At 33.8% G+C, this 53,076-nt stretch overlaps 2 protein-coding genes, 1 long non-coding RNA gene and 1 pseudogene across 10 annotated transcripts; 2 read left to right on the top strand and 2 right to left on the bottom strand.

The window, feature by feature from the left end:
• Positions 1–17,781: 17,781 nt before the first annotated feature.
• LOC104897230 (ALBINO3-like protein 1, chloroplastic) lies at positions 17,782–24,375 on the bottom strand. Its single transcript, XM_010684064.4, has 11 exons — positions 23,853–24,375; positions 23,652–23,762; positions 21,619–21,693; positions 20,901–20,961; positions 20,699–20,772; positions 20,463–20,567; positions 20,098–20,205; positions 19,434–19,537; positions 19,120–19,347; positions 18,748–19,042; positions 17,782–18,388 (listed from the first exon to the last, which is right to left on the bottom strand). Exons 1-11 carry the CDS (start codon positions 24,198–24,200, stop codon positions 18,323–18,325), a joined length of 1,575 nt encoding a protein of 524 aa, XP_010682366.2. The 5' UTR covers positions 24,201–24,375; the 3' UTR covers positions 17,782–18,322.
• A 1,083-nt stretch (positions 24,376–25,458) lies between these two features.
• Positions 25,459–26,700, top strand: LOC104897317 (uncharacterized; annotated as a pseudogene).
• Positions 26,701–29,051: 2,351 nt separating this feature from the next.
• Positions 29,052–38,978, bottom strand: LOC104885036 (uncharacterized). Of its 8 annotated transcripts, XR_007270355.2 has the most exons (13): positions 38,873–38,977; positions 37,835–37,896; positions 37,613–37,700; positions 37,445–37,506; positions 36,897–36,960; positions 36,687–36,733; positions 34,713–34,792; positions 34,080–34,178; positions 31,400–31,671; positions 31,002–31,087; positions 30,761–30,912; positions 29,473–29,490; positions 29,052–29,365 (listed from the first exon to the last, which is right to left on the bottom strand). It is a non-coding gene; the product is annotated as an uncharacterized LOC104885036 (long non-coding RNA). The 8 variants fall into 8 exon arrangements; XR_007270352.2 differs by having other exon boundaries at positions 36,687–36,960; positions 38,873–38,978; XR_008970053.1 differs by lacking the exon at positions 34,713–34,792 and adding an exon at positions 32,396–32,434 and having other exon boundaries at positions 36,687–36,960; positions 38,873–38,978.
• A 1,031-nt stretch (positions 38,979–40,009) lies between these two features.
• On the top strand, positions 40,010–48,950 carry LOC130591861 (uncharacterized). Its single transcript, XM_057395805.1, has 5 exons — positions 40,010–40,357; positions 40,541–40,909; positions 48,424–48,481; positions 48,540–48,646; positions 48,858–48,950. Exons 1-5 carry the CDS (start codon positions 40,010–40,012, stop codon positions 48,948–48,950), a joined length of 975 nt encoding a protein of 324 aa, XP_057251788.1.
• The last annotated feature ends 4,126 nt before the right edge of the window (positions 48,951–53,076 follow it).

Raw genomic sequence — 53,076 nt, 5'->3', positions numbered from 1 at the left:
AATATTATAGAGCGCTCCATCTAAGCATGTCATGTTAATATTTTTAATTATTATTTTTTTTAAAACATAGTATTTACTATAGATATAAATAAATATAAGATATTTTGGATAAGTCAACATTACATTCTGACTTTAGATAAACAACTTAAATTATTATACTATGTAAATTGAATATAACTTTTGTTACAAATTCACAAATTTATAATTTTTTTTACCATATTGGAGAGTGCTCGAAATATGTTTAGAAAGAAGTTTCATAAACAATATAGTTTTACAACTTATGAAAATTTATTTATTTGGATGAAAAATAACGTATTATTTATTTTTATTTTAATTACATGTTAAAATAACTACAAAAATAACGTATTATATGTAGGACAATATCAATTATATATTTGAAAATCATACTTTTAAAAGTTGAGTTATATAAAGATAAAAATACATATTTATAATTTTGAACATATAGCATATCATGCTGACATTACATGAATCAAATGAAAGTTTATCAACGACATTGCATAGGTATTATGCAATTCACTAATTATATTATTCATAAAATATTTATTGTATACATAATTATTCATGTTTGCTTTTTCACATATATCTCTACATCAGATCTTATTCTTTTCTCCGTGAACTTGATTCTACTAAACTAATTGGAAAATCAAAGTTCGCGTTTCTAGACTATTTGAGATCACGGGTCATAAAAAAAAGGAGAAAGTTTGATAAGTCATGATATGGTCATGATGGATGAAGTGGTACATTTTTCTCTTAAACAATATTTTCGATTACTAGTAAAGGTTAGTTTTATATTTAATTAATTATATTTATGATACTGTCGTTATGCATCGAAATAAGATCTATATATATTAAAAGTTCTACAATTAATGAATAGAGAGTACCACGTAGGATTGTCATGTCATTAATTTTTATTTTAAATATAATAAGATAAGAGTTCTACACATATTTAAATATATAAAAGGAGTTTTGAATAGGCAGAAATTTACGTTTAGTTTTGAATAAACAACCTAAATTATTATATTATGTAAATTGAATATAACTTTTGCTACCCAATTCAAAAAATTATCATTTTTTACAATTGAAAATGCTTGAAATATGCTTCAAAATGAGAACCATATACAATGGTAAGATATTTTTTAGTCTTTGTTTTTTATAAATATAATAATAATTAAGTTATAAGTATAGTATACAATATGTGATTGTAGCATTTTATAATAGGTCAAATTTACAAAATTAGACATATTATCTTTCAAAACCTCAACCTTAATTGCTCCACTGAACCAAAATAATTTGGTATTGCAACAAAATTTATTAAGTAAAATTATACAAAAGCTAAAATCTATAGCGATAAATTTACATATATATTAGAATTTCGGATGATGAAGAAATTAGAGTTTGATTTTAAAAAACATACATAGAATATTCTAGAGAGCTCCATCCAAGCATCTCATGCTATTGTTTTTAATTATTTATTTTTTAAAAAAATATATATTGTTCACTATAGATTTAAATACATATAAGGTGTCTTGAATAAGTGAACATTACATTCGGATTTTAGATAAACAACCTAAATTATTATACTATGTAAATTGAATATAACTTTTGTTACGAATTCTCCATATTATAATTTTTTTTTACCATTGGAGAGTGCTCGAAATATGTTTTGAAATAAGTTTCGTATACTATATAGTTCTACAACTTATGAAAATTTATTTATTTAGATAAAAAATAATGTGTTATTTATTTCTTATTTTAATTACATGTAAAAATGACTATAAACATAGCGTATTATATGTAGGACAATATCAATTATATCTTTGAAAATCATACTTTTGAAAATTGAGTTATGTTCTACTCCCTCCGTTTCCTAAAGATCTTCCTTGTTACTGTTCATACAGATACCAAGGAGGATCCATTTGTGTGGGGTGTGGGGTGGGTAAAGTAGGAGAGAGCAAGGGGTTAAGATAAATAAACAAATAAAAAAGGGTTAAAGTAGGAGAGAGAAAAGGAGTAAAATTGAATTAATAATGTAATGGTGGACCATATGATAGGGACATGAGAGGGTTAAAGGGAGAAAAAAATTCCAAATAAGGAATAAAGTAAAAGTGGGAAGATCTTTAGAAAACAGATAAAGTATATGCGACACTCATGTTTTCTATAATTTTTCTGTCATTCGTCTATTAAATAATTAAGTACTCTTTACTTTTTTTTCAAGTATCATACATTGGGGTGTTCTTCATGTTAAAATTGTATTAACTATGTTAGTCATACCAATTATCAGGATACTATTTAATAACAGACTTAGCTGCAATATTTAGTTTAATATTAAAAAAATATAAAACTTATATATCACAATGAAAAATCAAGAAATATGAGTATAATGACAAATACTTTATCCGTTCTTTTCTACTGCACCAATGGGTTTGGACATGATTTTTAAGAAAATGGAAAAATGGGTAGTTTAACATAGACGTACCCCTTTAATTAACAAGTGTAGGGGATAAGTAAATCCTTAATAAATTAAATGCAGCTTTATGAGGCAATTTGATGAGTAATTAATGATTATTTTATTAACATAAAGTAAAAGTAATTTTGTCAATTATAGTTGTTTATTTTACTAAAAGTGGAATAGTCCAAATAAATAAAACTAACCAAAGTGGTGATTATTGCAATAGAAAAAGACCAGAGGAAGTATATATATAAAATGGTGTTGAAAAATCTCATTTTCCTTCAACATAAAATCAACAATGTTAAATAAAAAATGTGCAAAAAAATAATATAAATAAGAACCCGTGCAACGCACGGGCTTCAAAACTAGTATATATATATATGAAGGAGGAACTTTTCGAGAACATAGAGCGCGCCACATATAGGATTGTCATGTCAACAATTTTATTTTTCTTTTTTTACAAAAATAGAGTTCTTCATAGATTTAAATACATATAACGAGCTTTGGATAAGCAAAAATTAGAATTTCGCGTTGAATGAACAACTTAAATTATTATATTACGTAATTTGTGTATAACTTTTGCTACATAATTTGGAATATTATAGTTTTTGTACTGTATAGTGCTAGAAATATGCTTCGAAATAACATCGATATATAATATAGTTCTACAACTTATGAATAGAGTGCCACATAGGATTGTCATGTCATCATTTTAATTTTTTTTACAAAAATAGAGTTCTACATAAATTTAAATACATATAAGGAACTTTGGGTAAGCGAAATAGAGTTCCATGTTGAATGAACAACTTAAATGATTGTATTTTATAATTTGTGTATAACTTTTGATACGTAATTTGGAATATTATAATTTATGTATGCTTCAAAATAAGATCTATATATAATATAGTTCTACAACTTATGAATAGAAAGTACCACGTAGGACTGTCATGTCATTAATTTTTATTTCAAATATAATTAAAAATAGAGTTCTACACATATTTAAATATATAAAAGGAATTTTGAATACGGAGAAATTTACATTTAGTTTTGAATAAACAACCTAAATTATATATTATGTAAATTGAATATAACTTTTGCTACCTAATTCAAAATATTATCATTTTTTACAATTGGAGAGTTCATGAAAATATATTTAATTAGATGAATGGTAAAATATTTTTTAGTCTTTTTTTTATAAATATAATAATAATTAAGTTATAAGTATAGTATACAACATGTGATTATATCATTTTATAATAGGTCTAATTTACAGAAATAGACATATTATCTTTCAGAACCTCAGCCTTGCTTAATTGCTCCACTGAACCAAAATAATTTAGTATTGCAACAAATTTTATTTAGTAAAATTTATTGTTACAAAAAAAACTAAAATCTATAGCAATAAAGTTACATATATATTAGAATTTGGATGAAAAAAAAATTTAGAGTTTGATTTTAAAAAACAAACTTAGAATATTATAGAGAGCTCCATCTAAGCATGTCATGTTAATGTTTTTAATTATTATATTTAAAAACAAAATAGTATTTACTATAGATATAAATAAATATAAGGTATTTTGGATAAGTCAACATTACATTCTGATTTTAGATAAACAACCTAACTTATTGTACTATGTAAATTGAATATAACTTTTGTTACAAATTCACAATTTTATAATTTTTTTTACCATTGGAGAGTGCTCGTTTTATATGTAGGACAATATCAATTATATATTTGAAAATCATACTTTTAAAAATTGAGTTATATAAAGATAAAAATACGTATTTATAATTTTGAACCTATAGCATACCATGCTGACATTACATGAATCAAATGAAAGTTTGTCAACGACATTGCAAATGTATTATGTAATTCACTAATTATTTTATTCATAGAATATTTATTGTATACATAATTATTCATGTTTGCTTTTTCACATATATCTCTACATCAAATCTTATTCTTTTCTCCGTGAACTTGATTCTACTAAACTAATTGGAAAATCAAAGTTCGTGTTTCTAGACTATTTGATATCACTGATCATAAAAAAAGGAGAAAGTTTGATAAGTCTTGATATGGTCATGATGGATAAAGAGGTATATTTTTCTCTTAAATAATATTTTCGATTACTAGTAGAGGTTAGTTTTATATTTAATTAATTATATTTATGATACCGTCATTATGGTTTTTTTTTCACTTTTCCATCTTCCATTCTATATGTGTTACTATTTATGTGTCATTGAAAGTTGAAGTTGTGGCTGACACTCATGTTTTCTAAAATTTTTCTGTCATGCATCTATTGAATAAATACGCTCTACTTCCTTCAAGTATCATTGAGGTGTTCATCTTCCCGTTAAAAATGTGTTAACTATGTTAGTCGTACCAATCATCGGGATACTATTTAATAATAGACTTAGCTACAATATTTAGTTTAATATTAAAAAATAAAAAATTTATATATCGCAGTAAAAAATTCTAGAAGTAAGAGTATAATGACAAATACTTTATCCGTTCTTTTCTACTGCAACAATGGGTTTAGGCATGGTTTTTAAGAAAATGAAAAAATGGGTAGTTTAGCATAGAGGTACTCCTTTAATTAACAAGTGTAGGAGATAAGTAAATCCTTAATAAAGTAAACGCAATTTTATGAGGCAATTTGATGATGAGTAATTAATGATGATTTTATTAACATAAAGTACGGGCAATATTGTCAATTATAGTTTTTTTTTACTAAAAGTGGAGTGGTCCAAATAGATAAAACTACCCAAAGTGATGATTATTGCAATATAAAAAGAACAGAGAAAGTATGTAAATAAAATGGTGCTGAAAAATCTCATTTTACAGCAACACAAAATCACCAATATTAACAAAAAATTTGCAAAAAAAATAATACAAACAAAACCCGTACAACACACGAGTTTCAAAACTTAGCATATTTGGCAATCCATAAAATTAAGTTCTAAAATAACACGTTAACAATAAATTTCCAATAGCATATTATCGGAATATTATCGTGCAAAACTAAGAGTAAAGTTCTTGTTATTCATAGCAAATATCTTGTATTACTACGCAATATGAGCGAAAGTCTTTTAGATGGAGACATGGTTAAAATGAGAAATGTGACAAGATTATAGATACTTTCATACCACTCGTTATTTTTTCTAATGCCAAGTTTCAATAATTTGGAGGACCCCAAATTTGAAGTGTATTGACTCAAAAATAATAAGAAATGCCAATATGTTATATCTCTATTCTATATGGGAAGAGGGGTAGGACACCAAAATATTAGAAACCCCATTTTACCCTCATAACATCTCTAATTTTCTATTATAACTACTTCCTTTAATGAAAAAATAAAAAAGAAAACTACCTAATTAATTTTAAAAATAAAAAATATTACAAAAAGAAAACCATCAAGAATTCAAATATTCCTAATTTATTCGAAATAATTAATAATTTAATTTCATTTTTTTCATCTCCTAAAAAAATTATTTTGTACGTATGTTCGCACGCATCGCGTGCATATAAAAACTAGTACTATAAACCTAAAGGTGATCAACGAAAACAAGAAAATAACTATTTTGATTATCTTTACCAGGTCCCTCCAAAATTTTGGGTTTGATCCTGAATAATCCAAAATTAACATTATATTAAGAAATTGGGTAAAAGTTAGGACACGTGACACTCTCCTCAAATTTCTAATGTAAATGTTTTATGTCTATGTGTACTCCTCACTTTAAAAAAAATTGTAAGTGTAAGGTATCGAACACGTGACTTTTGAAATGAAAAATAAGAACTTAACCATCAATACACTATGACTTTGTTGTCTATTTTGTTTCAAATAAAATATGATGAAGTCTTGTAATAATGATATTAACTAAAAAGACTTAAACAAGTATATGGATCTCTAACACTCTTATTACGTAACTTACAAGAGAATATTGATGTCATATTCTCTTACCACAATTCCTTTTAAGGTATTGTTTTCAAACTCAAACCTTTCAAATTTTTTATACTTATCACGTCGTGACGTGAATTTTTCATTTTCGTAATGAACAAAAAATACAAAAAGTAGCAAAAAAAATTATGAAATTTCAAAATAATAAGATTTTTTTATTGTAATTGACCTGAGGTATCGTCTGGCTAAAAAAACTAATTAGAAATAATAATTTGGATGTCGCCCTAGACGAAACTTGGCATAATAGTATGTGTCCATGATATGTGGCATATTTTGCATGCAATGACCTCAAGCACATATAACATATTACTCCAAATATAATGCTCACATTTCTTTTTTTGGGATCATATAATATTGTGCCTATTTTCTTTTTTATCAATTTATTTGGAGTAAATTATCCTTAATATCTACACAAACTTTTCAAAATACCCCTATTTTTCTCTCAAAGTATGTGACCTCATTTATTGCTTTACTCCATTGCAAGAAACATTTATTGTCTTTTGATTTTCTTCAAAGGAATGATTTTGTTTAAAGGAAAAAGAAAATAAAGAACTAGTTCAGTATAAAATATCTAAAAAGCAGTTCACTAAATAAATTTTTTTGAAAATCTTACTACACATTTCATTTTACTTAATTCCTGTGAAAAATGAGAAGTGAGCACTATATTATGGAATGGAGGGAGTAATTGAATACTCGAAGTCTTATATGTTATTTTTTTTAAGAAAAATATATATCTTCTATAAAGTACTTGAAACAATGGCCTCTAGTTTGAGGATGACAATCAGGTATCTAGCCACTATTCTAAATCTTCTTAATAATTTAAAGGTAAGAAAAAAGAATGTTAGGAGATCCTGCGCACGAGGGGAGCTCCAACCTTATCGTTTACAAGAATAGAAGAAAGTGTTGAATTAGTAAAACTTTCTATATTAAATTGAGAATCAACTAAATGGCCCACATTGGCTACCCAGTTTGCTGCTTTATTTGCTTTTCGGTAGACTTCTTTGATATTCCAAGAAGTGAAAGAAAGTACTAGAGCTTGTATATCTTTGATAATATGAGAAATCTACCAAGAAGGAGACCCGAGACCTTTAACTGCATTAATGACCAAAAGATTATCTCCTTCAATGAAAAGGTGTTGGATGTTATTTTAAATTGCAAGACAGATTCCTTGATGGAGCGCATAAGCCTCATCAATGAAGACATGGGAAGAACCAAGGTTGAAGGCTGCAACTTTGTGGACATGAGTAAGAGACTCCTTGATAGTAACACTTCCTGTTGTGGAGTTTGCACGAACTGAACCGTCGAAGTTAAATTTGAAGAAGGGGTTAGGAGGTGGCTCCCAAGCTACAACGATGTAAGAGGGGTATGCTGAGGTGGAAGGAGGAAGATAGAGTAATGAACCGGGAAGCCTGAAGAAATGCAGTAGTCCACTGCATTCCTCAGTTCCTATTCAATTTGGCTTTATGAATGATCCTATAGATATTAAGAGAAGCATTATGGAATATTATGTCATTTCTTTCTTTTCAGGTACTCCATATCAGAAAAACATATTCGACCATGGAGGTTTTGTCTTTTCTTATTTTTGAGAGAGATGTTAAGAGAGGTTTTGTATGTAGAGTTAGAGGCATCCATTTTTTTATTTCTGACAACTGCTATAAGGATGTGAGACAATCACAAAACCCAAAAAGATGATCCAAGGTCTCAACTTGATGGTTGCAAAGGCACATTGGCTGAATGGAATAATATTTCTTTTTGCAAGAGTAGCACAAACGCTAAGACTTTTGTGGTAGATTTGCCACATGAAAATTTTCAATTTAGGTGGAATATCTAAGTTCAAAATCCAACGTTATTGCCATTTTGGTTTATTTGAGGGTAGGTTACAAGCTAGCCAAGTAGTTGATTTTATTGTAAACTCACTTGACGAGCTAGGATCCCATATAGGCTCATCAGAGAAGGGATGGATAGGAATATGCCTTTAATGCAAGAGATAATGTACTCAGAAAGTAGATATTTTAGTTTGACAAAATCCCAAATTCGATTGAGGAGGGTAAATTCTTTTAAGTGAAGTGAGATATCCACTTCTTGCTCTGTGAATTGCAACTTAGACATGAGGCTTTTTATCAAATCACCAGTTGTGTATCTAGAAGAGAATCTCAGCACTGTCACTATCTTTTCATCGTATACCTTTACGCAAAAGTGATCTTTGAAGCATAATCTTTTTCCAGATAAGGGAATCATGAGGCCTGATCTTATAATTAAGAAGGATTTGGATTGACCTTTGAGATATTTATCCCAGACTAATTTGACCCAAAAATTAGATGGATCTCTGAGGATTTTCCAACCTAATTTTGCTCTAAAGCTTTGTTCAAAGGTAAGGTTCTCCTTAACCTTAGACCACCCTGAGACTTAGGACTACAAATTTTGTCCCAAGAAATAAGCGGGGTTACATTTTTATTCTTATTTTGTCACCTGAAAAAACTTTACGTGCATTGTGTCAATTGAATTAGCCAAATCGAAAAGGAGCATGGTTGAGGCATAAGAGTACGCCGGTAAGGATTCAAGATTACTTTGAATGAGTGTAAGGCGACCCCCTTTTGATAGGAAGCCAGATTTCCAATGATTGATCCTTTTATCATATTTTTGAACAATATGGTTTAGATCAGCTTTAGTTGGTTGGTAGGAGCTAATAAAGATTCCAAGCAGATAACATCCTAACCAGGATTTAGGCAGCATATTGACTGAACTTGCTAAAGCTATCTTACATTTGGTAGAGAATTTTTTTGAGAAAACTATGGATGACGTAAGAAAGTTAACTAGTTTTCCTGATATGTTACAGAAATCATCCAGAATATTTTTTAAATTTCTACATGCCATAGTAGTTGCTTTACACAAAAGATGGTTGTCAGCGAAAAGTAGACAAAGAATAATTCTGGTTCTTGGATGAAGTTCAATTTCAAGCCAATCCCTGAATCCCTAACTCGACTTTGAAGGGATAATTTACGAAGAAATACTTCCATGCATAGAATAAATAGATAAGGTGATAGAGGATCACCTTGTCTAAACCCCGTGAAGGACGGAACCATGCAGAAGGCTGACCATTAACTTTAATGGAATAGAAAACATTAGTTACATATTCTTTAATCCATAGAATCCAAGTTGATGGAAAACCAAAAGCCTCAAGAGCTTGCCATAGGGAGACCCATTCTATTCGATCATAGGCTTTTTCCACATCAAGTTTTAAAGCATATCAACCTGTTTTATGTTGCGATTTTCCTGAAGGTATTAAGAGCTTCTTGAGCAATCAAAAGATTGTCGCGAATAGAGTTATCTTGGGTGAAAGCGTCTTGAAGGGATTTCCCTTTGGCACACGGAAACATAAAAATCAATATAGATATACATATAATGCATATAAAAAAGAGCTCTTTCTAAAAAGTTTCAGACTAATTATAAGATCGTAAAATCTTCAATGTAACTGTTACATCATAGCTTATGGTGTAACGAATGCTTCAAACGCGTGATATCTTGTCCCCTTCTCCTTCCCCTCACTTCAATCTCACACTGAACACTCTTTCGACATCATCTCTCTCATCAACTCCACAAATCGACTCATCCTTTACAGTCAAGAGGTCGGAGTAGCGAAAGACAGTTTGAAGGTGAAAAAGGAGCCACTTGTGAGATTAATGAGGTTAATTTCTTTCCTATTGCTAAAAATTTGATATGTGCAATACTAAAATGAAAACTTTGTTAGTGACGATGAGTTATTGATTCTGGGGCAGAAAGAAACATAACATCAAACAAAATGGAAATGATATTAAACATATCAAAAACGATATAAATAAATGGAATATGACATCAAATCAAAATGAAATCAGATGAATTTAATCATAAATATTATGAAATCAATGATAAAATGACATCAAATAAAACTGAAATGGCATGAAACACACCAAAAATGAGGTGACACAGATGACAAAATGACGTCAAACAAAACTAAAATGACATGAAACAAATCAGAAATGATATGAAACAAATGACAAATTGACATCAAATAAAAGTAAAATGACATGAAATAGATAAGAAATAATATGAAAACATAGTACAAAAATGACATCAAAACAAAACTCAAATGATATGAAACATATCAGAAATGATATCACATAGATGACAAAATGACATCAAAGAAAACTGAAATGATATGAAACAAAACATAATTTGATATGAAATAAATGACAATATGATATCATATAAAAGGTAAGTAACATGAAACAAATCAGATTTGTTGATATGAAAACCTATGACAAAATGACATGAAAAATCACAACTCAAATGACATGAAAAAATGACAAATTGACTTCAGATTCATGTCATTATTTTTGCAGTCCATGTCATTTTTGTTGGAGTCTTTCTTACAAAATAAGTTATTGTGGAACATGTTACACCCAAGACACAAACATATAGAATATTGCTATAATCGCAATATTGCCTCGACTATATTTTTTTTTGGCCCCACTGGGAACCCCTTGGTAAGAAGAAGAACCATACTGAACTAGCGCCTCTCGCAAGTCAGTCAGCTACACAGGTCAACGCTTGAGAGTAAAGGACGACATAAGGGAATCCTTACTTCCAAGCACAAGTAAGTATTGGGATTCGAACTTATAACCTCAAAGTTATAAGATAAGTTCCCCACCACCTCCACCAAACAAGCTTGGTATTGCCTCAACTAATATGGCAATAACTAAATATATGTATACACATGTATGCTCATTATTATTATTTGTTTACTAGCATAATACTCCAACAGATAAGAAATCGACTAGTATTTGGGACCGGACGTTGTCCCGGGTTGGTAGTGTGTTTCCGTACTTGATATTTTTATCCATTCCTACTAAAATATATATTAAGGAAAACTCAACATTTAAAAGGTACAAATATAATAATGTGGGTACTTAAAGCATGATTAAAAGTTGGTTGAGATGGTGATTGTGTCATGTGTAATAGCAAAAGGTTACATGTTCAAATCTTGTTGCAAGCTAATTTTGCTTTTGTTAATTGACATGACCTATGTACACATTGGACAATTCTAGTGGAGTAACAGAGGTGCCACGTGACGTATATACATTATTATAGATGTTTGAATAGTTTGATTATAATAACCTACCTAACATAGATCGGTATATATGCTCATAACTACTTGGTTTTTGTTAGTGAGTATAGTAATTAAGTAACATTGAGTATTCAATAATCCTACAAAGAAACTTCAAATACGTAGATGATGGGTATGGATTAAAGGGAACGTTCCTTGTTTTCAAAGCTACATAATAATATAGATTATAGAGAACTAATTTCCTAGAATTGTAATTCCATATGATTAAAATTTTTGTTCTCTATCAAGAAGATAACCATCAAATGGTGCTTCTTATTTTGGCCAAACTAATTATATACTAATTTATGAAAACAGACCATCTTCTTACGCGAATCCTCACTAGAACTAGAAGCACGCGAAGCAGGGAGTTTCGCATTTGGCATACTTTTTCGGCATTCTCGTGGTATTTCAACTTTCAAGTCCCACAACTAAACACTCTTGAAACATTTATAGTACACCTCTTTCTCCCTCCCGTACAAACAAACGATGAGAAATTATGAGACTGATCAATAGACCTTTTGTCACTTAATTATATCTTGTCGTAGGAGACATTGTAGTAACAAATTTCTAACAGCATATTATCTCTTTGTGACTGTTTGATTCAAACATCTTAGACCAATCACCAAAAGATGTGCGTGTGACGCTTCTATTATTGATGTGTCCTTATGTAATATGTCGAGGAACAAAAGCCAAACGCCTATCGAGCATCCTTAATGATGAGTGAAAAAAAAGTACTTGATCTTAAAAAGCTGCTCTCAATAATGAGTGAGAAAAAAATTAAGTAGTGATTAGAAAAAAAAACGGTATCGGATGAGCGAAAAGATGATCAGGAGTGGGACCCACCGCCTGATCTGGTGAAAATTAATTTTTTTTGCTTTTCTTCCAGTCAAAACTCCGTGTTTCGGCTAGAGCTTAGTAAAGAATGCAACGTTTTGGCTAGAAAAAAAAGCAAAAATAATAATTTTGCCAGTTTTCTGACGCGCGTGTCAGATTTTTTGACGCGCGCGTCAGAATTTAACACTGGTCCTTTTTCGACAGGATAGAGAAATAATACAATTACAAGTATTAAAAATGTAATATCTTGAAAAATACAAAGCAAAAAAAAAATTACCAATGGCTCTATTTTTGCGAGATCTACAAATAGAATCCCATTTTGTAATATTTTGGACAATTTTTTTTCTAGTTATTTATTGATTTTCTATAATTTTTCTTATTTTATACGAAATATCTTTCACTTTTACACTCTAAAAAAAATAAAAAATATTTTTCTGCATTTAATTTATTTAATGCTAAAAGCACTAATTATGTATTTATTTAATTAATTTTTATCAATTACTCCATCCGTTTCCTAAAGATCTTCCCTCTTTCCGTTTAAGTGTGTTTCCAAAATATCTTCCCTCTTTTACTTCATTCCTTATTTTAAAATTTTTTTCCCCTTTTTACCCTCTCATGTCCCCTATCATATGGTCTACCATTACATTATTAATTCAATTTTACTCCTTTTCTCTCTCCTACTTTAACCCCCTTTTTATTTGTTTATTTATCTTAAGTCTTAACCCATTTCTCTCTCCTACTTTACCACCCCACACCTCACAGAAATGGAGCCTCCTTGGTATCTGTAGGAACAATAATTAGGAAGATCTTTAGGAAACGGAGGGAGTAGTAATGCATATTTTATATTATCAAAAAGTAAATAATAAAAATATTGTATGGTGGAGTAATGAGAGAGAAAAAATAGTTGGGTGGGGTAAAAAAATTGAGAGAGAAAGTTAGAAAGAAAGTGGGATGATCTTATTTCTCAATCATCAATAATGATGGTAGCTTTGTTTTTACTTCTTTTTATCTCTATTATATAAGGGAAGGGGGAGCAATGGTGTCCTTTTTTGAAATGCCAATTTTGCCCCATTCTCTTTCTAAATTATAAAATAGTGTTTGTATTTTTTACTTTGCTAAATTTAAAAGATGCCTATATTTGACAAACTGTATTCCTCCTTTTTTCCCTCAAAAAGATGTTACCATATCCAGTTCCCACAGCCACAGTCAAGAAAAAAAATATTTCGTGCCATATATCATACAGGTTGCGCATATTCGATTATGGGCTTATAACTAAACAATACTACGATCTAATAAATTTTTGATAACTCAGAAGAGAAGCTCCAAACAAAAGACGGAAAAAACTAAAATAAATTTAAAACGCTAATAACTTAATACAACCTCCGTTTCTTAATAAGTGCAACATTTCCCTTATTTGGAATAGTTATAATAAATGCAACCAAGCTCAAAATGGTAAAAAAAGTTCAATACTATTACAAATATGCCACCAAAAAGCAAGAGGGGACCACAACTTTTTTGTTTCATCACTTTAATTACTCTACTTTATTGTGGTCCCAACTTTCTCTCTCTACATTTCTTGGTATTTCCCCACTTTCTCTATGTTGCACTTATTAAGAAACGAAGGAAGTAGGTCATGATTAGATCAACAATATTCACGCATTTCCATAATATTATTATATTCGCAATGCCATTTTCTGAAATTTTCAATGATATATAATTTTTTTTTTTCTAAATATTCAAGTAAAATAATATATGTGTGTGTGTGTGTGTATATATATATATGTATATGTATATATATATATGTATATGTATATATATATATGTATATATATATATGTATGTATATATATATGTATGTATATATATATGTATGTATGTATATATATATGTATGTATGTATATATATATGTATGTATATATATACATAAAGGATATGAAAAACTAGACACAATCCCTTTTGTAGCTAGATTAAATCAAGCGGAAGAGCATTGTAACTGACTTTCAATAAGAATAACTTCCATTTAAGCTGGAGATTGAGATGCCAGATTAACTTATAAAGGGGAGAAATATGATGTTGATTAGCATCTTGGTTCGGTTGACAGGAAGAGATAAAAGCATAGCAACTTTTAGTAGTAAACGAACTAGATTTATGATTATTCTACACCACAACATCTTTTTCATCATGTTGGGGAAGCACCGTGCATAAAATATTCTGAGCAACTTTAAAACAACAAAATTGTAGTACCATAGGAGTGTTGCATTTAGGACAAGGATCCATAGCAATAAATTGACTAACCATAGCAGATTGAGCTTGATGTAAAGTGATTGAAGAGTTAGCCTCTGGAATAACATTGTGAACCCATGGATTAAACATACAATTATTGTGACCATTACCAACCTTCCAATTGCATCCTTTATTAAGTAATAATTTCGCATGGGTAATACTTTTAGCCCCCAAGAGTGAGACCTAAAAGTATGCCCCCTTGCCTTCGGAAACAAAGGAGAAGGACTCATAGCATTAAGCACTTTACTAAGAAGATTGTGGGGTTGAGAGAAGATTGACCAAACCTTTTTCATTAGGAAAGATTTATTAATCAAAGTTCTAGTCCTAATTTCAAGCCCCCCATCCCCTTTGAGAGATGAATGATGGAACTTTTGACCCAATGAATACCCTTGAAAGAAGAGCCATCCCATCAAAACCTTGTGATAAGTGCATTAGTAGAAGACCAGATGGACTTTGATAGTTCATAGTAGGAAATAATATGAGACATCATTGCTACTAGGATGGTATTGATGAAAACCAATTTCGTAGCTTGAGACAGCCTATAGGTATTCCATTGACCAATCTTTGCTGTAATTTTATCAAGGAAAGTAAAATGTTGTTTCTTAGAACGAACCTTTCAAGTCAATTGGAGCACCAAAATGAGGAGAAAAAATCATCACTTCTAAGTAATTTAAACAATCCTTAATATCTTGTCTGAGCAAGGAACTAACATTAGGAGAAATTTTAATGGGTGATTTTTCACAGCTGACCATTTGGCTAGAAACATGGCAAAATCTGGAGATCAAGAGCTTCATATTCATAGCAGCACCATTAGTAGCTTGGAATAAAAGCATCACATCATCCGCAAAAAACAAATGTGAGATAGAAGGACTTCTTCTAGAGACCTTAACCCCTTCAAAAGAACCAATATCTTATCCTAAGGACAACGTTCTAGAGAAGACATTCATTCTAATAGTATATAAGTAAGGTAAAAGCGAATCACCTTGACGAAGACCTCTGCTAGGAAAGAAGCTATCTGAAAGAACTCCATTAAACAGAACTTTGTAATAAACTGTTGTAATGCATTGTTTCACCAATCTAATCCAAATCTCCAGAAAACCATAAGCTTTAAGAACATAGAAAAGAAAATTCCAGCTGATTCTATCATATGCTTTAGTCAGATCCATTTTAAGTGCCACCAAAGCTTGAGAGTCTTGTTTCCTTGAAGAAATCTTATTACTCAACTCATGACTCAGCAATATATTATCTGTCATTTGCCTACTCGAAACAAAGGCATGCTGGTAATCACTAATGATACTTGGAAGGAAACTTCTAAGTCTCTTGAGAATGCACTTAGAAATGCATTTGTAAATTGTATTACACAAACCAATAGGACGTAATTGAGTAACATTTTGGGGAACAGATTTCTTTAGAATCATAACCAAAATAGACTGATTCCAAGACTTTAAAAGCTGACGATTCCTAAAGAAATTATGGATCCCTCCACTGTATCCCAATGTGTTTTAAAGAATTTCGTAGTAATCCAATCTGGACCTGGAGAGCTATTAGCTTTCGTAGAGAACATATGCTTCTTGATTTCAGACGCACAAGGAATGCAAAGAAGGTGGTTTCTTTGCTGGTCAGAAAGAGAAGGTAACTCTAGTTCATGAAGTAAGTTCATAATATCGTGAGATTCCACCCTATTTACGTCCTCATTATAACCTTTTTGAAGAGAGTTAACCATTAGAGAGACCATATCTTGATTATCGCAATCCAATTGCCTTCATTCTTGAAGAGAGTGAATGTGGTTTCAGATTTCCTTATTCTTACTTTACCATAGCAAATTCTAGCTGAGGCATCAGCACAACAAATAAGCCACATATCTTTCATTCTTTGTTTCCAATAAGTAAAAGCTAAATTCGCTTCTTTCATGATCCTATTATTAAGAAGGATAAAAGAAGAAGCTTGTTGTAAATTAGAAAAATCGCAATTTGTTCCTTCATTGCATTTCTCTCTCATTCATCATTATCATCTCCATCATCATTAACAAAAGTTGAAATCGGGTCAAATAAATCTCCTAAAAATGGAGCATAGAAGATGAAGAGAGAGAAATGCAGAAGTGAGTTTAATGGAGGTTGGTTGATAGAAATGGGGAAGTAGTCGTTGGTTCTTCATCAGTGAGAATGGAAGACAAACGAAAATATAGGGTGAAAATGGAATATGAGGGAGCGAAAGAAGATGAAGGAGTTAGAGGGAGGAGTGAGGAAGGAAAATGAAGCATGACCACACCGTTTTGTTCCTTCTGGTGCTGCACAAAAAACGGACTGAAAAAGAAAAAAAAAGTGAGGGGAGGAAAATAAATCAATTTCTGTTAGAGCTGGCAAAATATTACCCAACCCGCCAACCCGACCCGAACCCAACCCATTAATAATGGGTTGGGTCAAAATTTTGAACCCGTTTAATTAAATGGGTCGACCTGACCCAACCCGTTTAATTAAATGGGTTGGGTCAGGTTGAGAATTCCAACCTGATTTTGACCCACCTAACCCATTTATGAAAAAACAAGCTAAAAAACCCCTAAAAGAATTTGGAGTACTCTACTGCTCTTACTTAATCATTACACTTAAGGTTAAATAACTACTTACGAAGTTGTAATGATGTTAATTTTGAACATTTGTGTTGATTTTGAACAAAAGTTATGTTGATTTTGAACAATATTATCATATGGTTATATAATGAATTAATTTTAATTTGCTGCCTACTGTTATTTGCAAATAAATTATGTTGTTTTTATTTTTTTTTCTAGAAAAAACACGAAAAAAAATTAAATGAGTCGACCTGAAGGTTGACCCGTTTATCATAAGGTTGGGTTGGGTTGTAAATTTCAACCCGTTTAAGTTAACAGGTCAGGTTGGGTCAAGGGATTCTCAACCCGCCAACCCACCAACCCAACCTGATCTTGACCCAACCCGACCCATTGCCAGCCCTAATTTCTGTCACCCATGGGCCATGACAGTTCCTGGTAACTCCTGTATACAACATGGTCAAAACAAAACATGTTATGATGTTACAACCTGGAATCAAAGTACAAGTAATACGTACACGTCAAGAATGTAACAAACGTAAACTACTTTATAAATGTATGACAAATGAGCACATGAGTACATGACTGGTTCACCTCACATTCTTTATAACATTAAAAATATTTCAACTCATTTACAATTTTGTGTAAGATATGATACATAACCCCCTAAGAACTATCTGAAACTCGTAACAAGGCCGAGAGAGTTGGATAAACTTTGGGAAGAGGATTATAAAATCTTACCCCTGAATCTCATTCAAGAGTAACTTTCTCCTTGCTAAGACTACAATCAATACATTCTCAATTCACAAAGATCATAAACCCATCAAAACTGTTTGTTCCGGCAATTTGTGCAACGATCCGAAAGCTTAGAGACTTCTGGATACCTTGTCGTTTGCCTAAACTGCATCTAGGAGAGGAGAGAGAATGCATGATATCAATCCTGAGCGAGCGTATGTGAGCTTTAACATGCTCCAAGTATATATAACTTAGTTGGTAACAAAAGACTCGCCGTCTTTCTAGGGCTTTCGCTCATATGATGCACCAGCTTCTATTGCTCTCTGATTAATATTTAAGATGTCTCCGCTTCAGAACTTCGATCCACGGAAGGTAACCTAGTGTGGACTTCAACAACTTCCTGAAAGAATTAAGACATTGCATAATGAGCCAATCTTGTTCTATTTCCAAGCCACCAGATACAATATAAACAACCCTTATTTATGCAACAATAATTCTCATGTGACTAAAAAGAACTAGTAACCAAAGTGGACATTTGAATTTTGATGATAACATGAGTTTCAGTGTTAAATTCTCTTAAAATTGGAAATAGGGATATTTAAAAAAACACTTATCATAAATTTCTGTTTTTCCACCAAGTGAAAAGGAAACAATTTAAACCAGCCACAGAAACATAAATAATCATTTTTGACTGTTGATAGCAAAACTAAGCTGTTGTGAATGCCTGATACCCAAATCAAGACAGATAAAGTGAAGTACCTGGTTTATATCCTCCGAATCTTCCCCAGCAGTTCCATCAGCGGTACCATTGATTGGCCTACCATTTTCACTTGTTACTTCTGTGGCATCTTGATGTTCCTTAGAACAACCATCAATACGCCCATTTGTAGCAGTTCCATCAGTAGAGGCGTCAACACTAGCAGTAGCATGCTGATCTGTTCCACTTTCAACCAGCTGAACAGCATTCTTATTTGCTGCAGCTACTTCACTTTTCATCTTCTCCTCTTCCATCTGGCGCTTTCTTTTAGCTTCTTCTTCTTTTAGCTGCTTGAACCTGTTAAGAATAAAGTTAAAGACAACAAAACGAACTCCCACATCACGGAGAAAGTATGGAGTAGAACTCATGATCACCTTTCTCCTGGTCGTAGACCTGGGGAAGGCAATTTTTCCTCTGTTTCGACAGATTTTGTTTCAACAATAGATTTTGTTTCAATGCTAGATTTTGTTTCGACGACAGATTTTGGAAGTGGTGTTTCCTCTTCTTTGAAAAAATCATCACTCAATTTCCCTAACGGATTATTTGCACCTCCCTTCTGAAGATACACTTGCTGAAGTGTGCTTAAGATATTATTAGTAAACCTGAAAGATAAACCACCCATAACTGCAGGAGTAAGGCAACATAACAAAGGCTTAAAATTTAACAACAAAACAGAAGAGAAACTAACCAATAAAGGCTTAGACCAGAAGGCACTGAAAGTGCAAAATAACCAATCATCAAAGGAAGGAGCTTTGTCAATGCCTGTGAACCCTTTAGGTTTGGATCATTTGGCTGGATGTAAAATGAAATGTTAATCATCCAAATAAGACATAAGTAATTATTAGAATATATATTATTACTACCAGTTGTGTTCAATATAGAGAAGTAACTATTCCTGCGTGAGGGCAAATAGCATATTATATATTCCTTCTTATTCTCCATTTTTGATATGCATACACCATAAAAATAAGTTTCAAGATATATAAGTTCATAAAAGGGCCCTAGTTCATGTTACAAGAAAACAAAGGTTTGGTAATTTCAGATACGTTCAAAAAAGTTCTTATCAATTTCGATAAGGGGAATACAGGTGAAAAGAACGAAGCTTGAGGAATAAAGCCACTATACATAAGACTTATTCAAAGCACCATGTAATAGTAAAAATAGATTTGAACTTGTTATGTCATATACTTCTATAAGATATAATTACAAATACAACTTTGAACATAACTAACAACCGAAGATAAAGAAGCCACAAATTGACTTAGCAAATTGGTATAGCAGCATTGAAAAAATTGCATTGAAGAAAAAGATAATGCGAGTGAAAATACAACTTTTCAATAAACTTGACCAACCTGAGATGACTGCATAATCTGGACTGATATGTACTGTGAAACAACCAATAACACTGGCAGAACAAGATATGCAGCTGTATCCGACCACCCAAGAGGTGGATGACCATCCTATTAAAATAGTAAGAGTCAGCGTATGGTGTTACGAGGAAACAACTCAGTGAAAGTAATCCACGACTTCCAGAAGTAATCTTATTGCTACATGCCAACAAATAGTAATATCCTTTAAGACAATATGGTTGGAATTTGCCTGCAATGATCTAAAATGATTCAATGCAGTTCATAGATATATTGTTCCCAGTACAATAGGCATCGTACACCACCACAGGAACTGCAATTGACCACTAGAAGAATCAGTAAGCACTTACAATGAAAGGGAAAAGCCAAGAGATACCACTTCCATTTTGCCGGGAAGCAATAGTAGTAGGACCAGCAAGTGAGGGTATCCAGAAAAAACCCTCCGTCAGAAGTCCCTTAAAAGTTCATGAGAATATTGAAATATGTAAGGTCCAGTGCAACATTAAAGCAGGATTATTGCAACATTTTACACTTTTACATTACAATTAAATCCAAGAACAATCAACCAGGATTAATGCTACAATACCTCATTAGCAACATTTGAAAGCGCTCTGTAGAGACCTATCCACACAGGTATTGTTGCCAACGTCGGCAGACAACCTAGAAAAGAAGGAAACACAAGACAGAAAAAAAAAATTAACTGGCATACAAAATTTATAATGCAGCTAGACACAGTAGAGTAAGGAGCAAGTAATACATCGCGCAAGAAACTGAAAACTCCAAATCACCTGCTAGTGGATTTATGCCAGCAAGTTTATACAGCCGTGCTGTCTCAAGTTGCATTCTTTCCTGCATATATTAAACAGAATTAGCTTCAAAATCTCAACGAATGGCTATCTTCTCTGGCACATGATTATACACCTGCTTCCAACTCAAAAAGAGGGTTTGGGAAGGTAGCATTGAGTTCAAACAACTAATATCATCCCAAAAGACTGGAAGCCTATTGTGTAGTACTTCAGTTATTAGATACTTTGGCAGTCAAAGATCGATAACCTCAGCCATAAACTTAGTCCTTTTTGTTTGTAAGAAAATTGTCAAAAATCACATTTAGTTATTATGTGATAGAATAACATTTCCATATTTGTCTTGATAAGTATATTCATAAGATTATCTTATTATGTTTACGATGGAGAATACTAGCTAATGTTGATAAGGTTTGACCCAAGAGTCACATGTGACCATTTATATGAAAGGGTAGATGTTAATTCCATTTAAAAGGAAGGTAAAGGACAAAATCTAAAAAGATTAGTGACTTTGGACCGGAAAAGGCAAGACTTTAGTCACTGAAGAAAGACCTATAACCATCTGATACGCTCACAAAGACTACCACATAACCAAGGCTCCAAACCAAGTGCCCCAAAGGAGAGACAACACGAGCATCTACAACTATTACACCTCACAAATTGAGGAAAGATACAAGAGATTGAAGATAAAACAAAATGTTACCTGATCTCCAGCATATCGCTTCTGGATAGCCTTTATCTGAGGTTGCAAAGAACGCATAGCCATGGCAGACTCGACCTACAAAAACAGTATGCTATCCAGTCAAATGATCAAATCCCTATCACTTTTCCATAAACAAAGTGAAGTGGCAGATTTATGCAACAATGTTGCCTCATCTAAAAAACAAGAAATAGGTTCAAGATTAGAAGAAAGACAAAAAAATTCAACTTACAACATCCAATATTTCTCTTAGCAAATAGGTCTTAACAATAAGTGGATAGCTTATGGCTGATTATTTAACTCATAGGCGATATCTTATTGTATTAGCTATTTGTACAAAAGTGTTTGGTTGATAGTTGACTAGTACTTGATTGTGTACAAGGTGTGCACTTATTTGATAAGCGAAGTTAATATTGATCACTTTTGGACATATTTGTCAATGCACCTAAACAAGTCTCATCCTCTCTGACCAAAATCCTTTCCCTCCCCTTTACTTTTTCAATATTAGAGTTTCTGCTGTAAGCTGCTCTTCCAATCCTCAATTAACACACACCAACATTAAAGAAATTAACTGGTCAATCTTAAAAATGGGTCAAAACATCTAATAAAATGCTCAATCCTTATTTACCAAATAAGGCCAGACATAGTAACAACCAAATGAAGGCCTATAGACTGATCACTGAACGAAAGTCAAAAAGTAATATAATACTAGTCTTTAATCCGTGTCAAATGTCAATTTTGCCCTCAATGAGTTCAAATCACACAGAGGTCATAATATCCACCGGACCATAAGAAGATTTATACCACAACTATAATATCAGAAGTTTCTTGCCAGCCAACCACAATCTTTGTCATTTTAACTACCAATGACACCAGCATTTAAACCCTTAGACAATTAAGAAGCGCTAAGTTCTGTTCTGTAACAGATGTCTCATGCTCTAGTAGAACATGTTTGAGCCTTCAGAAAGAACCACCTAAATATTATAATGGTGTGTAGCTCAAGGGAGACTCATACACTTATTTGATTTGATATCATTTGTTTCCCTTATGTTCATTCCTAAGTACCCCCCTACCAAGGATTACAATTTTATATCCCCTTTCGTTGCTTCCAGAAACGTTAATCTCCACTATGTCCATCTCTAGCTAACTAGATTTTTGCTTTGTCATTTTACCTTAAAAGAGTACATTACATGTCTAACAAGTATAGATAAAGACTAAAAAGTCTTAGTAAGTTTTATTTACAAACTAAAATCTAGGGAAAATAAGCTCAGATAGAGTAAGCTTACAAGTGAAAAGAGTACAGCATCAGTGACCTTAATTCTTATTCTGTTTCTGTATCAATTTCTCATTTTCTATTACCTCTTATGATTGTTTGCAATCTAAAAGACTCATATGTGTATAATACTACGACATTTTCTTTCCCATTTTATACATCTTTTCTCATGGTATTCATTGTTATGAAAATTGAAGTTACAATATGTTAAGTATGCAACTTCAAATTTTCCCATGACGGAGAGTTATATAGAAATATTCCCCTCAAATAAGAGATAGGAGATGTGAGAGGACATGACAACATGACGTAAACTGACACAGCACGAACACAGAGATACTCAATCAAACACGACACAACGCAAATACAAGATAAACCCAAACCTAACCTTATTTGTCCAACTTCTTAAAACTATGCAATTATTTACACATAGTTTCTAATATATGGTATGAACAACCGCAATTGCCAATTCTACTTTATATCCTAATTTGGAAAAATTAACCATGGACATTTTAACCCACGCAATTTACAATTTACAAACAGAATTAACATCCCCAAATCTGCTACAAACTATCGAACATTTCGAAACAACTTCTGAACTAAAAGTCAGTACAACCTCCTAAACACTTTAAAGGCCTCCAAAATAACTTAAACATATAGTACTTTCATCCACAAGATGAACAACAAAAAATCTCATCACTCCAAATTCATTGAACATGATAACTCAGCTTAAGCAAATGATCAAAACTTCAAATAGATAAATCACCTGTTTTTTGGACAAAGGAAATGTGGCGGCCTTAACCAATACAGTGAGCAATATGATAGCAAATCCATAAGCATACGGCGCGTGTACCGTCGACAACCCATCTTTCAACACCTGTTTCAACATCCAACAAAACCAATTTCATATCATTTCAACAAATCATACCCAGAAAACAAAAATTTAAAAAATAGGGAAAATTCAAACCTTAAGAACAGTTTCCATGGTAGCAGTAATCCCAGAGAGCCAATCACCGTTGTTCTGTTTGGTAGCAGTGGTAGAAGCATCAACAACATCAGAGGTAGAAACAGCAGCATCAGCAATGGTGTAGAGAATTCCTTCAGCTCTTCCAAACAGCTCCTTAAGAGTACCCTCAAATATTTCTGGGTCGGGTAATTGACCCGAGTTCAAGAACCCAAATTTAGGCACCACAAGAAGACCGTTTTGGCGGGGAAAATTGGTTCGGTGAAAGAGGGGCCTTTGAAGGGTCCGAGTTCGAGATGGGTATGGGTGAAATATGGGTTTAGGTCCGAGAGGGCACAGAAAAGTTGACATTTTTAGTGGGGTTCTGATAAACCCTAGAGAGTGGAGGATGGAAGATGGATTTACACTTTACAGGGGAGAGTTGGTGCTGAGGAATATCAGAATCTTTTCTTGGGGATATATTTTGTGAGGATTTTCTGCTCGAATTAGTATCTCGGAGGCCGGCGTTCATTGGTGTTTGGTGAGAGTGAAATTGGGAACACGAGCCACGTGCGGCGTCCACTCATTTAAAAGGTAGTAATGGTCGAGTTATAAGATTCAAACTCAAACCCGATTCAGATCCTAAATGATGATTTAACTCAAACCAAATATAAGCATGATCTATATTTTGCACTGCCTTCGTGGCTCATATGGATCAAAAAATATATATATAAGCATGACCTGTTCCTTAATGATAATTAAAAAAAAAAATCAAGTACTTGATCTTAAAAAAAACTCCTTAACAATGATTAAGTTAAAGATCATGGAGTGATTGGAGAAAAAAATGTGTATGGGAAAGTGAAAGGATGATCAGGCGTGGGAGTGGGACCCACTACCTGATCTGACTTTGTTAAAAAAAATTTGGTTTTCCGCCCAGTAAAATGCTGCATTTTGGCTGAAGTTGTGAGAGAAGCTCCAGCCAAAACGCAGCATTTTGCTGGGCGAAAAACCAAAAAGATTCATCGTTGACACACGTGTTAGCGTCGGTTGCAGTGTGACATTTGTCACGCCTTTCCACGTGTTGTGTTGCTATTGGCCATCAAAATATAACCGTTGTAAATTTTGCAACTGTCATATTATAAAAAATATAAATCAAAAAAAAAGTTTGCCAATGGTTCTATTTTTTCGAGTTCTATAAATAGAGACCCATTTTGCTATATTTTTGACACACTTAAATTTCTCCATCTTCACTAATTTCTTCTACTTGTTCTAATTTATTTCATTAACTCTTTCCACTGCTCTTTTATTTTCAAATTCTATAATTATATATCCTAATCATCCTAATTACTTCCTCTGTTTCACAATAAGTGACACATAGAGAAAGTGGGGAGTTAATTACCAAGGAATTTAGAGAGAAAGTTGGGACCACAATAAAGAAGAGTAAAGAAGTATTGAAGTTGTGGTCCCCTCTTACTTGTTGGTGGTATATTTGTAATAAGATTGAACTTCTTTTACCATTTGGAGCTTGGTTTCACTTATTGTGATTATTTCAAATAATGAAGGTGTTTCACTTATTGTGAAACGGAGGAAGTATATAAGAAATCAACCCCAAAACTGCTCAAAAAACCATATGCCTAGGCAACAAAATCGCTTAAATAGCTCTCAAAATCAGTCAAATTGTCTTCAACCCTCTCAAAATCAGTCAAATTATCGCCAACCCTCTCAAATAAGTACCAATCAAAGGGGTGAAAATTCTCAATATTATTCTCCTCAATATGATGACCTCTACCATGAATCTCCATCTGAAAATGTCAACCTTTCATATCGTCAACTTGATATTAATCATGGATTTTCTCAATACTAAGAAGATTCATCTCCAAACAATGATGTTGATGATGATGGTGGTCAATACCAAGAAGGTGATGATGGTGATGGTGTTGATCAATACCAAGAAGGTGATGATTCTGATGGTTATGATGACATTGTTCAGTCATCTCAATCATTTTCGCAATTATTATCAACTAATCAATCTCAGCAACCACCACAACCATAACCCACTCAATCACACAACTCACCTATCGCAGAAGCAAGTTCTGGTAGTAAGAGGGTATGGGATCATATTGAAGATAAAAATCTTATCTCCGCATTTATGAACACTTCTCTTGATAAGGTGATTGGGACGAGCGAAAAGAAATGCGTCTTTTGGGGAAAAGTTTGGGAAGCTTTCGAGGCAGGAAGAATAGCAAAACCCAATAGAAATTGCTCCAAGAAATGCAGATATGGTGAAAGGTCGTTGGAGTGGACTTGCTCCACGGGTTTTAAGGTGTGCTGCATATTATGATGAAGCTCTTGCAAGAAAGAAGAGTGGTCAAAACGATAATGATGTTCTGAAAGAAGCTCATTTATTGCATAATAGGAAACATGGTAGGTTCATCCTCGGAGATGCTTGGAAAATGTTGAGGAAGTTTCTTAAATGGAGGTCCATAGTCATAAAATCAATGGAAACTCCACGTGGTCGCCCCAAAAATCCACAAGAAAATGTGGATTCACCTGAAAGCAGAAATAGTGGTAAAAGGCCGAGAGTTGATGGAAGCAACTTAATGCCTGAGAACCCTACCAGTGGTGAAGAAGGTGATGTGGACCCACGCCATTATGGTGTTAAGAAAGCGAAGTCTAAGCTCAAAGGGGTGTCTGGTCAGACAATTGAGTGTTTCAATTCATTTAATGAAAGAGTCCGGATCCTTTCAGAGGGTAGGAGTGCAGATGTTGAAAGAGAAGACAAAAGGTTGGAGGTTCAAACAAGGAAGGTTGCTGCAAAGGAACAAGAAATAGCGCTGCAAACCAGGATGATGAAAGTGCAAGACTATCATAAGAACATGGATTTGCTGCAAGCATTGTATGCAAAGGAAAATTGAACACCATATGAGGAGGGTATGATTGAGACACTAACAACATGGTTGACGAATAATGCAATATTTTAAGTTTAAGTTAATTTTATGTTTAAATGTAGTTCATGTTTGAGTTTAAGTTTATGTTTAAGTTTACGTTTAAGTTTAAATTTTAGTTCATGTTTGAGTTTAGTTTATGCTTAGTTTAATTTAAGTTTACGTTCTAATTTAGTTTATGTTTAAGCTTAAATTTTAGTTTATATTTATGTAGAAGTTTATGTAAAAGTTAACATTTGTATGTTTAAGTTCAATTAAAAAAAAAAAGTTTAAAAATGTACTTTTGTAAATTTTAAGCTTTACTTATTATATGAAATGACAACTGAATACAACTTTTGATATTATTGTTATGCTTTTTATCTTATTGTACTTCTTTTTACATTATTGTACTTTCCTGTACATTATTTCTACTTTTTACATTACTAGTTGTTGCACCGCGCGCCTACGCGCGCGGCACCCCAAAATAGTATAATTGTGCTATTCGAAGTATGCTGCCTTAATTTGTAAGATGTTCATTTTGCAGTTATTTCAAATAGGTAGTAAGTACACTTGTTGTTTGAGTTTCATTAGGCAAACCAAGGAAGGTTGGTGTGCAAATATGATTAATTTACTTGTTCATTTAATTTGGAAACAAAATACCAATAGACTAATAGCATAATTATAGAGGAAAGCCTTTCACCTCTGGACTGACGGTGGCTTGAAAGTAGCTTTGGTGGCCACAAAATAGTTGTGTATATTTAATTATTGGGCTCAAGTTTTGAAAGGCCCACTCTGAATTGGGTATGGTAGCAGCAAAAAAATCGTTTTTTTGTGCTTCATGACCACGCAAGTACAACTTATAACATTTTAGGCACTACCTAATAAGACGTGTAGGAGGATGTAAGGACCAAGGTAGCTATTGTTGTCATGACTAATAGAATCAGTGGGAAGAAATAGGTTTTGTTAGGCTATTACCAGAAAGAGAGTTAATCTCTAAGCATTAAATCTCAAGGCTCATAGAAAGAGATTTAATATCAACAACAAGGGTTGCTAAGCTAACTGCTATCACATTTGAGGAGCTTTGATGAACAACATCTCTTACTTTAACCAAAACCGACTGAAAAGACTTTAGTAACAAGGCACAAAGTATTTGACCAGTTCATTGCTAAATCAAGGGGGCTTCATTCCCTAGTTCAGATCCATCAGTAAAAAAGGTGCTGATCAAAAGATACATTTTTAAATTTGGCATTGGACTGTTTTTTAAATAAGTTAAGAAATGTACTAAATAAGGTTAAAAAACTAACTAAATAAAAGGCACTATATACAGAGCTGTGTAACAAAGTAGTTCTTGCCCATGGTGCTAAGAAGATTCATATGTACACTTGTTTTAAATCTTTTTGTTAATGGGAAGTCTCCAACATATTCACTATCCTGAATAAGGAGGACCACAACTCTGTTATCACAATGACGCGGTCAAAATTTATAAGGTTATCTACATTACTAAGTTCTGAAATTCTTTAAACATAGTATTTGTAGCAACATTTGTTGCAGCAATCATAAGCAGGAGATAATGTTGGAGAGACATTTGGTCTCAGATCATTCTAAGTTAGCAAGGATGTGCTCCAATATGCTTAGTTCCAAGAGGAAGATATGATCCAATTGTAATTACTAATAAGTGTCTGTAGAAACAATAATAATAGCTATGTATAAGTCCTATATAAGAAACACATTAATTCATGACCTCTGACGAGAAAAGGCTATAATAAATCCAACTCTTGAAATAAAGACCAAGTGTGCAAAAGAAGTAGATATGAGAAAGAGATGTGATGGTCTCATTACTTTATCAAAACGGACGATTGCATTACCATAATAGCAAGGGTTTTGTTATACGTCAGTATAACATCTACTATATCATGATGCATCCTCACAACAACAGATTGTCAAAAAAATAGGATTAGAAGACAGAAACATGTAAATGAAAATTCACGGTGCCAAAAGAAGTTATATCTGGTTTTAGGACTTGTAGGAAAACATAATATATTAGAGCATGAGCTTTTGTAACCATTAATTGCAGCTTTACCTAGCAATGCCAAAGAGTGGGGTGGGGGATGCAACAAGAAAAACCTTGGTAGCTACCTAAATCAAGGTCAAGGTAAACTGAATTTATTTGTTAGATGCTTCCCAAGTTAATTCATAAACAAAATGTTTTTTAAAAAAACACTAAATGGTGATTTGATGCAGGTAGTGGGGAGAAACATTAAGTGCGTGGGGTTAACGTAAGGGATACTGGGACTATTCATTAAGTGAAACAATGAACCTAATTGAAAGGTTTGGAAGTAGCCAAATTAATAGGAGAAAGATCTTCATTCAAGTGTACAGAGAATCATTATAGTTGCAAACAAGCTACCAGAATTACAATAACAAGGATGTGTGAACCATGTTTCACGTGTGCCGATGAATAGCACGCAAAATGGTGGGCTGTTTTTACCTACTTCCTAAAAGGAAATACAGGGTATCAAGCTATACGTATTGCAGATAATTCCTTGGTGTCAAATCCCTTGTTTAAAAATAGGACAATTCTTGAACACAGCTAGACGGCAAATGTATTGAAAGCTGCAAGGAAAATGGAATCGTTGTTATGGCTCAGAGATGTTACATATGAAGTGTAAGATATATACGATCAGTGTGAAGTTGTTTGCGAAGCAAGAAAGGGAATGTACCATCCAACACAAGAAGTCCTGCAACACAAAATTCATGTTATTCTTCATTGTATGAACACACCACATGAACTGCAAATCAAGAGGTAAGAGAAGGCAATGCATGCGCACCATTTCTAATATAGAGCTATATCATACCAGCTTTTTGCAGTACCGCAAAAGACAACATTTTTAACAGATTACAGAGGTGATAGGTTGATGTACAGATGGTTTGGACAAGATCCTAACATTCTTTGATTGGCAGGCACATGATAAACCAACATATAGTTGTCCATGTGAGAAGTAAGGGAGGTGTAGATACAAACCAACGTGGTTGAGTGTTTAATGCGGGGAAAAAACAAGCTCTCCTTGAGTACGATTTGGTGATGCGCTGCCGTTACTGAGCCACAATCCAGGATTCTAGCTCTAAGATGATATTTAGGAGGTGAGTTTGAAAAGCAACCGCCTTGATAAGAAGCTAAGCAGATCCTTGAGTTTCTTATTTTAGCTCTAAGATGTTGTCTAGGAGGTTAATGTGAAAAGCAACTAAACTACACAATAGAAACGCAATCTAAGAGAAAATTGTCACTGGACTCATTAACCCTTCCCTACCCCACCTATTGTCACTGGACTCATTACCCCTATTCAGATGATCCAAAGTACTTTCTTCTTGGAAAATCCCCTAGGCTCGAAAGCGTTTAGAAAATAAGCAAATTAAACAACAAAAAAGGAGTATTAGAGGGCATTGGAAGGTCGTCGCGGAGGATGTCTTCATCTTCATGTTAAGAAATGGAAAAACAAAGTAACATATGGTTGAAAAGGCATCAAAAAGAAATGGAATTAACGGCAAACTGAGATTCCAGATTGGAATTAACGGCAAACTGAGATCCCATATTCAACTAAATATCAATTCATATAATACAATCCGAAACCTGATATGGCTTCTAACAAAAAACAAAAGCACCAAAATCAACCCCATTCTAAGTATCATAACCATAAATTCGAAAAACGGTAATCAACATGAAAGAAGCAAGATTATGCACTCAAATTAAACAGTCAAAATTTGCAAAAACCAAAAACCAAGATGAAAAAGCTGAAAATTTGCTTTAACAGTTGATCTACTTCCTGTCGGTCCTGGCGAAATCGATCAGTCCCAATATTCCGGCAATTAAGAATATCACATACTCCAATTATAGAGATTCAACTTCCTTTATATACCCTAAAATAGTATATTTGACTGCATATCCAGTACTTTTTTTCCAAGGGAAGCAATATCTAGTACTGTTGATATACAAGTTCAGAAAGAACATACCTGTCTCATTACAAGATCGGTGAGAATATTCTGGATTTCGGGGTCCTGCATTGCTTTTGCCTGCAGAAATGAGATGCATAACTGTCAGCATCTTTCAACGCTTCTGGCATTGCCCCTAGCTTGGTGTAACTTGCAGCTCTGTTGCTGTAAGCCTGAATTGCACCATATATAGCGAAATGAATTTGATAAACTCAGTGATGCTATTACTAAATGCATAGTGAGCAGGAAAAGTGAGTACTACCTTTGGGTCTGTAGGGTTCCTTCTGATAGCTTCTGTGTAATGCTTCACTGCTTCAGGATACTTTTGCTCCTTAAAATACTCATTACCTGAAAAATGACTAAGTGTAGATCACAACTTAATGCACGTGGATAAGTCTTAAAGGCAAAAGGTACAATTAAGCACCGAAAATTCTAAGTAAACTTCAAAGGCAAAAGATTCAAATATTGTACATTCATTAACACCCTAATAATCTATATCAACTGGAAAGATTTTGACATTAAAAGCTCTCGAATAAAGTTGTCCCACCTTATAACATGCAATGAAATATACGCTCCAATCATCCAGAACTAACAGTAACAATACATTTGTATTCTGATAGAAGTATTACAAATCTGTCGATATCCAAAGGGAATAAGTACCTTTCTCACGTTCTTCATCAGCCACTTTAGGATTGAAATACTCCTGCTGTTCCGGTTCTTTCTTTGCCCTTTCAGCATCAAACAGCTTTGTAGAGTATCGGGATTGCGGTCCTCTGTCAAAGCTTTAATTTGTGGAACGCTTCAATAGCTGGTTCATAATCCTTTGAAGTCTTTGCCAATTTTGCCAAAGCAGTTTCTTTCCTGGTCAGGGCCCTGGCGAACATTTTGTAGTCTGATCTAAGCTCCCTAACTCTCTCAACAGCTTGGTCATACTACATAAGACATATATTAAGAAAGGAAGAAATCAGAAACAAACGGATCACATTGTACCAGTGAATAAACAGCTCTGAATCACCACTACAAAACGGGGTAAAATGATTAAGAAAATACTGGGAAAATTAGTGGTTTAATTGCTTTTTATTTTGATGTAAATTTCTAGATTATCAATCAAATATCAGTTACTAAGAGCCTGGTTGTGTTTAAATATGAATTGAAAGAAGAGTCGCATTGGTTGTGTTTATGGACGATCTTTTCAAGCATTGATTAAGCCTTCAATTCTGCGTGCTAAACCATAGCCAAAACCCTAATTTTTCGAACTTAGATTAGATGAGAGAGAGAGGCAGAGAGGAGAGAGGAGAGAGGAGAGTCGCAGACGCATTGAAGAGGAGGGAGAAGAAAAGAAATGTGCCGTTGAGATGAGGTCAGAAATGGAGGGCTGAGATTGCCCATTGCAAATGAACAGTGATGGTATATATTGAATTTGTAGAGTAGTAAGAGGTTTCTCGTGTCAGGGACATGTTAATTGAGTTGGAAGATGAAGCCTTGTGTTGGAAGGCAGAGAATGCTAATGACAAAGACAAGTTGCTTCAGATCACCAAAAGCATGACAGAATGCAAGGAGAGCATGCAGAATTCATATCAGGAAGTTGAAGATGCATTCAAGGTTCTCTAAAAAAGGATGATCAAATATACTCTGCATTTAACAGATCCCAGATACCTTATTCATAATAGATTCCACTCAATCTCAATGATCCAACTGCAAGTAATGTAACGTGTATCCAATCAGTAGCTAAAAGCTAAAACCAACATATAGAAACAATTATTTAGGCTATAAAGTTCATAATATGATGTGATTAGTTGTGGCATGCATACTCCCTCCCACATGAAATCAACGACACAACCAAACAAATATGAACATAATATGACGTGATTAATTGTGGCATACTCCTACTACTACTGCTGCTGCTCCTACTACCACTCCTCCTCCTCCTCCTCCTCCTCCTCCTACTACTACTACTACTACTACTACTACTACTACTACTACTACTACTCCTAATACTCCTACTACTAATACTCCTACTCCTACTCCTACCACCACCACCACCACTAACACCACTACTACCAGTAACACTACCAGCACTGCTACTACCACCACTACCACTACTACCAGCACTCCTACTACTACCACCACTACCAACACTACTACCACCACTCCTATTACTCCTCCTCCTCCTACTACTACTACTACTACTGCTCCTACGACCACTCCTCCTACTACCAATCCTCCTCCTACTACTACCACTCCAAACCCTACCCAGACCATACATATTGCAATTGCAACGAACACAAAATGAGCTGCTTGAACTGAGATTATGTTATTAATGAACTCTATTCAAACCCTAATTTACTCAAGATGTATGGTCTGGCACATAATATACACACTACACAAGCAATCAAGCATTAATCATGAAAAGTTATCAACTTCTAAGGAAAATTAATAGGGAAGAAAAAAACAAATTTTAGAAGGAAAAACAAAACGACCTCTACATATAATAGGAATCGACATAAGTATGCCTCAGCTTCTAGTTCTGTATAGCAAGGAGCTCAAGAGTGAGGACCAACTTGGGAATATCGAAAGATCTACACTGTAACTGTAAAGAGGCTATGGCCTATGAACAGCAATATCTTTTGTTTATCTTTCATATAAAAAGTAATTAATTGAACCTTGAAAAGTCCCAAGAACAAATCATTCAAGAGTAATAAAGGTTAAGGAGTATGCCGTGGAAGTTAAAGTTACAGCTATTTTATTTGAAAGCTTAAATCGAGCATCTATAAAGTAAGGAAAGTTAACTGTGGGGGCAAGTACTAAGTAACAAGGCAACTACTCATTCACATAATTATGTTAAGTGGAATGAATTTGCACAATTAACACTTAGAAGCACATTCTCAACTTGATTCAATGATGATATGATTAAGCCAACAACATTTTCATAAGTTGCAAAATTTTACAATCACCATAAGTAATTTTTTTTAGTCGGTAAGGATTTTGAACATAATTCTTACAAGTTATCTTACAAACGCCAAGGATAGTCCCTCTAACATGTATTTGACGCAATTATACTATATGAGCAGAAACAAAATGGACAATATTTATGTTAGCTCATACTCTATATACTCTCACTAATTTAAGTCGACAGACACTACTATATCTTCACATGAATCTCTCAATAATACACTCCTTTTTTTCCTTACTCACACTTTGTTACACACTAATATTAGCCACTACAAAGAAAATCTAAGCATAAGTCCACGTTTATACTAAACTAATGTTGGTTAAACGGAAAATAAAACAAGGAGTTACAGCATAGACTATCAAAACGAAGACAAAAATTTGAATTTACCTCTGGATGACCACCGAGGAAAACAAAATGTCAACATTATTACTTCGCTTCAGCACAAGAATCTTTCCATCACAATTCCATCATTGCCTAGTGCATACCCTAAAAAACATTAATTACCAAGATGAGAGACATTAGTAATCTATCTATTTTTTGAACATTCCTCTACTTTAAGTACTAATATAATCAGAGAAGTAGTAGACTTGACTACAAACTCACAGTACTTGATTCGTTTTTCCTATTGTTAGTAGTACTCTATTGCTACAAATATTCCTCTTTTGTGGACTGATTAGGTGGATTTCTAAGCAAGCCCTCTTGTTAATCATGATTACTATTTTTTGAACTTCTCATAAGGATGAGTATAGTCTTTAAAAGACTCTTATTAATAATAATTGGACTGTTTCTTACTTCCTGCTCTCTTTCCATTACCTAGTCTTAGTATTATATTTCCTTAGACATGCATCACCTAACCAATTTCACATGGTATATAATAATGATGGCATCACTTTTCAACTCTATATTTATGCCTAGATTGATCACATCGAGAAAGCATAGATATTCTAGCCATGTTATTTTCTAGACTAACCATTATGTTTGTTTACATTAGGGTGTAATACATTATGTTTGTTTACTGACCTGCCTTTTCTCTGTTATTTTTTACTGGTTTGAGTCTAGATGGAGCTGATATGATGAAATAATCCAAAAGGAAAGTAACCCTGTAATAAATAGAAAGAATTTCCTATAATTTCATGCATAAATAGATATGATGAAGATAGAAGTGAAGCACCATGGACTCAGTAGTATCAAACTGGTGATTTATTCTTGTGTTTAGCAAAAGAGTTTCAAGTGCAATTGAAGTTCTTTTACTTTTTCCTCAGCTAATTATGTTTGTAGCTTAAGACAATGATATTTAACAATCACAACAAACTCTGTAACGAATAACAGACATCTCAATTCATTGTGATATTACATAAGGATGAAGATACTGATCCATGGCAGATAAATCACAATATAAACATCCATTAGTTCTTCTTACATCCTAAGTTTCCAGATTGGTTAGTTTCAATGGACTGGTTAGTTTCAATGGATCAAACTCCCATTTACCTAATCCCACCATTAAATCAAGGCGAAGATAATCGAAAACACTTCTATGTCCTATTTTGTTGTGTTAGAGAGAAGGAAGAGACCCAATAACACCATTGTCACCATTAGATTCAGTAAGACGTGATGAACAACATATATGGTTCTAATGTAGTAAATTTAGTATGTAATTTACGAGGAAAGGCCTATGTCAATGTCCATGATCATGCAACTTTATCCACAAGTATTCCCAACGTATGTGTTTTGTCTTTACAAATCTGGAGTACCAAATGTGGTATATAAAGGTAATGAAAATGTATGGAAAAGACGCAATTAGAAATGGAAAACATTAATATAAACATTTTCATAGGACTCATTTTAGCTAACACTACACTTGCACTCATTATTATTTACTATAATGCCACTTATTACTACAGATGTATTTGATTCTAAAATATATATGTACCTCACTGAGAAGCTCAAATCATGGGGTTCTCTTCAGAACTTCTATATCTCTTTTGCTGAAAACATATAGGGTTCTTCTCCATTACATAGGTAGTAGGGATACACTTGTAGGTCATCCACCAATATAGAAAACCAGGATTTTGTTTCAAAATAAAATAACCTAACTTAATAAGACCTCTTCTGAAGTCATTTGTCATAAGAGCATTAGGAGGAGAAGGCCAATGTAGTTGAGAACAAGAACCACTAAAGCTATGCCTTGTAGAATGCCCCAATATAATTTCATAGACTAAATAAGCTTCTAACACATGAAAAGAGGGTTTGGAAAAAAGATATCAGGTTAGCATCAATTGTTTCTCGGCCAAACTCTCACAATTTCTTTTTTTGCAAACTTCATAAGTGAACTAACTGGCCAATCAAGTCTTGAATCAGTTCAATTATTTACAAGCAAGGTCTCCATCAAAATTAACCACCAAGTTATTGAGAACTTGAGTAATGGCAGAAAAAGTAACGGTATAAACTTAATTTGGACAATATTAAGTTTCGACTGGCTTTAAACTCGACTCACACAAATGAGATGCATTTATGCAGCTAAGGCTCTTGTCTCCTAACCTTTCCCTTATTTTAGGATATATAAGTTCAATAAATTAAGTTCAAGACAAATAAGTATTGATGACTTGAGTTCAGAATACATAAACACTGATAATTTCAGTTCAAGGCCAATACCCAAACAACTACATAAGTTGTAAAAAGTGTAAATTAACTCGAAAAAGTTAAGTTGAAAGTCAATAAGTACAACAAAAAAGTTAAGTTCAAATAGAAATAAAGACTCTTTGCACAAAATACTTGCATGTGTGGTATATACTTGAGGCAACTCCAAGATTGAACAAAACTCGGTATAATATGAATCCAAGGCAAATCTAGTGAGCACTTTAGCTAATTACTATGAAATCATAAACTATCTTTTTACTGCCAAACGATGAGGTGCATATGGAAAAAGGTAAAGAGTTAAAAGCCACGTTTAACTATCAAAATATAACAAGCCAGGATATTAGCAACTTAGCGTACCTTATTAGCAAACACTCGAGCATTGATATGATGGATTGCAACTTTACCTGCCAATTGTTATTCGCACAAGTTTGGTACATGTAACATCAATGAAAGAAAATCATTGGAGTTGTGCGTGAGTGAAAATCATTCTCAGTTTGGTTGTAGGGAAAACTGTAAAACTAAAAGTTGAGGCAAAATTTATAATTCCATATGAAGATGCATATTTACCTCATTGATGGCAAAATTCTGATTGTTGCTCTTCTTAACCTTTTTCAACTTCCTCAAGAATTACCTATCAATCAAATATTAGAAACTTGACTAATTAAGTTTCGACTGGCCCATTTAAACTTGACTAATTTACCACAACATTCCAAATTGTGCAGCTAATGCAAAAACAACATGAAATCCCTTCAATTAAGGGGGAGAATGGCATGCTTCAATTAACTCAGCCCACGCAGCTCTATAAGATAATCAAGTAATATATATCTATTAACTCAGCCCATGCAGCTCTATGAGATAATCAAGTAAAACCGGACATTTCTAAATAGCAAAGGGGACATCATCTTTGGAACCGCCAATAAAAATCGTTTAAAACTTAAAAGGTAAGATAAATGCAGCTCCGTGAAATCTATAGTGAAAAGAAATGACGCGGATCAATGCTTAGGGCATGGTGCCAACTCAAGATTCTTGTCACAAAAGCATAATAAAAATTTAACACTTCTTATATTGCACTATGTTTAAAGTTTTAGAATTAAAGAATTAGAATAAGAACAAACCTGCTATCGTGAGCAGCTTGCCGTTGAGAATCCCAATCTTTAAAGTGTATTTCCTTTGCACGCTGTGAGTATACAGGGTATACAAAGAAGCTTATGAGAAAGAGAAATTTCAATTGACCAATACGATTGCAACATAAATATTCGCAAGAATTGTATATCTTGATTAACCTCATTTCCGTCAGCCTGAAGAGAAGCAATCTTTTATGGTGTAAATTTAGCCATTAATACTGACTTTACTCGGTGTGTGAATTCATGGCTGAAACAGTTAACCATAGGCATAATAAGTACTGCACCCTCTCCGTGCATCTTGACTCGATGAGTAATAATATATGGAAAAACTAAACCAAACACTATTGCTTAACAAAAATACAAAAAATTAGGAGCACTTACTGAATCCCACCACAAGTAGTGCATATGAAAGTCGAAAAAGTGGTGCACACATATTGGGGACCCTAGCGGAAATAAGATATTAGTATTCGAGATCTAGGTTACTTTTATGACAATTTTCTGTAGATACACTGCATTTGCATAATCTATACGACCAGATCACAGCCACAGTTCCAATATAGACATATACGAGTAAAACTGTAAAAGTAAGAACGAGCAAAGAAAGCGTAGAGTAATGGCCCTGTAGATGAAGACCTGAAAAATTATATCTCCAAGATTTGCTTTCTTTGAGATACAAAGCAGTTGATATATATGAAGTAATATTATTTTGTTCGCAAAAATATTAAAAAAAATATATATTGTTTGTACCAGTTATTAAACTGATAGGAGAAAATACAACACTTCAATACCTTTTTCTTTTTTAAAAGGAACACTTGAATAGATCTTGGCCAAAAGGCTGAAAAAGAAGTAAATATTACAAAAGTGAACATCCCCATATGGAAGCGACAGATTTCTCTCCATTCAGAGAACTCAATCTATCCACAGAGGTGAAAGAATTTTTTCACATCAACTACTGGAAGGGCTAAATCAGGGAAACAGAGGTATATATACTTGCAAAGCATATGATTTTGCTAATAATGAAAGACTTCCTTAACTAAGAGCCACCTTAAGTTTACTTATATACTTCTTTTGGCCTGGTATTAGAAAAGAACTTAACCGAAGAATGCACTATAGAATTCAACAAACCCAACCCCCTCCACTTTTCCACTTTCTCAGAACAAGGAATGCACTAAATTATGTCATTAAACTCACATAATTCTTGAATATTTGCTTTTCACCAGTGCCATAAATTTCAAGAGTTCCTCCATATTCTATTTTCAGTCTCCAAAAAATTTAACCCTTAAACACACAAAGAATCACGAACTGGAAAAAAGCGAAACAAATGAAACAAACGAAAAATCACAAACTGGAAAAATACAAAGCGAAATAAATAAAATCAAACCTTGAAAAATCGATTAAATAGAAAGAAAGGAAATTTACCAACAGGATCAGATGATAATTGATTTTTCAGGGTTCCTTACTTCTCTGTTGCGTGTTGATGCTTTCAGAGAGAGAGAGAGAGAGAGAGAGAGTGAAGCGATGAAGAGAGTCAGAAAAAGACGAAAAAAGAGGAGAGAAGAAAGAAGCTTCAACGGCTGAGATCAGTTTACAAATTAAGGGTTGAAATTCACCCATTTCTTATCTACAGTATTTTTCATGCTTTTATCACTCATTTCACTATTCATTTGAATAGTAGCCAACTTTGCCACTTTTAAAAGGTTATGGATTATGGATTATGGATTGTACTGCTTTTTACATTATCGTACTTTCCTTTACATTATTTCTTCTTTTTACATTATTGTACTGCTTTTTACATTATTGTTCTGCTTTTATATATTAATTTACTGCTTTTTACATTATTGTACTGCTTTTTACATTATTGTACTTCCCTTTACATTATTTTCTGCTTTTTACTTTCTTGTACTGCTTTTTACACTATTGTACTTCCATTTACATTATTTTCTGCTTTTTACATTATTGTAATGCTTTTTACGTAATTGTTCTGCTTTTATGTATTATTGTACTGCTTTTTACATTATTGTACTTCCATTTACTCAAGCATCCTTGTTACACTATATAACCTATGCATCCTTGTTCACCATTTGCTCACACCAAACCTAAACATATTGGCTAATTTTTAGAATGAACTCCTTCAACTTAAAATTTTCCCCGTCAAGTTCCTCTAGTTATGATAAAAGAAGATCATCTCGAGCAAGAATTGATCAAGAAATAGATGATTTCTTGACCAATATTGTTCAACCACTTGCTCCAACTCTTATATCAAATGTTACTCCAACACTACGAAATAGAAGAGCAAAAGTGACTATTGATAATGAGGATCATCAACGGGCAAATCGAGGCAAGGAGGAAGGCCATATACGGTTGTTCAATGATTACTTTGCTGATCAACCAGTTTATCCTGCTTGTTTATTTCATCGAAGATTTCGAATGCAACGCATGTCTTTCTTCTTATTATGGAAAGTGTCGTTGCAAATGATGTACGGTTCACTAAAAAAAGAGATTGTACGGGATAGTTAGGTTTATCTCCCCCTACAAAAGTGTACAACTGTTATTCGAATGCTTGCGTACGGGGTAGCGACAGACTCGATTGATGAGTATGTACGAATTAGTGAAAACACAGCTCGAATAGCATCAATGAAATTCACAAAGGGGGTTATCAACCAATTTGGTGCCGAGTACTTGAGACAGCCTATTCCAGATGTTTTGGCTAGACTACTCAGATTCGGTGAAGAATGTGGATTTCCGGACATGATCGGCAGCATAGACTGTATGCATTGGGAATGGAAAATTATCCGTCGGAATGGAAAGGACAATATCAAGGAAGATTTGGTGTTGCTACTTTATTTCTTGAAGTTATTGCTGATCGTGACTTATGGATATGGCATTCTTTCTTCGGGATACCAGGTTCGTGCAATGACATAAATGTTCTTCACTGATCTCCTGTGTTTAGGGATGTTTTAGAAGGTCGAGCACAACCCGTGCAATTTACGATGAATAGTAACCAATATGATAAGGGTTATTATCTCACTGATGATCTGAATTGAGCAACATTCATTCAATCGGTTACATGTCTTCAAACTCGCAAAGGACAAGTTATTTGCTCAACACCAAGAAGGAGCTCGAAAAGATGCTGAGAAAGCATTTGGGATGCTGCAATATCGGTTTGATATAGTTCGTAGACCATCCCACTCATGGGATGAAGAAACTCTCAATGACATCATGTTGTCTTGCATTATCATGCACAACATTATTGTGGAAGATGAACGAGATACATATGCACACTACACAGATACTACTGAATTCACTACAAACACAAGTAATAATGGCGACAAATTTGAATATTATCATGATCGGATCGTAGATATCAACTGTTACATGGCTAATAGAGATGCAATTGAAGATCAGCATGTGCTTCAATCCTTAAAACGTGATTTGGTTGCCAATATATGGCAGAAGGTTGGTCGTAATGCTAATTAAGAGCATTTTATGTAATTCGTTCTTAATTAAGTTTTATGTATTTCGTTCTTAATTAAGTTTTATGTACTTCGTCCGTAATTAAGTTTATAATTGTCGCACCGATGTAGCATTTTATGTATTTCGTTCCTAATTAAGTTAATAATTCGTTCTTGTATTTCATTATATGTCTCTAAATTAAAAATATATTAAAAATGTTAATTGTGTCTCATGAAATAATTAGTAGATCATTAATTATGTATGCATAAAATAGTGGTAGCTAATTTCGTATTCAATTACTTAATAAAAACGCTAATTATATATGCTACGTATTAATAAAAGCTAATTATGTAGATAACTTAATTATTAAAATGATAATTATAATTTTAAAATTATTAATTTAATTAATTAATAATAAAATATCAATTAGTAATGAATATTTCATATCATTGAAAAGAAAATAATACAAATGATGGTGGTTGGGTGATTAGAGAGAAAAAGTAGTTGGGTGGGGTTAAAAAGTAAGAGAGAGAGGAAAAAGTAGTTCATATGATCTTTTTTTGGTTCATTGTTAAGAAGATAAGTGAGAAAAGATTATGGGATATTATTTTTAGAGAGAGAAAGTTAAAAAGATAGTGGGATGATCTTATTTCTCAATCATCATTAATGGTGCTCTTAGATATGAACTTGACCCGAACCAATTTGGTCTGAATCAAATCAACCTGAATCTAATGGACCCGAATTCCACTCAAACTACACCAACCCAAAATTGAGCCAGATAAATTGACATATGTTTGTACAAATTTTCATTCTTTAGTTTTTGGCTAATAAGATGGACAAATTCTTGAGGATCTAACTAATAAGTACTAAGAACCTTTTTTTTTGAAAAAATACTATGAATTATTAAGAAATATTATTGATATATAACAAATATAAATGTTCTATAGGAAAAATTGATAGGAGCAATCGCAATTATGGGAGTTCAATCATTTTTTCGTTCCTAACTAATGACTCAATCCGAGTAATCCTAATTATTTAAAATTGCTCATAATTGATTAGTTGTTTAACATGTTATCTAAACCGGTTTCCTTCTTCCTCCTTCCTCCTCTTTCCTTCCTCCCCTGCCACCCCTCTGCCTCCCCCTTCCCTTACCACCCACGAAATCCCCTCCCTCTCCTTACTTAGATGCGCCAGATTCTGCTAGGTCATCGTCGAGCCTAACAAAGATAAACCTAACTCGGTCTCTCTAATTAAATAGAAAGGGGAAGCAAGGGTTGAATTCATAGAGAGAAAAGATTAAACACCAATAAGCTAATGTTAAATAAGCTAAGTGAGGACAATAGTGATTGAAATTTGGGTTTTTACGTTTAGGCTATGTAATGATTAACTAAAGAGAATTAAATCAAATGACGAACAAGGATTTACGATAATATTAGAAGGACTTGGATATAGGATTCACCGCTCAATTCAATCATGAACTTCAACAATTAGAAGGGGGTAACAATAGCAATGGATAAAAAGGATCATCTTTTAAATCCATAATTACTCTTTCAATCTAAAAAGGGCTACCTAAGTTGAGGATTACGGTCTATCTTCATGCACCAAAACTCCAACTCAAGAATATGAATGAAAAGACGATAAATTACACTCCTTAGCTAAAACCCCTATTTTCATGCAAGTTTAGCTAAGTGAACATATGATAAGTCAACTCTTCGATTTCATCTTTCAAATCTCCATTGAAGTGACTATCAATTAAGCCTCTATGGAGGCCAACCACAAAAACTAACAATAGAAACCCCAATAGCTCATTTGAAACCATCAACCTAATTAGACCCTGATAAGTCATATTTATATATAGTTTTTAGGTGCATTTAGATTGCATTTTAGAGCATTTAGTTTCATATTTAGGTTTATTGTAGCATTATATTCTTAAGTTTTGCTTTTTTACTCCTATTCAGTATGTTTTCTTGTTTTTGATAAATTTCAGGCATTGAGGATGTATTTTCGAGTATGATTAGCTAGACTTGAGGATGGGGAGCACTTGGAAAGAAGCTACAATGCATAAGGATCGTTTGCATATTTTGTAGTACGAGTTTGAGCTAAAACAAAGTGGAAAATCATTAGAAGGAATGTGAAAAAGCTCACATCTACTCTTCTGAAAATAACTTTTAATTTGCTGATTAAAATCGAGTAATTCCAGCAAATTTTAAAACTATACTTGAAGAGCTTTCCAACGATAGGTGGCACACCCCTAGGAGACTTCTATTCAAAGAGTTATGCCTTTCGAAAGATTGCACTGTTTCGGCTGGAATCTACCACGCGTACGCGTGGATCACTAATCCGCCCATTAATGATTTTTTTAAGACTTTTCTTATCTTGTAAATTACTTTCCTAGGCATATTAGGTTATTGACTATTATTTAGATTAGTTTTTCATTCTCTCTCCCTCCTCCATACACACGTTATTCTTATAATTTTAGGTTTAGTTTACTTTTCTCTCTTTTTTTTCCTCTCTAGTTTTTTAGAAAAACCCTAGTTGTTATTTTTCTTCATTAATTCATTAGTTTCTTTCATTGATTCCTTTGATTATGCTTTTCTTTGTAGGTTTAGATTTCATTATTTACTTTATGATAGAGTAGTTTTTATTTCTAGGGTTTGGGAATCCATATTTATATGATATGATTATAGATTGATAATTATTCATGGTTTGATTAGTTATTGATTTCTCTAATTGATTAGTGTATTTATTGTTAATCTTGCAATCTGATCAATTGTCTGATTAAATATTGCTAATATCGAGTCAAGATAGTACTCTTTAGAGGCTTACCTACAATTAGCAAATCTGATTATGTTAAGCGATCGTACTAGCATATGTTGATTTGAGAGCGTTAAGGCCCGATCGTAGGATTAACCTATGCTCTAGATATCTGATTAACTGAACTATTGATGATATTTTGATAGATTATAAGTATAAACATGGTGAACCATTGCCCTAGATCGTTTTACTTTGATTTTCTTTATTTATTAGTTTAGAACCTTAATTCACATATTTATGATCTTATCTAGTTTCCCCATAATTTAGAAACTAGATTAAAACAACCATCTCTCTGTGGATTCGACGCTACTTGCCCTACTATATTATTAGAAGGTTTTGCAGGAATTATTTTTGACAGGTGTACGACAGCCTATCAGACCCCCAAAAAGAGTGAAGAGTTCATGACATTAATGAGGGTTTCACCTCATACCCAAGAAAAAGGGACTACTTACTATTTTTCATGGAATCCGCAACACAAAAAAAAAGGTTCAATGCCATTAATGAGATGTACATAGTAGAGATTTCAAGTCAAACCTAAAAGTAAAGCATAAACAAGTATTGAAAGCTAGTGAAAAAGTAAGAGAGAAAAGAGATAAAAGTGAGATAAAGAATTATAGTAGAAATTTTTAATCTTCATGAACATCCAATATTCAAACTTCAAATTCCTAAATATTCTCTTCCAAAAGCTTTCAACTTTACTAGATGAGAGTAAAATAATCTCTAAGCTTAAACAAAGTGGCTAGGTTTAAAAGTTGATTTCCTAAAAAACGACTACAAATTAGGGTATTTATATCCCTTACATTTGCGTAAGAAAAACTGAAATCACGAAAAAAAGAATATGGCATGCCTATTCCGTATATTCAGGAGCGCCCGCTCCATATAAAATCCTGCCAGTGCTGTGTGCAGGGGAAATGACCGGAGCTCCCGCTATGTATCCCCTTAGAGCACCCGCTCCATACAAATTTTCGAACTTCAAATGTTTCTGCCTCGATAGAAACAGGTTTTAATGTTTTCCGAATTAGGTGCTTGTGAAGCTTTAGTAAGTGTTTTTTCCAATTTCCCCCAATTTTTTTTTTTGTAGGGGTGAAAATAGGTTACCAATGGTGAATAAAAGTTTGCTCAATGATGGAAAATATCACAGAACTGAAAAATACTGAATAAATTATGCTTTAATCCATCAACAAGAAAACATTATCTATGGATGTGACGGTGACTTACCAACTTTACCCATGGCAACTAATTTACCTTTCATGTTGTCACCAAAAGTCACACTTCCACCATCATAGGCAAAGAGTGAGAAAAATCTTGATTTATCTTCAGTCATAACTCATATGCTTAGAACAACCACTGTCTATGTATCATGTGTTGTTCCCCCTCACTCTAGCGTGCAAGAAAATTAATTGTTAGAGTTAGGAACCCAATCTTTATGGGGTTCCTATCCTTCAGGAACAATAGGTTTCTTTCTCCAATTTACTTTACTTGCTTCCAAATTCTTGTTAAAGAGACCAAGTGATAAGTGCGTTTCTAACGCACTTTATGACTTCCTTTTGGCTTGTTTTGGTTCCCTTTTTTTCCCTTTCTTCCTTCTTTTTCCTCACTTTTCCCTTCTACTTCATTCACTAGATCATACTTGATCATAATGACATTTTGCTAGATTCTCGATCTATTTTGATCGAATTTCTAGCACATATGCTTTCACCATGTTTTCTCGTGGCTTTTAGTGCAGGTATGACCCTTTTTGGGACCAAGTAATGCAATACATGGCTTAAGGAGACAAGATAGAGGATGCGAGAGAGCATGAGATGCGCCTAGAGTCCCCCGCACGTGATGGTGCGCCCGCACATCCCTGAGGTGCGCCCGCACCTCCAGCCGAATTGGAAGAAAAATACAGACCGCAAAGGTTCGCCCGCACCCAGCACAAGGTGCGCCCGCACCTGTGTATGGTGCGCCAGCACCAACTACCGGTGCGCCCGCACCTTATGACGGAGGATTTCCACCTTGAGACAGAAGAGTCAGGTGCGCCCGCACCTGACGTATGGTGCGCCCGCACCATGCGTTCCAGAAATAAAATTTCGATCATTAAACCCTTTTTCTCTTTTAGTTTTGGAAGTTATGTTTTCATTCTAGTTTCTATAGAATATTTTAGGGTTTTGTATTAGAGAGAAAACACTTTAGTTTGATAGAGATTTGAGATCATCGATCCTAGTTTGTGATTCCATTAACATCAAAGGTACTTTTCGTTGAATTTTAATTCAAAGTTTCAGTTTTTAATTCATTCTCTTCGTGTTTGTTCTTGCTTTTGGTTATTCTAGATCTTCATTCTCTTAGTTTCATAATTGTGCTTTCCATTAGTTTAATCATTTTTTAATCATGTTTAACCTTAGATTAGTCATAGATTTTATGTTTAATTGCTTAAACTCCATGATTAGTGAGTAGTTTCACATTTAGGGTTAGGGTGAAAGTATGAATTAGGGTTTTAAATGTGTTGTTGATGTGATTGTGATGTTTAAAGAAGTTTATGCATTGATCTTTGTGTTTCGAGACCTTAGGATAGATATTGATCACATTTATACTTTGGTATTTTGATTTCAAATGTTCTCTCTTTTATCATCCCCAAGAATCAACTTAATTTCTAGGCCAAGATATTGGGTAGAAATTAAGGGGACCTCATTAGGGTTTTCCGAACGTATTGAATCTCTTAATCAATTAACTAAAGACCATTCGAGAAGGAGTTAGTTGATTGATTAAGTGATTACTCTTGAGGACCATTCGAGAAGGACTCGATACTTTAGAGAAAACTAAACCTTGCATAATCGTCTTCGTTGCTTCACAATCGCATTAACAATCATTATCCGTTCTTATTCATACTAGTAACCTTAACTCTAGTTTCTTCCTATTTGATATTTACACTACTACAAAAAAGGCCAAAGAGACCATCCATAAGAGACTGGTTGAGATTACTAACCCATTTCTTAGATATAGAAAACCATTGATTATCCAAAACCAGTCTCTTAAGTTTACTATTTCACTTATTGAAAAAGCTATTGTGAAATAGGAGACTACTTCTATGTAAAACCGGTTTCTTTGAAATATTTTAATTTTTTAAATCAATTTTTCTTTCAATATAATCTTATGATGTACGTATATATTCTTCTTGTTGTGAGATAGAAGACTATTTATAAGTAAAACCGGTTTCCTTAAAATATTTTAAATTTTAAATTTAATATCTTTTCATGTTAGTGGCAGATTTACCTACTAACACGCTCCAACAATAAAAAAATAAATGAATAATTTCAAACAATATCACGCACGATTTTTTTCAGTTTTCACTCTCTCAACTTTTTTTCTCTCACCTCAGCACCTCATAGACCTTCTCCCTTTCTCTCTCATAAAATCTCATACCTTCACTTCTCCCTCCGTCATACGGCCTCACCGGCGGCGGTCGTGACTCGTCTCGGACTCCTGTGTTTTCCTGGTGTCGAATTGGTGCCTTGGTGGACGAGCGACTTACAACTTCCAAGAGTCGTGACTCGTGACTAGGTACATCTTAATCTACTCAATTTGCTTGATTTCTTGTTTTACTTTATAGATTAGGGTTTATCAATTTCATGAGATTGGAAAATAAATTGCAATTTCAGTTGTTATGGCGTTTATATATCAGATTATGTAATTTAGAATTGTTATAAATGTTGATTTTTGTTTTGTTGTTGCTCTAGGAATATAATAACTGATTTGATACGAGTAAGCAATCTTTCGTGCATAAGCAAGGCAACTTAAGGTAAATAACTCTTTAGTTTCGATCGAAATTCTGCTTGTATATGCATAAAGTTACAAAATTTTGTATACTTTGATGATGATCATGAAGGGTTATAACTATATTATACTATTCTGATATGAACAAATTGATGTAATTGCAGAATTTGTTCCCTCAATCAGTTTCTTTTAAAGGTTAGTATTTTCTTATATGATGATACATTAGTCATGTATATTCACTAGGTGCTGATTAAATTGACCCCTTAGCTGGAAGACAATTGAGAAATAACATTTCTGTATTCACCCTCGAATGATATCATAACTAGAATAGCAACTGCGACCTGATTCTTACTGTGCAATTATGCCTGATCGGTTTGTCTCTTGTGTATCTATGGTTTTTTTTTTTTTTTACCAGTGTCTCCATACATATTGCCTCACGAGAGCTTTTATTTTATTTGAACTGAAATATCGATGCTAATTATTAAGTTTTTTTTTTTCCAAGGACAACATTGGGAAGCCAGAATGGACAACAATATGGGAAAATCAAAAAATTTCGATTTGAATAGCCCTGAAGTTAAGCAGAGTTTGGTGATTTCATGATGTAGAGTTTGATGCAAAATCTGCTTTAGCAATTTTTGCCTTGCCAATTTTTCTGAATGGGTTGTTTCCTCATTAGCATTCTTTATATATTACTTCTTCATATTGGATTATAGCTATAAAGCCAACAAATTATTCAATTTAAGCAGAAGATTTGCACGCTTTCAGAAAAATTTCCAAGATTAACACTTTATCATAGACACATGTAGTAGCTGATTGCACCTTTTGAGTGATTGTATTCAATTGGTTATAATCTATAACTTTTGAAATCATATGATTTGTAAAGAAGACATGATTTATCTTCTTTCTTGGTCTTTGTTTATCTATGGGACTAATTACTGGTTATGTGGCAGATCAAATCAAAGAGAATCATGCTTTTATCATTGAACTTTGAGGAGTCTCTATTAGTGGGTAAATTTTCTAACCTTATCCCTTATACATTCTTCTTGGTTTTAGTACTCTTTTGCAGCCATGGATGTGTCATCTGACCTTACTGAGCTGGGGAAGACTCCAGTAGCAGTGGTTTGTGCTGGTGCTAAATCAATTCTTGACATACCTAGAACCCTCGAATATTTGGTACTATAAACCTATGAAAGATCCAAAATTCTATCTTGCCTTCATAACTTATATTAGTTCAAGGTCTTCATTTTATCCCATTTGTTTGGCACAGGAAACTTAGGGGGTGTGTATTGCTGGATATAGGACTAATGAGTTTCCTGCCTTCTTTACTGAAACAAGTGGCTGTAAGGTATACTATCATCATTTCTATAATTCCATTATTTTCTAGAAAGTAGCAAATGGGAAATCTGGTGTTCGTCTAAGAGTGTTTAGGCTATCAAATCCTGTCTCATATAATGATACCCTTCTCCTTTTCCTATGACTGTCGTTCGAGGTTATGTACATGCTCTTAGAAGTTGTGAGTTAATCCATTGATATTTAAAACTGCCAAATCATAGTGTGTTGATATATGTTAGACGAAAAAATTACGGTGCATCAAAATTTTGAATGACAATAAATGGAACTAAAAGGTTTTAGAATGGTCAGATATGGCTCTTTTTATTCATTATCTGTTTGCTTAGGTCCAATTCACTCCCTTTAGCATCATCCCTGGCCCACGACCCCTGTAATGCAAAACTAGGGAAAAATTATAGAAAGTTAAGTTTATGGTGGTTTTGTTGTTTAATTTTCAAATAGTGAAAACAAAACCTGTTCGACATAACTGTTTTAAATAACTAAATTTATGTACATGTCATAAACTGGAATTTTTTTTGTTTTTTTGAAAGAACATAAACTGGAAACCTATAAATTAGAAATCGTTTAGAAATTCGATTATTCTTTCTTTGATTTTTTCTTGCCGAGTTTGTATATATGAAAGTTATAAAATATAGATATACTAATTCTAATTATAATTCTTTGTAATTATTTTGTAGTACTTTATTGGGATTTCTAGCACTTATTCGCAAGAGATGATTGACGAGCTAAGAGATACGTGGGTGAAATATTAAAACAATCAAACACGAGACGATGGAGATTGAAGACAATGGTCAAGTTTCAATTGTACATATTATTTGCTCAAGTTAGAATTTTAATTTTCGTAGATATCGTTAGATTATAGAAATTTTATTTTTGAGACATTAATTATTGGAATATATTGATGATTTGACTAGTGAAATTGATTTTGTATGTAAATTAAATGTAGCAAATATTTTTTACATTATTAATAAAGCAAGCAAGAATTTTTGTTGATAATATAATTATTATTGTGGTTATTTATAGATTTGTTTTTTTTCAAAGGCGTATATACAAGAAACCGAAAATACAGGAGCAGATAATGTATGTATATTGTAACATTTTAATTAAAAAAAACATGTAATACACCTAAGAAACCGGTTGTGGTTAATAACTGGTTTCAAAGGGTAAGGTAAGGAGACTGGTTATAAATGTTAACTGGTCTCCTAATCTCTTTTCACAGTATATGTACACTTATCTAAGAGACTGGTTTTACCTATCAACTGGTTTCCTAAATAAACAAAGAAACCAGACATTATAACCGGTCTCTTAACCTAGGACACCTGTGAGATGGAGATGTGTTATAGTCCGGTTTCCTAGGCCATTTTCAACCGGTTTCCTAGGCATTTTTTGTAGTAGTGTTAAACACTTTTTATTTGCTAGTTTTAGTCTTTAGCTAGTCATAATCGTTACAAAAACTTTTCAAACCCCCAAATACCATTCAATTAGGTAGTCTGGACTTGATAGACTTTAATTGATCCCAATTTCCCCGTGGATCGACCCTCGACTTGCCCTTACTATTTTCTTAGTAATTGCTCGTTAGGTTTTATATATATTGTTTGAAAAGAGATTTTTGGTGCCTTAACGACACACTAAAAACCTCTTATCAAAATGGCGCCGTTGCCGGGGAAGTTGTGCTATTGATTGAAGTTTAATTTAGTTTAGTTTGCTTAGTTGATTTTTCTCTTATTTTCTTTTTAACTGTGGTTGTTATTTGCTAATCCTCTGCTTAGCTTTGTTGTGTTACATGAGAAGAAGAGCTCACGGTTCACCCACCTTGCCTTTAGATCTTGAAATCGATTGTACATTGTGAAAGCTTCGGAAGAATTTAGAAAATTTGACTTTGGGTTCCGAGCCATCTTCACCAATCTCAAGTACATCAAGTGAAGTTGAAGTAGAAATGGGTGAAGCAAATCCACAACTATTTAGGGATTTCGGAAATCCGGGTTCCTATGTTCTTCAAGGTGGAATTCGACTCCCCACCACCACTACAAATTTCAGCATTCACCCTCAGTATACTCGGATGGTGAAAGTAGAGCAATTTTGTGGGGGTCGGATGAAGATCCTCTTGACCATCTCGACGTTTCTTGAGATCTGTGCATGATAACACAAATGATCTCCCTGATACATCAAGATGCATTGTTCCGGTTCTCTTACCGGAAAAGGCAAAGTCATGGCTCAAGAGCTTGCCTGCTAATTCCCTCACTACATGGGAAGAAGTCACATGGCTTCTTGAAGAAATACTTCCCGGAGTGGAAGACTGCGGACATAAGGAGGAAGATCTCCTCTTTGAGCAAGAGAACGATGAGACACTTGCCGAAGCTTGGGAGCGGTTCAAGGAGATGATCCTTCATCCCCACCATGAGTTCAACAAAAATCTACTCATGCGTTTTTCTATGATGGTCTTGATCCGATTTCACGGGCCAACCTTGATGCTGGAGCGGGAGGTCAACTTTCTAAGATCCCGCAAGAACAACTTGAGTCCACAATTGAGGAAGTGATCAAGAACTACTCATGGGGTGGAAGACGAAGAGGTGCTCAACCTAAGAAGAGCGGAAAGTTTGAAATTAGACCCCATGGATCAAATTCAAGCCAAGATGGACCAACTCGACAAGAAGCTCTCAAGATCAATCTTGCATCTCTACTCCTTCACAGGTAAACTCTTTTTCTTGTGATATTTGTGGTGGTACTAACCATGATACTTCTTATTGTGGAGGTACCCATTCGGAGCAGTGGCGGCAATAATTCAAGAGGAGATGGTATCAAGGAAACCAAGGGTATAGGAACAATCAACAAGGAGGTTGGAGACAACCTCAACAAAACTACACCCAAGGATTCAACCAACCTCAACAAGGATGGAATCAACCTCAACAAGGGTACAACCAAGCTCACAACCAAGGGTTTGCGCAAGGGTAACAAACCAAAACTATAACCAAGGTGGTTCCTCCTCACAAGGGTCCAACACTTACCAAGCTCCACATCAAAGGACCAACAACCCAAAACCTCCCTCCAATCCTTCCATTCCCAAACAAAATCCCGAACCTACACCATCTCCGATCCAACCTCTCTCCAAATTCTCCAACAACTCCAATCCATGAACCAAATTCTCCAAAACCATGAGCAAAGGTTTCAAGAGCTACAAGCCCACAACAAAATGCTTGAAACCCAAATGCCCAAGTAGCTGAGAAGAATCCCTCACCCCACAAATCAACTTCCGGCCAACCCATCCCTAACCCCAACCTCCATCAAGCCAAAGCCATTCATTTGAGGTCGGGAACAAGTTATCGGGTCCTAAGATGCCAATGGGGAGTTAGAGAGGATAAGAAGTCGAGGTTGTTGAGAAGGAGGATGAGCTGAGGAAACTGAGAAAGAGAAGTTGGGAAAAGATGAGTCACATGTTCAAGTTGGTGACAAAAACCATTGCCATCACCTCCACCAACCAAACATTATGTGCCTCCGGTTCCCTATCCTCAAGGTTGTGAGAGAAAGTTGAGTGACAAGTTCACTAAATTTCTAATGTGATGAAGAGCCTGCAAATCAACATCCCATTCCTTGAGGCTATGTCTCAAATGCCAGCTTATGCTAAGTTCTTGAAAGAGATCCTCTCCAATAAGCGAAAACTTGAAGATGAGCTTATCTCCCTACCTTACCAAGTGAGTGCTCTTGTGCAACGAACTATGCCCAAGAAGCAAAGAGATCCCGGGAGTTTCACCTTGCCGGTGAAGATAGGTGATTAAGCCTAAGGGTGCACTGGCCGATCTAGGAGCAAGTGTCAATTTGATGCCCCTTTCTATTGCAAAGCACCTAAAATTTCCTCTTCATCCTACGCGCAAAACGATTCAATTGGCGGACCGCACTGTGAGAGTCCCCTGTGGTGAGTTGGAGGATATACCGATTCAAGTTGGGCATGTGTTTGTACCATGCGACTTTGTGGTGATGGATATGGAGGAAGATCCTGAGACTCCTCTTATTCTGGGAAGAGAAGCTCTAAAGACTTGGGTGCCGTGATAAACTGCAAAAACGAACACAATCACGGTTGAGGTAGCTAATGAGCGGGGTGTTTGAGTTCTCTAAGACATTGAAGAGACCTATGATGGAGAGAATTTGCCGGGTAAGCCTAGTGGAAGATGAGTATAGAGCATGAGTGTGGTAATACTGGGACGAGTTGTATTAGCTCTTACCGACACCCTTAGCTTGGACATGGAAGAGACACAAGA

This window comes from Beta vulgaris, chromosome 6 (assembly GCF_026745355.1).
Source record: "Beta vulgaris subsp. vulgaris cultivar EL10 chromosome 6, EL10.2, whole genome shotgun sequence".
NCBI classification, from domain to species: domain Eukaryota; kingdom Viridiplantae; phylum Streptophyta; class Magnoliopsida; order Caryophyllales; family Amaranthaceae; genus Beta; species Beta vulgaris.
This window is presented reverse-complemented; position numbering and strand designations above follow the sequence as displayed.

Coding starts and splice junctions, on each gene's coding strand:
- LOC130591861 (XM_057395805.1), top strand. CDS start 40,010: ATGCTTGCGTACGGGGTAGCGACAGACTCGATTGATGAGTATGTACGA. Junction 40,358..40,540: donor TTCTTTCTTCGGGATACCAG/GTTCGTGCAATG, acceptor AAACTCGCAAAG/GACAAGTTATTTGCTCAACA. Junction 48,647..48,857: donor CTAGAACCCTCGAATATTTG/GTACTATAAACC, acceptor ATTATTTTCTAG/AAAGTAGCAAATGGGAAATC.
- LOC104897230 (XM_010684064.4), bottom strand. CDS start 24,200: ATGTCAACTTTTCTGTGCCCTCTCGGACCTAAACCCATATTTCACCCA. Junction 19,538..20,097: donor AGATTATGCAGTCATCTCAG/GTTGGTCAAGTT, acceptor TTTTACATCCAG/CCAAATGATCCAAACCTAAA. Junction 18,389..18,747: donor ATTCGGAGGATATAAACCAG/GTACTTCACTTT, acceptor TAATTCTTTCAG/GAAGTTGTTGAAGTCCACAC.